Source organism: Trachypithecus francoisi, unplaced genomic scaffold, assembly GCF_009764315.1.
Source record: "Trachypithecus francoisi isolate TF-2019V2 unplaced genomic scaffold, Tfra_2.0 Contig01579, whole genome shotgun sequence".
NCBI lineage: Eukaryota > Metazoa > Chordata > Mammalia > Primates > Cercopithecidae > Trachypithecus > Trachypithecus francoisi.
The window spans coordinates 32,045,020-32,116,851 of record NW_022681442.1 but is presented as its reverse complement, the minus strand read 5'-3'; the positions used below and the strand labels follow the sequence as shown (position 1 = coordinate 32,116,851).

The 71,832-nt window shown below is 43.3% G+C and overlaps 2 protein-coding genes, 1 long non-coding RNA gene and 2 pseudogenes across 5 annotated transcripts; 3 read left to right on the top strand and 2 right to left on the bottom strand.

Annotated features, from left to right (window-relative positions):
• The first annotated feature begins 16,644 nt into the window (after nt 1-16,644).
• On the top strand, nt 16,645-16,739 carry LOC117069966 (annotated as a pseudogene).
• Nucleotides 16,740-18,190: 1,451 nt separating this feature from the next.
• On the top strand, nt 18,191-19,674 carry LOC117064526 (survival of motor neuron-related-splicing factor 30-like). Its single transcript, XM_033178612.1, is given in 1 exon segment — nt 18,191-19,674. A coding segment is annotated over 1 exon segment (711 nt). The 5' UTR covers nt 18,191-18,388; the 3' UTR covers nt 19,100-19,674.
• Nucleotides 19,675-27,015: 7,341 nt separating this feature from the next.
• Nucleotides 27,016-37,247, bottom strand: SLC25A28 (solute carrier family 25 member 28). Of its 2 annotated transcripts, none has more exons than XM_033186203.1 (4): nt 36,831-37,247; nt 30,485-30,713; nt 29,041-29,097; nt 27,016-27,860 (listed from the first exon to the last, which is right to left on the bottom strand). In XM_033186203.1, the coding sequence occupies exons 1-4, from the start codon at nt 37,119-37,121 to the stop codon at nt 27,343-27,345; spliced, it is 1,095 nt and encodes a 364-aa protein (XP_033042094.1). In that variant the 5' UTR covers nt 37,122-37,247; the 3' UTR covers nt 27,016-27,342. The 2 variants fall into 2 exon arrangements, with proteins under 2 accessions (XP_033042094.1, XP_033042102.1); XM_033186211.1 differs by lacking the exon at nt 36,831-37,247 and adding an exon at nt 34,688-36,819.
• A 1,695-nt stretch (nt 37,248-38,942) lies between these two features.
• Nucleotides 38,943-51,435, top strand: LOC117068696. 2 transcript variants are annotated; one of them, XR_004431208.1, is made up of 4 exons: nt 38,943-38,977; nt 39,883-40,007; nt 50,077-50,151; nt 50,971-51,435. It is a non-coding gene; the product is annotated as an uncharacterized LOC117068696 (long non-coding RNA). The 2 variants fall into 2 exon arrangements; XR_004431209.1 differs by lacking the exons at nt 38,943-38,977; nt 39,883-40,007 and adding an exon at nt 41,893-41,941 and having other exon boundaries at nt 50,971-51,434.
• Nucleotides 51,436-54,806: 3,371 nt separating this feature from the next.
• Nucleotides 54,807-59,788, bottom strand: LOC117064673 (annotated as a pseudogene).
• Between the last annotated feature and the right edge of the window lie 12,044 nt (nt 59,789-71,832).

The following is a 71,832-nucleotide window of genomic DNA, read 5'->3' as shown; positions in this document are numbered from 1 at the left end:
AAAGCACTGGGATTATAGGCATGAGCCACTACACCTAGCCTGAATGTGGCAATTTTTTTATTCATTTGTTTTATAGAAAAACTGGAGTAACAATACAAAGCACAAATTGAGGAATGAAGAACTTCATCTTACCCTCTTTCATATTCACAAATCTTAACCCCTCACTTGTGAAAACTGTTTGACCTTAGATATTCTCATTAAAAATAAATTACTGTTTTTTCCCTTTAGACCCTCACATCAATATTATTTATTGAGAACTACTTCTGTTTTACACCCTATAGAGAAAGTCGAATATATTCCTCACAGATAAAACCTACAGTATAGCAAAAAATATAGCTGAACATACATTAAAGGAGGGACCTGAATGAGTTCCACATGGCATAATATCTAAGTGTAAGACAGTCTCAGAAAGGTGAACTTTGTGTGTATATGTGTATGTTATCAACAAAAAGACATTTATCAATTATTTTGTGTTTTATGAAAAATAATTTTTCATAAAAATTTATCATGAAAAACAATTTTTCATAAAGTGTAAAAATAAAAAAAGGAGTCCAGGCTCTGGACTTACAGCTCTCTCCTTTCCTATGTGTACCAGCCTGTAGAACTGGTATGAACATTAAAAGAGATAATAGATATAAATGAATTACCTCAATAAATGATAGACTGGTAGACACATACCCCCAAATCTATTCTCTTTTTTCTTTAAGTAATAGAACATTGATTCTTATTTTGGATATAGAAACTTTCTTGCAGCTAGGTGCAGCTGTGTGATGAGGCCATTGAGTCCTGAGCAAAAATATTGCACGGGACTTCCAGGAAATCTCCCTAAATGTAGAAGACACTCTATCATCCTTCTGCCTCTTATTGGTCTGGACTCTGGAAGTGGTGTCTGGTGCTCCAACTGCTCTTTCGGATCATGAAGAGGGGACCACAGCCTGTGGATGGCATTGCAGACAGTTAAAGAGCTTGGTTCTTGATGAGCAGGAAGCTACCATTCCAGCCCTGAATTTCCTGAGGATTTCTTTTCATAAAATATAATCTTTTTCTCATATTTAAGCCATTATTTTTCAGGTCTTAGTTTCTCAAAGTGAAGCTAATCACAACTAATATACTATAATTATTATTTTCCTCATTATTTTGTCAGCCCTGGCCCACAATCCTACTGTCTCACAGATCCCCTCTTTTCGCCATTAGAAGCAGCCTAAATGTCATCAATAACAAAGAACCTTGCCTTAGTTCTGATCTCTGTCACCAGTCCATCCATGCCCTTACTATAGTGCACCCACATCCTCCTGGCCCTGGTGACATGCATGGCACCCCTCTCTGCTTTCTCTCCTTTGTTTCCCCCTCTCTCTGCATTTCTGATTCCAAGTCTTTTTCTGCTTTCCCTGGCTGCTGTTTGCAGAATTCTCACACTGACTGGGTGGGATTGAACCACCCTGAAAGCAGAAAATTTGGACTAACTAGAAAGGAAGGAGGAGCTTTCCAGGTGGATGAAGAAAATAAGCAAAAGAGAACACAGATGGGGCATAATGTGGGGACTTAGAGGCAAGTCGCTGAAGATTTCTGTTGAGGGCAGCAGGAGATGAGATTGAACTGGAAAGCGGGTGAGCCTATTCCGGAGGGTCTTTAAGGCCTAGTAGAGGAGTTTGGACTTGAGGAATAGCCACTATGAGTTTCTGAGCAGGGGAGTGACATGAGGCAAGTGATGTTTCCAAAGGAATTCATCTGGCTGCCGGGTGCAAAACAGATTGAAGGCAGGAAGAGCCTAGAGACAGGGAGACCAATATAAATCTTCCACCCAGTAATCAGATGGTCAGACATTGTTAACAGACTTTGAAAGGGGCCTTGTGAAACAGCAAAAGTAAAATGCAATTATTTCAGCTAAGCAGCAGCTGCAGAAGAAGCCTTAAACAAAGTCTTGCCCCAGAACTTTTCACATGAAAGTAGCAAGCTTCCAAAGAATGAAAATTGGTTCAATCTTTTTGTAAAACAGTCTGACAACTGTGGATCAAGAGCCTTAAGAATGTTCACACCCTTTGACCCAGTAATTCCACTTGTGGGAATGCTAGGGAAAAAATCCAAACCAGGGAAAAGAAATAAAATGCATGGAGAACTTAATCACAACTTATCAAATAATTTGGAATTATTTGATAATAGCAAATAACCAGAAACAATCTAAATGTTCAGCGAAAGGGGGGTGTGGTGGCTCACACCTGTAATCCCAGGGAGGCCAAAGCGGGCGGATCACCTGAAGTCAGTAGTTCAAGACCAGCCTGGCCAAGATGATGAAACCCCATCTCTGCTAAAAATGCAAACATTAGCCAGGCATGGTGATGCGTGCCTATAGTCCCAGCTACTTGTGGGGCTGAGGCAGGAGAATCACTTGAAGCTGGCAGATGGAGCTTGCAATGAGTCAAGTTCATACCACTGCACTCCAGCCTGGGCGACAGAGCAAGACTATGTCTCAAAAAGAAAAATGAAAAAAAAAAAAAAGGTCAGCAAAAGGGAAAAGATTAAACAAACTCTGGATCTCGATTAACTCCATTGCCCAGCCATTAACTCAGAGGGGTAAGAAGACCAGACAGATGACGTGAAAGGGGTTCACAACATAATTGGAGGAAAGCAGGATGCAAAATGCATCTGGTGTGTTATCACACAGCAAACATCCGTGCAGGAACAAGACCGAAAAGTAATATTCTAAATTACTCTCCATCGTTTCATTAGACTATAGGAACTTTTCTCTTTTTTTTTTGAGGCGGAGTCTCGCTCTGTCGCCCAGGCTGGAGTGCAGTGGCCGGATCTCAGCTCACTGCAAGCTCCGCCTCCCGGGTTTACGCCATTCTCCTGCCTCAGCCTCCCGAGTAGCTGGGACTACAGGCGCCCGCCACCTCGCCCGGCTAGTTTTTGTATTTTTAGTAGAGACGGGGTTTCACCGTGTTCGCCAGGATGGTCTCGATCTCCTGACCTCGTGATCCGCCCGTCTCGGCCTCCCAAAGTGCTGGGATTACAGGCTTGAGCCACCGCGCCCGGCCTACTTTTCTCTTTTTAAAAATTAAAAATAAAAATTATTTTGATAGGCCAGGTGCAGTGGTTCATGCCTGTAATCCTGGCACTTTGGGAGGCTGAAGTGGGTAGGATTGCTTGAGCTCAGGAGTTCGAGACTAACCTGGGCAACGTGGAGAAACCCTGACTCTAGAAAAAATACAAAAATTAGCTGGGCCTGGTGGCACACACCTATAGTCCCAGCTATTTGGGAGGCTGAGATGTGAGGATCATTTGAAGTTGAGCGTTCGAGGCTACAGTGAGCTGTGATCACACCACTTCACTCCAGCCTGGGCAAAAGATTGAGCCTCCATCTAAAAAAAAAAAAAAAAAATTTTCCTCCAGGCCACAGATTGGTTGAGGTCAGGAGTTCAAGACCAGCCCCTGGGCAATATGGTGAAACCCCATCTCTATCCAAAATACAAAAGAATTAGTCAGGCATGGTGGCATATGCCTGTAGTCCCAGCTACTCGGGAAGCAGGAGGATCACTTGAGCCCAGGAGATGGAGGTTGGAGTGAGTCAAGATCACACCACTGTTCTGCTGCCTGGACAACAGAGTGAGACTCTGTCTCAAAAAAAAATTTTTTTTTTTTCTCCAATATACTTTTCATTACATGTATACTTGCAATTATAGGGAATGTCAAGGAGAATTCTTACTTTTCATTCTGTTCACTCTGAATTATTTTACATTTATAAGAATGTATTAAACAGGTACTACTTGTATATTTTAAAAAATAAATAATTTTTCAATGATAAAATATACTAATAAGGCCAGGCATAGTGGCTCACACTCGTAATCCCAGCACTATGGGAATGCAAGGTGAAAGGATCACTGGAGCCAAGGAGTTTAAGACCAGCCTGGGCAACAAGACAAAACCCTATCTCTATAAAAAATTTTTAAGGCCGGGCGCGGTGGCTCAAGCCTGTAATCCCAGCACTTTGGGAGGCCGAGACGGGCGGATCACGAGGTCAGGAGATCGAGACCATCCTGGCTAACACGGTGAAACCCCGTCTCTACTAAAATATACAAAAAATTAGCCGGGCGAGATGGCGGGTGCCTGTAGTCCCAGCTACTCGGGAGGCTGAGGCGAGAGAATGGCGTAAACCCGGGAGGCGGAGCTTGCAGTGAGCTGAGATCCGGCCACGGCACTCCAGCCTGGGCGACAGAGCGAGACTCCGTCTCAAAAAAAAAAAAAAAAAAAAAAATTTTTTTTAAAAATAGCCAGTTGTGGTGGCTATAGTCCAGCTATAGGCGTGTGCCACCATGCCTGACTAAGGAGGTTACTTAGGAGGCATACTACTCAGGAGGCGACTCAGGAGGCTGAGGCAGGAGGATTGACTAAGCCCGAGAGGCCGAGGCTGTAGTGAGCCATGATTGTACCATTGCACTCCAGCCTGGGCAAGAGAGCAAGACCCTATCTCAAAAAAAAAAAAAATACTAATAAATGTAGGAAACCATGAGACATGGTCATGCCATCACCAGCACAGGTGCTTACTATTTATCTTCTCTATGATGAGGTTTAAAAGAAAAAGATTTAGGCTTTGGAGCTTGTTGGGAGAGGGCTGAGTTTAATCCCACCTTAGCTGGGTAACCATAGCAAGATTATCTTTGCAGTAGGGAATGGTCACACATCCCTTGCATAATTTGGGGGAAATCAAGTGAGAGAATGATGAAAACCTCTTAACAGAGTGTTCTACACTTAAAAGACACACAGCAAACAGTGGCTGTAAATACAGATAGCTATTATTTTCTCAATTCTGTTTTCTGCCTCTTGCGGTGGATAACTGTGAGCTTGTGGAGCTGACTGTCCAAGGACAGAGGCCATCGAGACTTTTCCCCACTGTGAACCCACCAGGCAATTCCTGCTCCTTGATCTGGCCTAACGGTGCAGTTCCCTTTGCCAAGACCACACCTTGGCTATGGTGTACAAATGAACTGAGCGTAGAAGACAAAGTTTTTCTTTTTTTTCTTTTTCTTTTTTTTTTTGAGACGGAGTCTCACTGTGTCGCCCAGGCTGGAGTGCAGTGGCGGGATCTCAGCTCACTGCAAGCTCCGCCTCCCGGGTTTACACCATTCTCCTGCCTCAGCCTCCTGAGTAGCTGGGACTACAGGAGCCTGCCACCTCGCCCGGCTAGTTTTTTGTATTTTTTTAGTAGAGACGGGGTTTCACCGTGTTAGCCAGGATGGTCTCGATCTCCTGACCTCGTGATCCGCCCGTCTCGGCCTCCCAAAGTGCTGGGATTACAGGCTTGAGCCACCGTGCCCGGAACAAAGTTTGTTTTCAAAAGGAAATTTTATTCTCCGCATACCCAACTAGCATGTAATTAAGAATGGTTTTATGTTTTAGTCATTTAAGTTTGAACATAAAGTGGCCTTTGTTTACTTAACTCATTTTGTTTTACCTTCTTTGACCCCAGTTTTTACACAAGTCCCAGTTTACAACCCTGCTCAAAGCTGTAGAAGTCCCTTTGAAGGACAGTATGTGATTCTAAAGGGTCATTGAGATGAGAAGAGAGATGAGGATAGCTAAAAGACCACCTAGAGCAAAGCAAATTAATGTCAAGAATGATTTTGGGGTGTGCTAAATGGCACCACCAATGTTCACAACTTCCTGCTTAATAAAACTTTCACACTCAGCCGGATCTTTTTTTGTTTGTTTGTTTTTGACAGAGTCTTGCTCTGTTGCCCAGGCTGGAGTGCAGTGATGCAGTCTCGGCTCACTGCAACCTCCGCCTCTGAGGTTCAAGTGATTCTCCTGCCTCAGCCTCCCCTGTAGCTGGGATTACAGGCACCTGCCACCACACCCGGCTAATTTTTTGTCTTTTTAGTAGAGATGGGGTTTCACCATGTTGGCCAGGCTGGTCTTGAACTCCTGACCTTGTGATCTGCCCGTCTCCGGCTCCCAAAGTGCTGGGATTACAGGCGTGAGCCACCACGCCCGGCTCAGCCAGATTTTTCAAGTTTCTCAAGGAGTACTTAAGTGGGAACCCATTGAAAACCTTATTAAAGACCAGAGAGATGACATTTATTGGCTCTCTATGGCCTGCTCAGCCAGCAGTCTGTTGAGGGATACCTTGTATCAACTCCCTGGTATTCTCAGCATGCTGGGGAATGAGGCTCGGGGAGGGAAGAAAAGTCTTCGTCCTTCCCCACCCTGGATTTTACTTTTGAAGCAAGAACATGCCCAGTCTGCAAATAGAAACATGATGTGATGTCTGGACCGCAGATCCAAATGTCAGGGAAGATGAGACTGAGGGTGATGGTCAGATGGGCTAACATGGTGGGGTGGGGCCATGTTCTCTTTCCCTTGGGGCTGCTGCTGGCCCCTGTGGCCCCAGCAATTCCTTACTAACTCATGGTTTCAGTTTTTTCAGCCAGAGTGATGTTGTGACTTCAGTCAAAGGTAGGGCCCTGGCGTAGGTGCTGTTGTATTCACAGCACCACAGCTGCTAGATGTTTGGTGATAGTTTGATGAATAAATGAACCCCTGTATGCATGAACAAATGAATAAAATTCCTTTCCAGGTGGATGGGGTGGCTCATGCCTGTAATCCCAGCACTTTGGGAGGCTGAGGCAGGCGGATCACTTGAGGTCAGGAGTTCAAAATCAGCCCGGCCAACATGGTGAAACCCCATCTCTACAAAAAATACAAGAAAATAGCCAGGTGTGGTAGTTCATGCCTGTAGTCCCAGCTACTCGGGAGGCTGAGGCACAAGAATGGCTTGAACCCAGGAGGCAGAGGTTGCAGTGAGCTCAGATCGCGCCACTACATTCCAGCCTTGGTGACAGAGAAAAACCCTTTCTCCAAAAATAATATATATATAAAATAAAATAAATAAAATTCGGCCAGGCGCGGTGGCTCAAGCCTGTAATCCCAGCACTTTGGGAGGCCGAGACGGGCGGATCACGAGGTCAGGAGATCGAGACCATCCTGGCTAACACGGTGAAACCCCGTCTCTACTAAAAAAATACAAAAAATTAGCCGGGCGAGATGGCGGGCGCCTGTAGTCCCAGCTACTCAGGAGGCTGAGGCGAGAGAATGGCGTAAACCCGGGAGGCGGAGCTTGCAGTGAGCTGAGATCCGGCCACTGCACTCCAGCCTGGGCGACAGAGCGAGACTCCGTCTCAAAAAAATAAAAAATAAAAAAAAAAAATAAAATTCCTTTCGATGAACCCTCACATTCTGACCTGTTTCTCTCTTGACATGTCTTAGCTTCAGCTGGTATATGAAAAAATTATGGCTTCTCATTATATTTCAAATTGTCTTTCTTCATTGCTGACTTTTTTTTTGAGACAGAGTCTCACTCTGTTGCCCAGGCTGGAGTGCAATGGCACGATCTCAGCTCACTACAACCTCCGTCTCCCAGGTTCAAGCAATTCTCCTGCCTCAGCCTCCCAAGTAGGTGGGATTACAGGCGCCTGCCACCATGCCCAGCTAATTTTTTGTATTTTTAGTAGAAACAGGGTTTCACCATGTTCGCCAGGCTGGTTGTGAACTTCTGACCTCAGGTGATCCACCTGCCTCTGCCTCCCAAAGTGCTGGAATTACAGGCGTGAACCACCGTGCCCAGCCTTGCTAATTTTTAATAGTTATGACTTTAAAAGAAAAAAAAAACTAGAATATATTTAAATACAAATAAGACATCTGAATTATAACCAGGTGGAGCAGAACTGTCCAACGACCTGGAACCTCTGTGCTGACTGTATTGTGGTAAGAAAAAAAGTCTATATTCTGAAGACAAAGAGAGAAAGAAAGGAAGGAAGGGATGGAGGAAGGAGAAAAGGCAGGTGAGGAGAAAGAAGGATACAGAAAGAAAGGAGAGAGTTTGAGAAATAAACTGAGTTCTGGTTCTGTGTCTCTGACTTGGGCACTCATGGCTTTGTAACCTTGAGCCTCACTTTCCCTGTTGTAAATCAGAGGTTGGACTGAATCTGAAGTTCTCAGGCTTTCTGAGTGAATCAGAATCCCTGGGATGGGGAGCTACTAATTGTGCACATTCCTGAGTCCCTTTTGGACTTTGACCCTGTGCTGGGGCCCTGGGAATCTTCATGTTTAATAAGCCTCTTTTTATCTTCTCTTTTCTTTTCTTTCTTTCTTTCTTTTGATAACCGGGTCTTGCTCTGTTGCTCAGGCTAGAGTGCAGTGGCTTGCATGATCACAGCTCACTGCAGTCTCGAACTCTGGGGCCCAAGTGATCCTCCCACCTCAGCCTCCTGAGTAGCTGGGACTACAGGCATGTGCTACGGCAACGCCTCACTATTTTTATGTATTTTTTGTATTTTATGTTGCCCAGGCTAGTCTGGAACTCCTCAGCTCAAGTGATGTACTTGCCTCGGCCTCCCAAAGTACTGGGATTGCAGACATGAGCCTCTGTGCCCAGCCAACAAGCTTCTTCTTGACCCAGCTGCAGAAAAAGCCAGAGCTCACTCTGAGAAAACAGGAACAGATGGCCCAGAGAGGCTGTGGCTCTGACTCCTCAGGGATGAGACTTTTGATCTGGGAGTTAGACCATTTTCCCCAATTCTTGAAATAAGTGTAAACCATGTCGGGGGCCACTTTAGCTCTGATTTAGATGGGAATGACCCGTGACTAAGTACTGGAGGCAAGGGGAAGTGTATGTTAGCATCTTAGAAACTAGCACGCTCTCTCAAGATAGCCTTTGCCTTAGGTTATTAGAACTTGCTAAATGGGATGGGATTAATCCCTGGCTGTTCCTACCTATATGGAGGTGGATACAACAGTATTTCCTACCATCTGTGGGTGATTGGTGCTTTTTCTAGATATTTTCCCATGCATGATCTCATCTGAGCCTCAAGGGGTAGGCTATTACCTCATTTGACAGATGGGGAAACTGAGATGTGGAGGCTTCTTGCCAGAGTATTAGCAGCTCTTTATTGGCAAACAGGAAAAGAGTGCCTATCTCCTTTTTCCCAGTGTGCCATGTTGCAGATAACTACATATTTCTTTTCTTTTTCTTTCTTTCTTTTTTTTTGAGATGGAGTCTCGCTCTGTCACCCAGGCTGGAGTGCAGTGGCGCAATCTCAGCTCACTGCAAGCTCCACCTCCCAGGTTCACGCCATTCTCCTGCCTCAGCCTCCTGAGTAGCTGGGACTACAGGCGCCCGCCACCATGCCCAGTTAATTTTTTGTATATTTAGTAGAGATGGAGTTTCACCTTGTTAGCGAGGATGGTTTCGATCTCCTGACCTCATGATCCGCCCGCCTCGGCCTCCCAAAGTGCTGGGATTACAAGCGGGAGCCACCGCGCCCGGCCTATATTTCTTAAACTAGAGGACAGAGGAGTTATTAACAATAAGTTTCCAAAACTTCTTACTTTTCCAGAGCAATGATAAAGTTCCAGTGTAGACTGAGGTTACTACTCTAATGATATTAATGATAAAAATTATCAGAAGCCCTACAGGTACAATCCATGTAATCCAGCCTTATGGTGAGGGGGCACATGCATATATAATATATATTTACATACATGTGCTTTGGATAAATGATGAAAGAGGCTATACAGGGGCCGGGCGTGGTGGCTCATGCCTGTAATCCCAGCACTTTGGGAGGCCGAGACAGGCTGATCACGAGGTCAGGAGTTCGAGACCAGCCTAATCAACATGGTTAAACCCCATCTCTAAAAAAAAAAAATAAAAGTGTTAGCTGGGCGCAGTGGTGCATGCCTGTAGCTCCTTGGGAGGCGAAGGCAGGAGAATCACTTGAATCCGGGAAGTGAAGGTTGCAGTGAACCGACATTGTGCCACTGCACTCCTGCCTGGGCAACAGAGTGAGACTCCATTTCAGAAAAAAAGAAAAGAAAAGAGAATATACAAAATAATAACAGTGATTATAAGCAGTGGAACTACAGATTTTTATTTTCTTCTTTAGCTTTTTACATTTTGATTATATCCATTATAATTTCTATGTATCATTATTCCTTTTTTTTTTTTTTTGAGACAGAACCTTGCTCTGTCACCCAGGCTGGAGTCTGGAGCGCAGTGGCACAATCGCAGCTCACTGCAACCTCCGCTTCCCGTATTCAAATGATTCTCCTGCCCCAGCCTCCCGAGTAGCTGGGACTGCAGACATTCACCACTGTGCCCGGCTAATCTTTGTATTTTTAGTAGAAACAGGGTTTCAACATGTTGGCCAGGCTGGTCTCAAACCTCTGGCCTCAAGTGATTCACCCACCTCGGCCTCCCAAAGTGCTGGGATTACAGGTGTGAGCCACCACTCCCAACCTGGATTTGATTCTTAAACCAGCTGAGTAGATGTTATTTTATTATCCCCATTTAACAAAGGAAGTAACCCCTAAGTCACACCATACCTTTTATAAGAGTTGGACTTTGACACAAGCCCACATCTCCCAACTGCTTTGATATTTATTTCCATTCTGAGACCCCATGTTTATTTGCTTGTTTGAGTGAATGAGCGAGCTCTGAGCCTTCCCTCAACACACTCACACACCCCTGCAGTCCTGTACTCTTGTCCCCTTCCTTACTGTTTCCTCTGTGTGGCCTCTGCCAAGCACAACCCTGAACACTTACGTGGGAAGGAACCCAGGAGGGGGTCTTTACCCAGTACTCAGTCTTTGCAGTGCTGGGAGCAGCCTGCTGCCCCCACAGGGTGTGCGTCTGCAATTTCTTTCACTCTGCATTAGTCTATGAGACAGGCATTCTGGCACGCTGTTCCAGGAATCCCCGTGAAAGGCCTGAAGGGGTAGGGGGAAGCAGGTATTCATTGCAAAGCATGAGGTTGAGCTGCTCTTGCCACCTGGAGGGTGATCTGGGCTCAGCCCACTGCACTGCAACTGGACACCAGGCAGCAACTGGCAGGGAGCTCCTCAAAGAGCTGGTGACACTGATGCTGTGTCGTGCTCCTCAGAGGACATGACCCTGCCCTGCCCAGAGATTATAAATGGCTCTCCCGGGTATTGTTGGGTTTCTTTCCTTTCTACAATGAACTAACAGGCTCTGGACCACAGAACTATGGAGTATTTGAGTCATGGGAGGAGAGGAATACAGTGTTGGGCAAAGAGACTGGTGGGAAAAAGGGGGACCCGGGCATGTACCCGGGCTGATGGGTGTGTACTGTGGGACCTGGACCTGCCACATGACTCCTCTAGGCCTGCTTCCTTCCTTACCAAATGGCCATGAGCTTCACAATTTTAATGGCACCTACCTTGCAGCATTGTTTTAAGGCTTAAGTTGATTTACTTGCTCAACAAATTACTTAATAAGTGCCTATTGTGTTTCAGATCTTGTTCTCGGTGCTGGGGATAAAGCAGTGACCAAGACAGAAAAAGAGTCCCAGTCCTCATTTGGGGGAGATGGATGATAAACAAATAAACATAGAAAAAAACTTCGGACAGTGGTAAGTGCAATAAGAGAAATAAAGTGGAGTGAAAGGAATAGTAGGGTAGGAGAGGCTATTTTAGATAAGGAATTTGGGGAAGATCTCTCTGGGGAGATGAGACCGAAACCAAGACCAGGAAGAAGTGAGCGAATGAGCCAGACCAAGCTCAGTAGCTCACGCCTGTAATCCCAGCACTTTGGGAGACCAAGGCAGGAAGATCACTTAAGTCTCGGAGCTTGAGACCAGCCTGGGCAACATAAGACCTCATTTCTACAAAACATTTTTTTAAAAAGTAGCTGGGCATGATGTTTGCACCTGTAGTCCCAGCTACTTGGGAGGCTGAGGTAGGAGGATCACTTGAGCCAGGGCAGTTGAGGCTGCAGTGAGCTGTGATTTTGTCACTGTGCTCCAGCCTAGGTGACAAAGCAACACCCTTTCTCAAAAAATATGTATAGGCTGGCCGCGGTGGCTCACGCCTATAATCCCAGCACTTTGGGAGGCCAAAGCAGGTGGATCATGAGGTCAGGAGTTTGAGACCAGCCTGACCAACATGCTGAAACCCGTCTCTACTAAAAATACAAAAATTAGCCAGGCGTGGTGGCACACACCTGTAATCCCAGCTACTCAGGAGGCTGAGGCAGGAGAATTGCTTGAACCCAACAGGCGGAGGCTGCAGTGAGCTCAGATCAGGCCACTACACTCCAGCCTGGGTGACAGAGCGAGACTGTCTCAAAAAAAAAAAAAAAAAAAGTATAAATAGACCAGGTGCAGTGGCTCTTGCCTGTAATCTCAGCACTTTAGGAGGCGGGTGGATCACTCAAGGTCAGGAGTTCGAGACTAGCCTGCCCAACATGGCGAAATCCTGTCTCTACAAAGAATACAAAAATTAGCCAGACGTGGTGGTGTGCACCCATAGTCCCAGCTATTCAGGGGGCTGAGGTATGAGAACTGCTTGAACCCGGGAGGTGGAGGTTGCAGTGAGCCAAGATCGTGCCACTGCACTCCAGCCTGGGCAACAGAGCGAGACCCTGTCTCAAAAAATATATCTATCTAAAAATAAAATACATAAAAGATAGAGTGAGCCAGGTGGTATCTGGGGAAAATCGTTCCTCATGTTCCTCGCAGAGGGAACAGCAAGTGCAGCAGGATGGGATCACATGACACAATGGATATGACAGCCCTGGGCTGTCATGTAAACACAAGGACCCTCCAAGCCGGCCACTCCTCACTGGCTTCCTGACGCTCTGACCGCTAGCAAAGAAGTGACCAATCACAGAAACCTAAGTATTACACTTTACATTTCCAAAGGTCCTGGGTCGCCTCCCACGAGCACCGCTCCAGGAACAGGCAGAAAGAGAATGGAAGCAACTTTCCTCATGCCTCTATTAGAGCACTTACGTCTCATGATCTCTTTACAAATCAGTCTCACCCCTGGCACATGGGCTTCTGCAGGCGGGACTGCTTCTCACTTCTTAGGGACCCTGCGGGGCACTGGCGAGCCACACTCCCTTTGGAATCCTGGGTTGGAACGCTGGTTCTGTCATGTTCTTGCTGGATGAGTTCAGTCCTGTTTTTTGCCTTTCTGAGTCTCAGCTTCCTCATCTGTAAGATGGGGGCATTTTTATAGCTAACTCCCAGGGCTGTTTTGAGAATCAATGGGGCCCAGCATATTGTAAGTGCAAAAGTGTAGGTTATTTATTGTCATTGCTCACATTCTGAATGCCTGACAGTAAGTGCTCAAAAAATTTGGTAGAATAGAACTCAAGAGTAAGAAAATCCTCCAGGAAGAATTTCGTGTTTAGAGCTGCTGCTATTTTGAGGGGATGTGCTTACCCTGCAAGGACCCAGGGAAGGATGTAGTCATCCGTGTGAGAACACCTGTGAGACATGACATTGACCCAAGTCCCTAATCTGATTCCTTGCTCCAGAGCCTGTTTTGATGTCCTGTTCTTAGGTAGAAGCCTTGTCAAGCCATTAATGTGATATGAACAGATACAGTGTCTGACCTTCGCTGGAAGCTAAGAAGCAGCGTTCATTCCTCCCGTATCCTTGGCTGCCTTCCGGCTCCCACTAGCCTCCTCTGGAGCCATGTATGGGCCTTGCACTCACCCCACCCCACCCCAGCACTGTGTTGTAGCCACCTCTGAGATTTGTGGAAAGTAGTCTTAGAATAAAGTGAGCTGGGCAGAAGATAAAGCAGGAATATCAGGATTTAGCCTTAAGTTCTCACATCCTGGAGGTGAGACTTGCAAGAACCATCTTGGCCACGTAAAGTGTGGGTTGGAAAAATGGAAAGCAGCAGCTCATCATCCTGGATAAGGGAAGATTTGAAGAAAAGGGAAAGAAGCCCTTGGTGCTTGGATTCTGACAGTAGGCTGATGGCTGGAGGTGGCTGGGCAGTGGAAGCGGATTCCCAGCAGCTGGCAGGAGTATGTGGCAGACAAGGCTGAGGAAGACGTCTCCCCGGGGATAGCCTCCTTGCTTGCTCAGATTCCAAGTGACCATCAGCATTTTGTTTGCTTTCCTGAGACCCAGCCCTGGCATGAAGAAATAATGTGACCTTCAGACCCTCAACAAGCTGAATTACTAACCTTTGGTAAATCAATGCCAGGAATTGAGAGTGTTTAGCTCAAGTGAGCAGCAGACCTAGGCCAAAATGGCGTTACAAAAACATGGAGGTCACTGTTAACACTGTGCACGTGAAGTCAAAGTGGAAGTAAGCTATTAAGATCTTAGTATGAGTCCAAAAGGGCCTGCTGACAGTCCTTGGCTATATGACTGTGAGCAAGTGCCTTAACCTTTCTCAACATCACTTTTCTCATCTGTAAAACAGGAATAAGAATTCCTGCCACATTTGACTCATAGTGTTCTCATGAGACTCACATTTGAGCAAATTTAGAACACACGGTATCAAGTGATCGTGCATGGCTTCCTTTATGTTTCCCGCGAGGGTGGTGGTGAGGCTCACCTGAGCAGCTACTCACAAAGATCAGAGCATAATAGATGTGCAAGAATTAGAATTCAGTTGTTGCTTGTAAAAATGCTACATGTGAAAATGCAATATAAGTGCACAGAATATTATAAAGTGTAAATTCTTACTTTCATCTTTCATTCATCTGTTAGCAGATAGAATTAATATGCGGTCCCACAGTCACCTGTCCAGCCAGGTAAATTTTTCCATCCCTGGTCCCAGGGGACCTCAGTGACTCCTTGCCATCCTTCTTACTCCTCAAGCCAGCCCCACACACGGTCTCTTCCTCAAACACTGTTTTTACCACATTGTTCCTCCTGAAGAACAATGCTTCTTACAGGCACAGGACTCCAGCCCCCTCCAAATTGTTCTTCGAAGCAAAACCTCCCTTTTCTGCTCTCAGGGTCAAGCCGCCTCTTCTCCATACCTCTGCTTCTTCCTTGAGTCATCACAGCCAGATGGAATGCCCTTGTCTCACCTCTCTTTTTTTCAGGCTCAACTCTTCTTCAAAATTCATACCCCTCCTTCCTCTGGGAGCTTCCTCTGATTTACCCCACCCACAGATCACTCAGCTAGTGTGGGCTCGGTTTGTGTTGTACAATTTGACTTTTGCTCACACTTGATTTTCTAAACATTCTTTCAGCCCCGTGGCAGGGACTGCGTCTTCTTCTGTCTTTGCCTGTGCTTAGTGGAACGTACTGTTTAAAGGATACAATCCAGGGAGAATAGTCCTTGACCAAGAGTCCCTCACCTTATTGTTTGCCTTCCTAGGCCCCTCTCTAGCAGCGGAAGCTCCCCGGGGAGCAGTGCCATCCTTCAATGAAACATCTTGTTTTAGATGTCAGCAGGGGTCCCTACCTCCCACCATACCCAGGGAAAGCTTTCAATTAGTGCCTGCAGGGGACTAATTCTTCATGACTCCCGGCTTTTCTATTCAGGTATAGTTGCTCTTGTTCTCCAATTTGGCAGGGGCCTTGCAGCCAAAAGAAACCTGTGTAGGGAGTAAATCAGAGCATTGGGTCTGCAACAAACTGGGGTTTTTCTTCTAGTTTCTTTTTCTTTTTCTTTCTTTCTTTTTCTTTTTTTTTGAGACAGAGTCTCGCTCTATTGCCCAGCCTGGAGTGCAGTGGCATGATCTCAGCTCACTGCAACCTCTGCCTCCCGGGTTCAAGAGATTCTCCTGCCTCAGCCTCCCAAGTAGCTGGGATTACAGGTGCACACCACCACGCCTGGCTAATTTTTGTATTTTTAGTAGGGACAGAGTTTCACTACATTGGTCAGGCTGGTCTCAAACTCCCGACCTCAGGGGCTCCGCCCACCTCAGCCTCCCAAAGTGCTGGGATTACAGGTGTGAGCCACCACGTGCCCAGCCTAGTTTATTTTTCTTTTCTTTTCTTTTCTTTCTTTTTCTTTTTTTCTTGCTCTGTGCCCTAGGTGGTGGCATGATCTCAGCTCACTGCAACTCCGCCTCTGAGGTTCAAGCAATTCGCTGCCTCAGCCTCCTCAGTAGCTGGAATTACAGGCACCCACCACCACACCCAGCTAAATTTTTTGCGTTTTTAGTAGAGAAAGGTCTTGGCTAAGCTTGTCTTGAACTCCTGACATTGTGATCCACCTGCCTCGGCCTCCCAAAATGCTGGGATTACAGGTGTAAGACACCGTGCCCAGCCTAGTTTATTTTTCTATGTACACCTATAGACAGATGCCCAGGCTGTGTCCCCACCATGGTGTGATTCTAGGCATGCCCTGGGAGGCCCAGAATCTAAGATGTCTGAGCTGATGTCACTGGTGGGGAAATGCTTAGAAAGAAAGAGCAATCCTGAGTTGACTTCAAGGTACAGATTTGCTCCCACATTTCTCTTTTGTTTTCCTTTGGTGTCTGTTCCCTCTGCGTTTATGTTTATGCTCAGCAGTGGAGATATAAGATAAAGAAGATCCTGTCTGTCCTGAGAGACTCACAGTCTGGCAGAACTTCCTACCCCACTAGTGGGAAGCCTCTTAGAGGTCCCTGGATTCCTGCTCTTCTCTATTGCTCTCCTAAATTGTGAGGTTAAAGACCATTTTAAGGATCTTATGAAGTTATGGATTCTCTCCCCTTCCTCCAAATGCAGACATATTCACTATTTTGCATAAAACTCCCGTGGGTTTACAGACCCGGTGAAGCCCATCCACAAAATCCACAAGCTCCATTACAAAAAAAAAAAAACAAAAACCCAACAAGGATGAGAAGGGGGAAGAAACTTAAAATGGAATACAAATAGACACAAATGCATCCTTTTGTAGCTCATCATCTTGATGACTGGGTTTTCACACACATGTGAGATGTGCCTCCTGCAAACCCTAAGACATCAGCGCGTTACCTGACATGGAAAAAAGAAATGAACTTAGCTCTATTTTAATTAACTCTATTTCAAACAAATAATATTAAGATGCTGAAGGGAGGATAAAACCAAACAAACAAGCCCAACAAATATTTAATTCTAGTTATAAGGATTTTTTTCTGTAGTGATATTGGTTAGTGGTTCTGAAATACCTTTTGTGTGCTGTAGAGTTGGGCAAATGAGTAAATGTACTGAGGATATTGGAAGCTAGTTCTTGCTGTTGGAGAGAGTTGTAAATATGGAGAAAGGGAGGACTAAAATGAATCTTGTGGTGTTGAGTTGGAACTGGAGGTATCTATATGAATCCATGATTTTGTGTGTGTGTGTGTGTGTGTGTGTGTGTGTGTGTGTGTGTATACAGATGTAGAAATTAAGATATGTATATTTCTTAGCTCTGTGGGCTAAAGGGCTTAGAAGTAGACACTATGGTAGCATTGAGTACACCTGGCACTCGAATCTTGGTTTCTAAATACCATTTTGTACTGAAAAAAAACAAAACAAAACTAGGGCTCCTTGGAGAAATGGCTAATTCTAGGGCTGAGAGGGGGAAAGTACAAGATAAGCTTAGAATATCATGTTGTGCCAGAAAGCAAGGAAGTGCTTTTTAAAAAATGGAGATATGAAAAAAGAACACAGGAATCAGAAGGGACCCCCATTGGCCAAATCTGGGACTATTTGAACATCAGAATAAATAATGGTAATTCTTTATTATCATTACAGTGGTATTATACGACAATATTACAGTGTTAATATCACTATAGAATAGCCATAGAATAAAATAATCTATGAGTTCATACAAATATAAATAAATAAAGGAGAAAGGATAGCTCTCTCTTATAGTAGAAATGATGGAGTCAGAATATCATCTTTGTGCAACCATGATTTAGACAAGAATTATCAATGGATGCTAAAACTAGTGGGTAGAAGTTTGATAAAGAAGAGTATATGTACAAAGATTCTGAGCACCTCCATGAAAATAACTTGTTGATTATAAAGGGAAAATTAGTAACTCCACGGTGAGTTAATCTGATGAACACAACCATAACCATTTAACCACAGTTAACAATACCAATAAAGAGATGCACTGACCTCACTGCCTTGAAAAGGACTCCATATCATTTCTATGGTACACCTGCCAAAACTATATAACCTTAACCTAATTATGAGGCAGCATCAAACAAACCAAACTGAAGGGCATTCTACATAACAACTGGCCTGTAATCTAAAAACAAAACAAAACAAAAAAATCAAATTCATGAAAGGCAAGGGAAGGCTGAGAACCTGATCTAGCTGAAAGAAGACTTAAGAGATATGAACAGTAAATGCAAAGTGTGATCATTAATTGGATGCTGGATCAGAAAAAAAAAAACAGCTATGAAGGACATTATTGGAGCAATTGGTGAAATTTAAATATAAACTATAGCTCAGATAAGCATTTTGTATCAGTGTTACAAATTCCCTGATTTCCATACATGTGTTGGGGTTACGTAAGAGAAAATCCTGCCTTTTCAGACCAAGTCGCCTTGTTGTTGTCGCGGAGATTTTCCTGCTACTGCTGCTGCTGCCACCGCCACTACCACTAGGCTCATTTGCCCCAACCCCTTCCCACCGCCCCGCCCCCAGCCCCACACAAGATGTCAGAGGATTTAGCAAAGCAGCTGGCAAGCTACAAAGCTCAGCTCCAGCAAGTTGAAGCTGCATTATCTGGAAATGGAGAAAATGAAGATTTGCTAAAATTGAAGAAAGATTTACAAGAAGTTATAGAACTAACCAAAGACCTGTCAACTCAACCTTCTGAGATGCTTGCAAGTTCAGACAGTTTTGCTTCTACTCAACCTACTCATTCATGGAAAGTAGGAGACAAGTGTATGGCAATCTGAAGTCAAGATGGATAGTGTTATGAAGTGGAGATTGAAGAGATAGATGAAGAAAATGGCACTGCTGCAATCACTTTTGCTGGTTATGGCAATGCTGAAGTGACTTCACTGTTGAACCTCAAGCCTGTAGAAGAAGGAAGGAAGGCAAAGGAGGACAGTGGTAACAAACCCATATCAAAAAAAGAAATGATTGCCCAGCAGCATGAATATAAAAAGAAGAAGGCTTTGAAAAAAGCTCAGAGAATAAAAGAATTTGAGCAGGAAAGAGAGGACCAGAAAGTGAAATGGCAACAATTCAACAACAGAGCCTATTCCAAAAGCAAAAAAGGCCAGGTAAAGAGGAGTATTTTTGCTTCTGAGAGTGTGACTGGCAAAGTTGGAGTAGGAACTTGTGGAATTGCCGATAAAACTATGACACAATATCAAGATACCTCTACATATAATGTCAGACATTTGATGCCTCAATAATCAGAAAAACTGTTGGATTTTATCTCTGCAGGGCTTTGCATTTACCTTTTTATCTTTATATTTTTCTAAAGGTAAATTATTTGTTAGATGAGTAAGCAAGATACCATTGTCGTCATTGGTTGACTTCACTAGAATGAAACATGAAGAAATTGCATTTGATAACTGCTATTTGTTTAACTTTTCTCGTTATCAGTACCACAGTTCCCTCAAAGTTTGTTGAATAAAGTGACTTTTGTAGATGCTGTTTCATACAGCACTTAGATGAATTATTGATCTTCCTAATATCAGGCGCCTACTTAACCTATGGTGTGTACTTTTTGTAAGCTGTAACTTGAAACTTTCAGATGCTTTGAACTTGACACATACTCTAGCAATTCATTGGAACACCAAAGCAAAGACACCAACCTGCTAAAGAGATCCTTTCATTTTTCTTATTTTCAACTTTAAAACTTGGCTGTTGTTCAGTTAAGCCTAAAGGTAGGTTAACTTGTAAATGGCAAAGTTTGTTTTGAGGTTTTTCCTCAAAAACTTGTTTCCTAGGCCTATTAGGCCATCTCTAAAATTGATCTGTTTTATTTTTTTTTTTATTTTTTTTTATTTTTTATTTTTTTTGAGACGGAGTCTCGCTCTGTCGCCCAGGCTGGAGTGCAGTGGCTGGATCCTGGCTCACCGCAAGCTCCGTCTCCTGGGTTCACGCCATTCTCCTGCCTCAGCCTCCCAAGTAGCTGGGACTACAGGCACCCGCCACCTCGCCTGGCTAGTTTTTTTTATGTTTTAGTAGAGACGGGGTTTCACCGTGTTAGCCAGGATGGTCTCGATCTCCTGACCTCGTGATCCGCCCGCCTCGGCCTCCCAAAGTGCTGGGATTACAGGCTTGAGCCACCGCGCCCGGCCTGATCTGTTTTATTTTTATGTACTCTTAGTTTTATGTAAGAAACCTTAGAATGAGCTCCCTTTTCTAAGGTGTTTTTGTGCTTTGTATGTTTGCCTTTTTCCTGTTTTTTGTTTTTTTCATTTACGGCAGTGGTACCATGTTTTGGATGTGTAATGTTTATATGGGAGAACAAAAAGCTGATGTATAGCCCTGTATACAGCATAGATACTATTTTTGTAAAAACACAAGGCTAAATTAATGAACAAGAGTACTGAATGTTTCGTCATTAAAAAATTCTTGTATTTCTTGTGCATTAATCTGACCATAATTTACCTGTATATTATGTTCATTTAGCTGTTTGTAATTTTTGTTAATTAGATCAAGTTGTCTGCATTTGTTGGTGTAAGTGAACATCACAATTATCCTGAGTTGAGTTTAAGCCAGATACATGCATAGAAAAGGGTCTTCCTATTAATGGAAGAAGGTAATTTTTAGGATGTGTATTATTTCAGTTTTGTATGTTTAACTTTTATTAAATAAAGTGTTTTTAAAATAAAAAAATCCTTGTTCTTAGGAAATACTGACATATTTATGGATAAAGGGGGCATAAATAGTTCAGAAAAAAATATGTGTATGCACATATATGGATTGATAGAAAGACAATAGATCCAATGGGGCAAAATTATAGCAATTAGTGAATCTGGTAAAGAATATACTGTTTCTGCAACTTTTCTGTAAAAGTGTGAAATTATATAAAAATTAAAAAGTAGATAAAAACAGTATTTGCTGTAAGCTGGAAGTCTTTTTTTTGGAGACAGAGTCTTGCTGTGTCATGTATGCTGGAGTGCAGTGGTGCAACCTAGGCTTACTGCAACCTCCCAGGGTCAAGAGATTCTCATGCCTCAGCCTCCTGAGTAGCTGGGACTACAGGCATGTGCCACCACACCCGGCTAATTTTTGTATTTTAGTGGAGAAGGGGCTTTACTATGTTGGCCAGGCTGGTCTCAAACTTCTGACCTCAGGTAATCCGCCCACCTCAGCCTCACAAAGCACTGGGATTACAGGCATAATCCTACCGTGCCCAGCTAAGCTGGAACTCTTATACATTGCTGGAGGGAATACAAATTGCTACGACCTCTTTGGAACTTCGGTAGTATCTTTTAAGGCTAAACACACATATCCCTGCCACCCAGCAAGTTTGCTTTCATATTTAACCAATGGAAAAGGGTGCTTCTTTCCACTAAAGGACAGGTACAAGAATGTTTATAGTAGTAAAAACTGGAAACAGTGAAACACTGGAAGCAACCTGTGATGGTTAATTTTATGTATAGTTGGCTAGGCAATGGTGCCTAGTTGGTTGGCCAAATATTAGTCTGGATGTTATTGTGAAATATTTTGTAGAGGTGATTAACCTTTACAATCAACTAACTTTAGGTAAGGGGAATTATCCATAATGGCCTCATCCAATCTGTTGAAGGCCTTAAAAGCAAAAACTGAGGTTTCCCAGAGAAGAAGGAATTCTGCCTTAAGACTGTGACATAGAAACTCTGCCTGAGTTTCCAGCCTGCTGCTCTACAGAGCAGTAGCACTTTTGTACTTGCCAGTCCCCACATGTAGTCAATTCCTTAAAAAAATAAGAAGATAAAAAAACCCTCCTTTCTCTCTCTCATACATATATATAATTGGTTATATATAACATATATAATTGGCTCTGTTTCTCTGGAGAACCATGACTAATATACAACCCAAATATGTTTTGGTTGTATGAGAGAGGTAGTCAATGAGAGAATGGATACATAAAATGCATCCATATTATTCAAACTACATAGATTATTCAAACTACCCAGCAATGGAAAAGAACAAATTGCTAGATGCACAAACATAGATGAATCTTACAGACATAATGTTGAGCCAGACACAAAAGAATATATACTGTATGAATTAATTTTTACAAAGTTCAGGAACGAGCAAGACTAATCTGTAACGACAGAAATCAGAATATTGATTACCTTTGAGGGATGATAGTAACTAGGAGGGCACACAAAGCAGTCTTCTGGGGTTTTGGAACTGTTGTGTGTCAGTGTGGTAGTTACGCAGGAGCAAATATATGTCAAATTTCATCCAGCTGTGCGTTTTATGTATTTTTTTAAAAGAGGTTAAAAAAGAGTACTTATTTTAAATGCTCACTTTCTCCGTCCCCTCTATGGCTAAGCTGTAACCTCTGTACCACATATTTCTACATCCATATTGCAGATCCTGAAAATCTACTCAGGCCTTAAACACATGTTCATAACTCTATTTCTTATTCCTATCCAAAAAACTTGTTTTCCTTTTAGAATTTGCAAGCCATTCAAGAATCCTCCTTCTCTGTAACCCCGAGTACATCTGATGGCCAAGTGCAGTTGATCAACTTCCTAAATATCCCTCCATTTTGTCTCTTCTCTCTTTCCCATCACTGCTTTTGTTTAAGCACAATAATTTCTGCTTCAGTTGCATCATCACCTCGGTGACAACAACACCTAAATTAGTGTTTAAATAACTAAGGACTGTAGCTTTGCCATGCTGACACATAAAACTGACCATCACATAGGCCTAGCATCTACTCCAGTGCCCCTATCTGCTCAATCTATGTTTGTGAAATGAAATGGCTCATTTCTAACCCCAGTACCATCATGTTCCAGACAAGTCTTGGTGTCTGACCATGGGAAGCAAGTAGTTACCATGCATCCATTATAAGTACAGCGGTGCAGAGGGTGATTCCAGAAATATATGATTCTGGGTTTTAATCTAGAGAGACAAAACACAGTCAGATGAGTACAAGACAACCTACAGGTAAGTTCCCACATGAATGTCTAAACCATCATCAGGTGCTTTTCATCTTCTTGTAACAAATTTTCTCAGGTTCATCTTTGTTTAAACGATGACAGTGGCCCCTCTGCTGGAGTCCCTGTCTCTAGCTCAGGCTCTCCCTGCTCCAGGGTCTCCTGTATCTGGGCTGCTGGTTGAATTGTCCTCAGATATTACTTTAGTCATGTCCCTTCCTGCTCAAGAACCATAAGAGCTCCTCATTAGCTGCCAAGTCAACTCTAAACTCCTCTGCCTAGCTTTCAGGACCTCCATGCTCTGACCCCTCCCAGGGTGATATGACAGCTGTCTTAATATTTTTGAAGGGCTGTCAGAGAGAAGGATTAGTCTGATTTGTGCTGCCCCAGCAAGCAGAAGTATTATCATAGGTGGAAATTACAGAAAGATTTAAGTGCCTCGAAGTGTAAACATTTTCCTTTCTACTTAGTGTGTGAATGTGGGTGGCAGAGGTGGTGGTGGCAGTGGTGGCAATGTATGGAATACTGTGTGTCTCTGACAGAACTTGTTCTCCACTCACCAGTCTAAGGTTCCAGGAAATAACAAAATACTGCACATCCAGTATTTTGATGTATACATTATTTTTTTAATGTATATTTTTTTGTAATTTTCAAGAATGAGATCTCACTGTAACCAATTTCTTTCACATAACAGAATACAGTGTCTATCTTTCCACATCATTAATTTTCTTCCATCACCTCGGTGTAAATAGCCATGCCATATTTCATTGTATGAATGTTTGATAATATCAGTATCTTATTCAGTAAGTCCCCTGTGGCACTTTATTTTTATTTTTATTTTTTGAGACAGAGTCTTGATCTGTCACCCAGGCTGGAGTGCAGTGGCACCATCTTGGCCTACTACAACCTCTGCCTCCTAGGTTCAAGCGATTCTTGTGCTTCAGCCTCCCGAGTAGCTGGGACTACAGGTGCATGCCACCACCCTCAGCTAATTTTTGTATTTTTAGTAGAGATGGGGTTTCACTATGTTGGCTAGGCTGGTCTCAAACTCCTGGGCTTAAGTGATCTGCCTGCCTCGGCCTCCCAAAGTGCTGGGATCGCAGGCTTGAGCCACCATGCCCGGCCCCCTTGGTACCTTTATAATAATTTATTATCAGAAACATTGCTATGGGTAGGTAGAATCTGAATGATCAAAATGAGAGTAGATAGGTTGGTGGAGAGAGAAAGTTCAGAGTGGTGAGACAGCCTGGCAGCACCTCCTGACAGGCACTGAAGAGATATGGCCTGACGACAAGGACGCAGGTTAGAGGATAGTGGAGCTGAGACTGTCCCTGAGAACATCTAGGGCTAGGAGGCTTCTTAGAGGTCATCTTGCTTTGCATCCCTCCGGGAGCTTGACTTCACTGTATAGAATCCCTGGCAGGGCTGACCAGCCCCAGCTCCTGTATTTGAGAGCTCGCTGCTGTGCAAGGCTGTCCGTGTCATTGCTGCAAAGCTCTGTCTGTTAGAAGGTCAAGTTCTCTGGGTAATGGGATTCGAAGTATTTTCTTTTTATCAATGCTTCTCAAATTTTATAAAATTAGCATGATTCAACTTTTATTGGCTTTTACAAAAGTATTTTTTAATTCTGTTCATCAAAGCCACCTTCTTCTCTGTTTACTCTGACCTACACTTATCTTTCCTGTCTCTAAATCTCATTGTTAATTTCTGTATAATCCAGTACATGTCTATACTGTCTTGTGTTATTACAAGTTTGTTTCCCTCATGTTGGTCTCAGCTGTCCAGTGAAGAACATTTTCCTCTGGCCAAATTGTGACTTATTTTCTCATTTTCCCTGACACATAGCACTGTGCAGGAATTGGCCACTTATGATGGCTTGGTACTGGATTCTCCAGGTGTCACATGAATTATCTGGCATTCCACAGAGGCTCTGGACCTGGGGATGCCCCCAAACACCCACAGTTCTCCTGGGCCTGCTGAGCCCCTTGGAAATGACCCAGGTATCCAGTCACTGGCATTGCTAATGTTCAACCTGTCACATTATTGTGCCTCTATCTCCTCTTTGACCTCTAGTGACTGGGCCAAGAGACCTGCAGAACCTAATGTCCTGTCCAGATTTCAGATTAAATGTCCTCCAGTAGCTACAGCACAATCAGAGGCTGGAAGATCACTTTTGTATTCTTTTCTCATTATTTGTGAACAGCATTAGAGCAGAGGTGGTCTCTATCGGCTATCAATCTTTAAGAAATTACCCCACGTTCTATTCTTGAAAAATGAGCCTCATTGCCATCGTGTCTACTGTGTGCCAGATACCATGCCAGACAGCTCTGTAAAGCTGACTGCAGGGACTAGGTCCTGACAGCCATCCCTTTGCTCTCTTCTCAGTCCATACTGGGAGGCAGCTATTCAATTACATTTTTACTAGCAAACCCTCTGAAATGACCTCTACAATGATATCATCACACTCTTTCTACTCAGAAACCACTGCTTAGCACTATTAACATCTCTCCTCTCCATGCTAAATCAGAGGGGCAGGATAGCCTACTTAAATAAAGCTTAGAACAGGAGACCCTGCTGGTTTCTTGACAGTTTTTTTCAAGTGCATTCAGACATGATTCTCCAGATATTGAAGGGCTGTCAGGTGGGAGGAGGACAAGATCTACTTTGTGACCGAATCCTGTTGCTTCTACAATCCTAACATGGCTCCCTGCTCCATGCCACAGTCCTGCTTCAGACCACCATGCACTTGCCTGGATTACTGCAGCAGCCTCCTAACCAGTTGGCCTGCCTGTCCAGTCTTGCTCCTCTAATCCTTTCTCCAGAGAGCCTAAGTGATCTGTTTAAATTGCAAATCTGATCATACCACACCTCTGCTTAAAACTCCATAATGCTTTTTTGTATGGCCTTCAGGATAAACCTAAACTCTGTAGCATTGCTTTGAAGACCCAGTCTCTGCTTGGCTTTCAGGCTGCATGTCTTGCCCAGACTGTTTCAGTCCTACCAAACCACTTGCACACTGAATCCCAAATACTTTAAAATTCTCTTACCTCTAGGTCTTTGCCTAGAACATAACCCCTCCCCTGTTCACCAAGTTAGCTCATTTGCCTTCCAGGTGTTACCTCAGATGTCACTTCCTCCAAAAGTCTACCCTGGTCACTCAAGGCTACACTGGGTATCCTTCTGTCTTCTGAGTATTCTAGGTGTATTCTATCTTCTCTCCTGTTGTTTTATCTTGTGATTGCCTGTTTCCATGTATCTTCCTCTCCAGACAATAAGCTCCTTGAGGGCTGGGATTGTTTTATCTATCATTGTATTTCCAACACCAGTGCTTGGCACAGAGACACTCAATAGTTAATGAATGAATGACAGATGAGCTAACAAGAATAGGTGGAAGACTCAGGGGTACATTTGTACTGAAGAACTTGCTAATAACTAGTGATATTAAAAAAAAAGAACACACTGACCTACCAAGCACAGGGAAAGCCCCATCTCTGAAAAGTCTCCAAGCAGAGCCCAGCTAGTCATCAGGGAGCTTCTTCAGTAGATGGCAGTAGATGTGAGATGCCCTCCACTCATTTCCCATCTGTAGGAAGCCACGCTTAGATTCATTTGTGAGGTCAAAAGACTTGGGCTGGGGTCCCAGTTCTGCACTGACTGTGAGGCTTTGGACCAGTCACAGCCTCTGAGCTTTCTTGCTTATGAAATAGAAATGACACCTGCACTGCCTACTTCAGATTTTTGAGGTTCGAATGAGATCACACATGCTCAAGTACTCTGTGAAAGCCTTAAAATAAAATGAAATGTATTATTTACCATGTAATCTTCAGGACTTGCAGCCTCACTGAATAATTTGAGTTTCACAACTAAAATGGAAACCAAGTGCCACATGTAAAGCACTGCTGCAGGCAGAGCTGCGAATTAGAGCAGAGACCTACCTCTTCCGCACTGCACTACCGCCCTAGGGAAGATGGTGGGCATCTGGAGCATCTGGTTGGTTGGGGTTTGTCAAGGACTTGTTGTTCTAGCCATCAGAGAGATTGCTTGGGGCCTACTACTAATGTCTTAAGTCGTCATGAAAATCAGCGGAAAACAAAAACTACAGACATACGCAATAAACCTTTCCTTTGGGTCCCTTGATTTATGCTTAAAGGAGAGTCAAGAACAATTAACAGCATTTCACTTCCCCTTTAGCAAGACAAACCCAATGAAACCATTAACCATTTAATTTAAAGGCTTTTTATTAGGAACCAGGGGAATGAGCTGCTTATCCCTCTATAACAGTCTAGAGCAGGTCGTCAGGCCCAGGATGGAGAGAGGTTATCAAAGGTGCTGTGGTGTGCTTTGCTGCACGTGCTTAGGGCCTGGAAGGAAAGGTGGTGGCAACAGAGGTTGGCAGGAACTGGTGTTAGTCGAAACACCAAAATCCTGGGGCAGAGCCCCTCTACCTTCCTTCTAACTCCACTTGAGGCGGGAGCATTCCAGGAGACAGAGAATGTGAGCAGGATGCAGCAGTGTCATCTGAACCCCTGGCTTCGTTCAGTGCTACTTCACTTGCCCGCCCTCCACTCTTCTTGCCGTTTAGTGATTAGGTATTTGAAGAACTCATACACAGACCACGCTATGGCTGTGGAGGGGATCTGGTAAATTACTCTAGCCTGTACCCCTCGGAAGTAGGCGGTCACCCCACCTACTTGATATACCGTCCTGAAGGCACTAGCCATGCCTGTGATATGTCCTGTAATGTGTGAGTTCAAAGCCAAGGACTCCTGGGTGTTGAGCAGTGTTTTGCAAACGTCCAGTGGGGTTGTGGCTGCGGCAGCTACAGCTCCTGCGCAAGCTCCAGAGAGGACGTGGGAGCTTGGGTTGTACCGTCTCTGGGGGTTAAAGTGCTCCTGCAGGAATTCATAGGTCATGAAGTGAATGGCTTGGAAGGGAACGTTCATGGTCAGCTGGGTGGTGTAGCTGCGGTAAAAGGCCCCAGCCCCTTCATTTTGCCACACTGCCCGTACACAGTCTGTCACCCGGTGGTATGGTGAGTTGTACATCTGCATCCTCTGCTTGACCACTAGTAGTGCCATCATCAAGGAAGGAAATGGTGACAGCAGCCAACCGGTGATGGAGATTATCCAGATTCAGAGTCCCAAGTCAGCAGATCAGCCAATGGAATAGAGAGAGAAAAAAGTATGAGTGAGCTGCTGGCTAACCTGAGAAGTCAGCTTCCCTTTTTTGAGGGGAGGGAGTAGGCAGAGGGTTGGTAACAAGTCAAAAAACAATAAACCCACTTCCATCAGGACTTTTGTAAAGCCAGCCAATTCACACACAGGACATATCTATGGTTTGGGAGCTCCAGAGAGTCTTCTTGAACTAAGTACCTATCTCTAATCTTACCCTCTTACAACTCCCAACAAGAAATGACTCCATGACAGCGAACATTATCATGAACACAGGCCCCTAACAATCCCAATCGTCAGGTACAAAGAGCACCTAACTTTTAAAATGTGAGATGGTGATCCTCCTAGAGGGGAGGAGAGAGAAGTGCTACCAAAGAAAAGATTCTTAGCCAAAAAGAGTTGGCTTTAGTTTTCAAACACCTCCCACTCCCTCAAGTAGATAACATGGTGTGAGCTCTGTGGAGCTTCAGCTTAGCTTTGGCTCTGTCCACCCCATGGCCTTGCCCAGACAGAAAATGAACATGGCAACGATGCTATCCCCTCATATTTGTTCATCCTCACATGGAGAATGTTTTTGGAGAATTTTCCTCCAGCTGAAAAGCCAAGACCCCAGTAGAAATGCAGGGACTGAGTTCTACAATTTCACCTTTCATTCCTATCCCAACTAGCTTCATTCCGATAAGAAAGGCAATATATTTAAGTGTCAATTCCTGCAAATCACAGGGGGGCAAAAAAAAAAAAAAAAGAATCCATCTTCACCTCTTCGAAGAAAAATGAACCTGCTAAACTTTCAGGACAGATCAAATCCTACAAAGGAGACTCCCAGGAAAGCCCCAAAACAGGCCACATGGAGCCATATCTTTTTCTAGGGAAGCCCCAAGGATTAGTGAAATCCCAGTGAATCTGCTTCCTGTCCAAGAGGGTGCCTCCTAACTACCAAAAACATGAAGGGAGCACCCTCTTGTGGTAAAACAAGGTGAGAGAATTTCCCACCAAAACTGATGTGCTCTTTCTTCTGCAAACTGGAAACACAGGTGCAGCTGTTCACAGAGTGATAGGTTGAGGAATCATTACCTTCCGCAGGGTTCATGGCTGCATCATGAAGTAATGTTGCCACACACCCGGCCGCACCTGCAAACAAGAAAACAACTGCCACATGTAAGGCCAAGAGAGTGTGACCAACTCATTGAAGTTCCCCACTGAAGGGGAGTGGCTGTGCTACACCACAAGGTAACGTTAGGAGGTAGTCCAAAAGATGGGGACCCACTGCTCCTAAACTCCTGTTTCAGAAGGGAAGTATCTGTTCCCACCAACTTTGTAAGGTCACCAATGCATTCCACATCCATGATAGGAAGGCCAGCTCAGGTCTCATCAATAAAGATCGTTCTGAGAATAAATGCAGCGCCCCAGACAGGAAGCAGATACATTGCTGCCTAGGGATGCCAGCACATCACCTGCCACCAGTGGAGGGAGATACGGGCGCCAGGTGGTCAGATCTCATAGAATCTCACCACAGAATCCCACCTCTGTCCTGCTGCAGAACCCATTTGCAGATCCTAACATTTGTCTATAAAGATCTTTTGTTCAGGTCCTGAACTACTCTGTCCCTCACCCTCTCCACACTCAACTTGGTTCCAGCCAGTCCTGAAGCCCTAGGCTGCTATCCTTTCTCTTACTTCCATACAACCTTCTGGTTTCTTTTTTTTTTTTTTTTGAGACGGAGTCTCGCTCTGTCACCCAGGCTGGAGTGCTGTGGCCGGATCTCAGCTCACTGCAAGCTCCGCCTCCCGGGTTCACGCCATTCTCCTGCCTCAGCCTCCCGAGTAGCTGGGACTACAGGCGCCGCCACCTCGCCCGGCTAGTTTTTTGTAGTAGTTTTTAGTAGAGACGGGGTTTCACCGTGTTAGCCAGGATGGTCTCGATCTCCTGACCTCGTGATCCGCCCATCTCGGCCTCCCAAAGTGCTGGGATTACAGGCTTGAGCCACCGCGCCCGGCCCAACCTTCTGGTTTCTTCATGCAGTTCCTTGGCCCCACCCCATTCACTTTGTCATGTTCTCAACAACACAAACTGCCTCTGGTGAGTTGGGATCCTGAAAAGGTGAGGCGAAAAGCAGGGGCTTCATTAGTATCTTCCTTGGGTGGCTGGCTGGGTCGCCTCCAATCCTGCCCTGAGGAGCAGGACACCATACAACTATGAAACATACACTGGGGGTAGTTCAGTGTGTCTCCACGTTACCAGGGCATTAGAAGTTGATGCCAGGGAGATGAGAGGAACAAGTCAAGCTGGTAGGTAAGGGAGGATACTGTAACCCTTTGTTGAGATGCCCCAAAGGAAAAGGCAGGGTTGAAGCGGCCCGTTGTCTGAGAACATCAGGTTTGGAAGTCCCTCCCTTATAATCTGGCCTATCCCAGCCCAAAGCTTCAGCTCCAAACCATGCTGAGACTGGAAAGCACTGACAGCAGCAAAGCCCAAAGAGTTGGGAAAGTGGGGGAACCAGCACAGGAAGGCTCAATACCATTGGCAATATGGCTATTGCCCCCAGGGTGGATTACATCACTCAATGTCTTTTTTAACTTTTCGTAGCAGGCAAAATAAAGGGCGTGGGCAGGCCCTGCGCCTGTTGCTGTGACGTTCAGCCCCCTCATGGGCCTCCATAGGCCCTCCGTTCTTATAATCCTCCAGAGGGCTTCCAACACATTGCGATAGCGGGCAGCTGGGTCAGGCTGTAGACTCTGCATCCGGGTCTGAAATTACAGCAAGGAGAAGCGCAATGTCAGCAATGCCAACTTCTCGCCCCACCTCAACACACTGGGCAGACCTTCTACATGGAGCTGTGCCCATCTGTGAGAGGGATATCTGACATTCAGCTTATTTCCAATCTATGGCTGATCTTTCTTTTAAGCCTTGGATCTTTCTTTTTCTAGTCATCTGTGACCCTGAGAGTGGAACATCATTATTTTCCTTGAAAAAATAATACCACCATTTGCTAAGTGTCCTGGTACTCCAAAATGATTCAGAGCCCCAGCAACAAATATCAAGCTTTCAGAAGTTGCTTTTGTGCCTTAATACACTCAAGCTGACAGTTCTTCACAGATGGATTCTAAATTCAAGTATTTACTGTCTATGACATACCTTATGCTTTATACCTAAAGACTGCCCCTGGCCCTGCTTCGTGACCACACACTGAGGGGCGGCTAATATTTTGATACTTTTTCAGACTATCTGGCAATGGCGGCTGGGTCTACACCGAGTCTTGGCAGAAGTAGCATTCTTAATAGATGATTTTATTTCTTGGGAAAGAAAGTTTACCCTGAAACTGCAAAGGTGGGAGTGTCTAGCTAGAAACCAATCTAGTCTCCAATCCTGAAGGGCCCTTCCAGATTTCTAATCTAAATTGATTGAATCCCAAAATTGGCATTAGCAAATCTGTCTCAGTGAAACATAATCCTTGGAATCTCTCTAAAGGATTCAATGATTGGAATAAAAGCGTAGGGTAGACACTTTGTATGATGTTCCTTGACAACGTTTTGTTGAAATTTGGGAAATTAATCTTATTTGAAATACCTCACTAAATTAGACCTTTTCTGAAGAGTGTGTTTCCCCAGGAAAATTTCTCATCTACTGACCCATTTCAAGGTAAAGTAACATGGAAACTAATAGTTAATATAAAATCAATGTCTAAAAAGAAAAACCAATGTCTGGTGCCTGACACACAATAAGCACTTCTGATTTGTCTGTTGAATGAATGAATCTTTTGTCACATAACTGTATCAGCTACAATCACTGGTGAGCCAATGGGAGCACGTGACGCCCAAGTACAGTTTAAATTTCTGCATCAATCTAATCACTAGATTCTATTTGGAATTAAAAGCTTGAACCTTTGGCCAGGCACAGTGGCTCACGCCTGTAATCCCAGCACTTTAAGAGGCTGAGGCGAGCGGATCACCTGAGGTCAGGAGTTCGAGACGAGCCTCGCCAACATGGTGAAACCCTGTCTCTACTAAAAATACAAAAAAATTAGCCGAGTATGGTGGTATGCGCCTGTAATCCCAGCTACTCAGGAGGCAGGAGAATCGCTTGAACCTGCAAGGCGGAGGTTGTAGTGAGCCTTCACTGGTTTGAGCCACTGCACTGCAGCCAGGGCAACAAGAGCAAAACTCCATCTCAAAAAAAAAAAAAAAAAAAAAGCTTCAACCTTCCTCTTCTTCCTCTTGGCCAAGGAATCCAAGAGTAATACCTTTCCTCAAGATCATGGGAGAAAATAAACTAACCAGATGAACAGGTCCCGGTTAGCTGCAAGCAATCCACATTCCTCTGGTTATTTTCTCCTGCCTGCTACCAACAAAAAACCGGAAGCTTAAAAGGTTAGTTACTGGTGGTCAATCAGAAATACCCTATACAGTATCACTTATCACAATTTGACACATTCTTTCCTACTTCCCCCCACAAAACCTCATGTATTTCCAATAAAGGGTTTGTTTACTGATCTTTCACATCACACAAGGCATATAAAATCCATCAGAAGAGTTGTTCATAGAGACTACGGGTCAAATGCTGGCTAGAGCTACTAATAAGCAAAGATAAATTGAGCCTCTTGGCTTATCATGTTTCCATGCATTTATTCAAAACTGATCTTGTATAGAGAGAATGTTCAGAAATTGCATTGCTCTGCCGCAGTCTATGGTGTATTTGGCTACCATTTCTGAAAGGTATGGCTTCGGAGGCCTGGAACTCCTCATCCCCAAGAGAAAACCAGATTGTGGGAAGCTACTTTGAACATTCTATACACACATCTAAGTCTAACTCAACAATTCTAACTCGATAAAAATACACCCTTATGGAGAGGACCTGGGCATAAGCTATGCCAAGTATAAAAATAAATATGGCTCCCCAAATTTGTGGGCCAATAAATCTGCCTTTTACAGAAAGATGAAATATCTAAGTAAGAATTTCTGAAAAATCTCAGTATGAAAAACCTCGACCTGGCTTGGAGAAAAGTCAAACAACCCAGTAGAGAGGTAAGTGGTTTGGTAAAAGACAAGCCACATTTGAGTCTAAAAGCCTGAGTCTGAACCTCATCAGCTTTGCTAGTTGTATGATCCTGGGTATGTCACTTAACCTCTCTAAGCTTCAAAATTGTCATGTATAACAACAGGCCAAGAATGACTGGCTCATAGGGCTGTTGTGGGGATTAAAAGAGACAAGGTATGTAAAAGCCATTGGTAATTTATAAGGTGCTAGAAATACAAATATCTTTATTGTATTCAAAATGATTCTAAGATATATTTGTTCATATCTAAGAATTTACAGATCATGGTAGCATTGCCTCCATGTAGTATAAGTCATTTCACAAATATACATGGGCAACTAACTGTCCTTAGCCACTAATAAATCGGGGTTAATTTTGTATTTTTTGTCTTCCTTTTAAAGTTTCTCTGTGGCTATAATGATTTACATGTCCCACTATTAATCTGAAGGTCATATGTTCAGGGACAAGCTTTACTGTGAAATTCTGTGCCTTGCCTGGTTCTTGTAATCTGCTTTTGGGAAGCTATATGGAAGGCTTGAGAGTCTGATACACTGAGTTCAAACCACAACTGTGCCACTTAAACTCTGTGACCTTGGACAAGCTATATAACTGTTCCCTAAGCCTCCTTTCAACTGTAAAATAATGAAAATGGTTTCTACTTCATCAAATTGCTTCACAGATTAAATGAATAAATGTATGTAAGGTACTTCAGATAGTGCTTGGCACACAAGATCACTGAACACATTATTAGATGCAAGAAAATCAAATAAGCTAATGTTTCCATTTCCTAACCTTTCACAGGTGAATATGTACAGATACCATTTACATTTGGAAACTGGAGATTTATCTCCCTCTGCTCTTCCCCTCTTTATTATATAAGTGGATATTTGCTTCACCACTTCAGAGCCAACAACAGCAGCTTGATGATAGGTGGGTACTTAGCCAGATGATTTTGAGAAGGGTTCTGACTGTTTTGGGTTGCAGAATGTGTCCCCGTAGATAAAGTCTGGAGCTTGCCTCTGAGGCCCAGAAAAGGAAACTAGGATTTATCTGGGCTCCCAAGCCTCTTCATTATGGCCATGGAAATAGCTGGTTGAATAACCATGGTCCAGCAAGGCTACACTGACTTCTCATGGTCCCTCTCAAGGATATTTAAAGTCAACTTGACCCTGATAAGTAGCTGAGGATGGACAGGCTTGCATGCCAAGAGGCAATGTCAGCTTTCATTTGCAAACACTATGGTTGCCCTTTAGGCTCCAACAACATAGATACCTGCCTCCAGTCTTAAAGACTGGGCTGCTTTTCCTCCCCACCATACACTTATTAAAAGAAGAAGGATAACTGCCGGAACAAGCAAACTGGGAAGCCCTTTCTGAAGGAAGGGATTTGAATTTTACTTTCATGCCTGCACAAAAGCATTTAACATACTCACTGACACTAAATCATACTGGCCTCACCTAGTTTTTCCCTCTAAGTCATTTAAATCCCAGCATTAAGTGCAAGTCAAAATGAGCCTTCTAAAATAAGCTTTCGTTATTGTTGACAACTCCTGAGCATTTTTTTCTCAAATCATTATTTCCTTAATGGAGGGCTTTCAGATATAACTGCAATGTTGTATGACTAATTTTTAAAAAATCAAAATGCCAAAGCTTATGTAAATGAGTAAGAACTGTTCTTCAAAATAGTTACCTTGGAAGGCTACAATTGACACAATGCTGTGGTTATGCAAAACCTTTCTGGAACTTCTCTTTCAGAGGTGTTTCCTCAATGGGTTTATAGGCCTCAGAAGTAAAGCAGTCTCCTTGCTTTCAAGTCCCACCTTATTTTGACGCCAAGCAGTATTACCCATTTTGACCTCCCACTTTGTTCACCATATTTGATTCTGAATAGTCTTTGTTCCTGCAAAATCAATTCCATCTTGTCACAGGGCGAAGATTTGCCTCCCTTAAGGACATGCACCCAAATATTCTAGAAGCATTTTTAACAGGGATTTATAAAATGTTTATAGCAACAATAGCACTATGTAAATATATGGAGTAAGGAGCTAACCTCCCATTATGTTATAATGGAACAGTGGTTAAATTGATAAGTTACAGTAATATTTCTAAGATAAATTATTACACTGTATTTTTCAAGCCATTAAATAATTTTCATGGTTTTCTTTGATCTGTTTTCCATTCAATACTCATCCAGAAAAACAGCACCCTAAACCCTGCACTCTACTCACACTGCACTCACTCCCTAGTCTAAGTCTAGGGAGCTAGATTATATTAACTTTTGGATATACGGCATTATTAATTCACAAGTCATTCAACCTAGAGTCTATATATATAATGTATGCATCTTTTTTATTTGTACTTACTCGTTTTACATTTCAATGTTGTTACTTCTCATGGATTTTACTGTTTATTTCTATTTCTCCCAATTGACAAGGGCATTTAACATTCTAATGCTCATTTTAGTTAAGCGCATTTACCCCATTTTCAATGGATATGGCCCTTGTTAGGAGTTACCTTGTGCTAAAATACTCCTGCCAGTTTACTGTCATTCACAAAGCTTAATGAGCACTCCCCCCATTTCCTTATCCACATTACTAACGAAAACATGAAACAGTACTGGAATCAGAGGGAGGTAAAAGGGATCTACTTTGCATTTCCCAAGTTGATTCTCTCCTCCTTTTGAATACATAACACTTTCCTGATTTGATGAGAAAACATAAATCAAAAAGCTGCCAGGTTACTGTTTGACTATTACCCTTAACATGTAAAGGAGGTATCGGTCTTTGTCATATCAACAGTCCCCTCTAGTTTACCTCTCCCTCAATTCAGTCCTCACCTTTAGTGGCTGCTACCTTTACTAATGCAAGAATAAGAACTGTAAAGAACAATAATGTTTCTTTCTTCACCCAGCTTTCTTCAGAAGGACCTGACTTCTGTACACATTAATCATCCTGCTTGGTTGTGAATGCAATTATACTTTCACAAGAATCGTGTCCTCTTGTTGATCTCATTCCATTGTCTTCATACTTACATCTACTTTCTAATACCGTCACATTTCCTTTCTAGGCAACTTCTCCCTTTTTGTCAACTTCAGGTGGCCAAAGAAATTGCTATCAGTTTCATCTCTCTTGTTTGGAGGCTGATGTGCTCCCTGCACACACAGTCCTAATCCCAGCTCAATTTTCATGTTCAGGAAATAGGTGGGGTATCACGCTTGCTTCACAGAGAAACTGAAACCTTTTCCTGAATACGATCTTTCCCATATTACTTCCAGTCTGGAACTCTGCATTCTCACTGCACAATGATTTCCAATCACTCATGTGTTAAGATTTAACGTGTAAGTCCTTTATCTAGCTGAAAGATCCCAGATTCGGGTTCCTGCCCCGTCAGTAAAGGAAGATACAGTAAGGAGTTTGTAAAAGCACTAGCCCAGAAAACATCTCAAGCCGTTAGATCCATTTCAGGGTCTGGGTCACGCCAGCTGGCTTCACCTTAATCGAGTTAGTAGCACTTACCTGAGCTTCGGGATACCCCATCCCACCCTATTCCTGTTTAGTCCCAGGTGGGGTCCAGGGCTTTGGCTGACAGATTTTCGATCCTGAGTCCCGATTCAGATTTCACTGACGGTTAGAAATAGGTCCTGGTTCCTGACTGGGATCAACTCCCAGCTGGGACCTTGCTTGAATGGAGTGTCGGTTCGAATCGTGTGGTAGTGGCAGGAGCCAGGAAGGAACCCATGTCGGCTCCGGCTCTCAGCCAGGATCCTGGCTCCGGACAAGACCCAGGGGTCGGGTCAGCCCCAGGTCGGGTTCGAAGCCCGGTGCAGGTCTCACCTTGACGCAGTCGATGGGGTACATCACGCAGTGCTCCAGGATCCCTGCCACGGCGCCTGCCACCATGTGCGTGGTGACAGTGGCTCCAGCCGGCAGCGCCTCGTAGTCCGGGCCGGAGTCCGGATCTTGACGTACCGGGGGCCTGCAGGCCCCGGCCTCCCCGCCGCCGGCCCCCCGGCCCACGCCCCGCTGCAGCCACCCGTCCAGCAGCGCCGACTCCCCGGGGCTCCGCCCGGGCCCTGCCGCCGGCCCCCCCGCCACACCGCCAGCACCCCGCCCCTCCAACTCCATCCACCCGGGCCAGCTGCGGCGCCCACCCACGCCGCCGCTGCCACCACTGCCGCCTTCGCCCCCCGGCCCCGTAGCGTCCGCCTCAGGCGCGGCCCAGAGAGCCCGGGGCCTCCGGCTCCCGCTTGGCCCCGCGGACACGCCCCCCAACCAACCATTGGTGCAGACCTCGAATTAGGCCCACCCCTCTCCTGACGTGAGAAAAATCAGTCGGTAGTATTAGCGAAGTTGCCTGTCATTCCTCCACCCTGAGGCGTTGCTAGCGCCTAAATCCCACCCCTTCCCCTTTGATCTTGGAAGCTTCTTGTTTATTGGTCACTGATTGGCCGACATGTGCGATCAACCCGCCTCTGACTTTTTAGAAGGGCGGGAGAAACTTAAGGCTGAACTTTGATAGGCTCAACCACTCTTGATACTTGACCGCGGCCATTGGCCCGCACCACGTCGGTCCCCGATTGGCTATAGAAAGAGCGAAGCGACCAGGGACTCTAGGGGCCGACTTCGGGCCCCTCACTGGCGCCTGCAGAGCTGCGGTCCCCGTGCGCGGGATCGCGTCGGGCGGGGGGCGGTGACAGGCCTTCAACGTCAAACTGCTGACGGGCACCGTTACGACCCGCGCTGGAGTGCGCCCCTCAAATTCTGAGACGCGTGGCTGGAGAGCCGGCGGCCCTGGCCCGGGAGAGCCGTGTTCCCGCGGGATCTCGTCGCTGGCATGAGGCGGAGCCGGCCTGGACCGGTCATCCCCTGGCTGGCGCGACCTGCAGCCTGTCTGGGAAGCCGTTGCGACATGCGGGCCGGGAACCGCCTCACAGCCAGGGGGGGACCGCGGCGGCCCGCTAGACTCTTGTCGGGTCTGGAGTGGTCTCTGGGGCCGGACCCGGTGCTCCTCAGGCCCCGGCGGCCGGCACTGAGCCTCGCATCCACATTCGCACAGTAAACCCAGCAAGTGTTGAATGAATGAGGTCTCCCGGGCCCCGGCTGTCACTGGGCTCTGCGCCAGGTCGAGAGCCGAAGGCGGGGAAGGAAGATGTCGAAATGGGCGGGATGATTCAGAGATGACGGCCGGTGGCGAGGCGGGGCTGGAGGCCGCATCCCAAAGGCAGCAGGAAAGTGCGGCGGCTGTGGGGAAGCTCGGACACACTGCGTGGCCCAGTCTGAAGCATCAGCATCTTGTTCCTGAGCAGGCGCGCTGATGGGCCCCCCGCCTGGCGATGAGGGCCTCTCCCTGCCTTGGGTCAGCCCGGGTCCTGAGAGGCAAGGCCAGCGATTCCCGGCCTTAGGACCTCCTGCGCTAGGGAGCACGGTCGCTTTCTTCCGTTTGCCTTCCCTGAGCGTGTTGGCACAAGCCGCCCGCGGTTTCCAGCTCTGTCTTCTCTGTTTTACCCAGATGATGCAACTGTGGACTTCTTCATCTGTTTATAGCTTTTCCTTGGATAGGAAAGATGTTTTCCTTTTTTTCTTTCTAAAGTTTAGCCCTTTTCTGGGCTTCCTTTTTAGAAACTTTTTGTACTCTTAAGCGGTCGTTGTTAACCGTTGGGTCGCGACCGTTTGGAAAATAATAAACCTACGAATTCTTTTCTCCTATTTCCACCTCCCATCCCCTCTGTGCACCCAAAATTTTGCATATCATTTCTGCATTTCAGAATCCCTGAAGGTGCCATGTGGACACCCTAGGGTGTCCTAGGTTAACCTAGTTAACCTCTCCCTGGCCGGCGCAGTGGCTCACACCTGTAACCCCAACACTTTGAGAGGCCGAGGTGGGACGATTGCTTGAGCTCAGGAGTTCGAGACCAGCCTGGACAACATGGCAAAACCCCGTCTCTACAAAATAATAATAAATACAAAAATTCAAAAATTAGGTGGGTATGGTGGCGTGCACCTGTAGTCTCAGCTACTTGGGGGAGGATTGCTTGCACCGGGGAGGCCGAGGCTGCAGTGAGCCGTGTTGACGCCACTACACTCCAGCCTGGGTGACAAAGCAGAACTTTGTCTCAAAAAAATTTTTTTTAAAGGGAAGTCCCCCACAGCATGTTCAGTCTCTCCTTTTCTCTAGCATATATAGCTTGAGAAGTGAATAGGTCTACCAAAAACCCATTCAATCCTGCTAGAGTACTAATTCCCTTTACTGCCAGATTACTCGAGTAATGACCTATCCACCTCTATGTCCCTTCTCTCCTTAAGCTGTTTTCATTTTTCACTCTCTTATTCATTGGTCATAAATGACTTTTCCAACTCCAATAGTCTTTTTCTATTCCTGTTTTTCTTAACAGAGCTAACACTTGCCCCCACCCCTCATTGGCACTTTTTCCTAGCTTCAGAAACCACTCTACCTTTTAGACTTCTCAGTCACTTACACTTTTCTAGCCACTAAAGTGGAACATCCCTAAAAGTTTAATACTTCATGGTCATCTTTAATACCTTAGAGAACTTTGCCATTCCAAACCAGTTGTCCTCATTGGAACCTATCTTTATTTCCCTTATTGCATACTTTTAACTGAAATTTCCATGGGAACATTCAGTAATGTTTATTGAGTACCAACTGTGTACTTGAAGCTGGGGATACAGGACAGACAGAATCCATGTTCTCATGGAGCTTTTTAATGATGGGGGTGGGGAGGTGGGACAGAAAAACACAAAATGTCAGCTCTGGATGCTATGCTGATCTTTGAAATAGGGTGGTATGATATAGTGTGACTGGGTGGCTACATTTGTATGGTCAAGGAAGGCCTTTCTGAGGAGATGACATGTGAGTTCTGAATGACAGGCAGGAGCCAGTCATGACAGACTTGGAGAAGGGTATGCCAGCAGAAGGAACAGTAGGTACGACAACCCTAAGATGAGAACAAGGTTGGTGCATGAGGAACAGAAGGCCAGTGTGGCTGGAGCATGGTGAGTGAGTGGGGAGGGGATACAACATGAGGTTGGAAAGATAAACAAGTGGTGAATATTCACCTTGATTTCTGACTCAGCATGTCCATTCCAAACTCAGCCTTTCTACTCCCCACCCTAACCCATTCCTCCAAAATGTTCGTTTTCCATGAAAGTCTTCACTATTTGCCGGATCAATGAGACTGTAAAGCTGGAGTCTTGAGTGCCCATTCAGAATCATTCTGAACTGTTTCTTCTGTTTATGCTCTCCTTTTCCTCTGTATTGTTATACTTTCCCTGAATCTGGTTACATCTGTATTGTCATAACCCCTTGAAAGGCCTGCCTGCCTCGAGGATCCCCTAGCTTCAGCAGTATTTTGATTCTCCTCCTTCCAGGTACATAGTAGGATGTTTATTCCACCTCCTTCCACCATGGCCGTGGGATTTGATTTGGCCAGTGAAATACAAGGGAAGCACAAGAGTCACACATTTCCTCCTCTGCCACATGACTAGTGATTGTTCAAATGGTGGAGGCTCTGTCAGCCTGGGGCTCTGGTGAGGATGACATGAAGCGGAGTTCCCTACTTGCTACCTGCTTGCTCCCAGACAGACTTCAGCATCAGTGAGAAATAAATCTTAGTTGTTTCAAGACACAGAACTTTTAGAATTATTCCACACCATAGCATAAACTATAACCCCGTACTTCTGAGACTTTAATGTGATGATAAATGATATTACCTGAAGAATTTGTTAAAATGCAGATTGCAGTTCTGTATGTCTGGGTGGGGCCTAAGATTCTTCCCTCCCTCCCTCCCTCCCTTCCTCCCTTCCTTCCTCTTTCTCTTCTTTCTTCCTTTCTCCTTCCTTCCTTCCTTTCTCCTTCCTTCCTTCATTCCTTCCTTCCTTTCCTTCCTTCTTTCTCTTCTTTCTTTTCTTCTCCCTCCCTCCCTTCCTTCCTTCTTTTCTTCCTTTCTTTCTTCTTTCTTTCTTTTTCTTTTTCTTTCTCTTTCTTTTTTCTTTCTCTCTCTCTCTCTCTCTCCTTTCTTTCTCTCTTTCTCTCTCTCTCTCTCTCTTTCTTTTGTAGACACAGGGTCTTGCTATCTTGCCCAAAATGGCCTTAGAACTCCTGGACTCAAGCAATCCTCTTGTCTCAGCTTCCCAAAGTGCTGAGATTACAGGTGTGAGCCACCATGCCTACCTAGATTCTGCATTTCTGACAAGCTCCCGAGTGATGCTGATGCTGCTAGACCTTGGACCAAACTTTAAATAGTAAGCACCTAACCTGCACACAAACCCATACACACTGTCGTACATCTCACCAGCATTAAACCTTCCTAAAAAATTATAGTGGTAAGCAGGCCAGGCGCGGTGGCTCATGCTTGTAATCCCAGCACTTTGGGAGACCGAGGCAGGCGGATCACTTGAGGTCAGGAGTTTGAGATCAGTCTGGCCAAGATGGTGAAACTCCATCTCTACTGAAAATACAAAAGTTAGCCAGGTGTGGCGGTGTGTGCCTGCAATCCCAGCTACTCAGGAGGGTGAGGTGGGAGAATCACTTGAACCTGGGATGCAGATGTTGCAGTGAGCCAAGATTGTGCCACTGCACTCCATCCTGGGTGATAAAGACTCTATCTCGAAGAAAAAAAAAAGTAGGCAAGGGACTTCATTGGTGATATTCTTCACAAACCCTCAACAGTTTCCTGCACCTGCAACTCCTCAGGTACTATAGTCATGTTTTCTTGTATTCCAGTGTCCGGAATTTATTCCTTCCGGTGGGTTCTTGGTCTCGCTGACTTCAAGAATGAAGCTGTGGACCCTTGCAGTGAGTGTTACAGTTCTTAAAGATGGTGTGTACGGAGTTTGTTCCTTCAGATGTTCAGATGTGTCCGGAGTTTCTTCCTTCCAGTGGGTTCGTGGTCTCGTTGACTTCAGGAATGAAGCCGCAGACCTTAACAGTGAGTGTTACAGCTCTTAAACGTGGCGCGTCCGGAGTTGTTTGTTTCTCCTGGTGGGTTCGTGGTCTCGCTGACTTCAGAAATTAAGCCGCAGACACCTGCGATGAGTGTTATAGCTCATAAAGGTAGTGTGGACCCAAAGAGTGAGCGGCAGCGAGATTTATCGTGAAGAGCGAAAGAACAAAACTTCCACAGCGTGGAAGGGGACCTGAGTGGGTTTCCGCAGCTGGCTTGGGTGACCAGCTTTTATTCCCTTACTTGGCCCCCACCCCCCACATCCTGCTGATTGGTCCATTTTACAGAGCGTTGATTGGCCCATTTTATGGAGTGCTGATTGTTCCATTTCACAGAGTGCTGACTGATGCGTTTACAATTCTTTAGCTAGACACAGAGTGCTGATTGGTGCATTTACAATCCTTTAACTAGACACAGAGTGCTGATTGGTGTGTTTACAATCCTCTAGCTAGACAGCAAAGTTCTCCAAGTCCCTACCCGACTCAGAAGCCCAGCTGGCTTCACCTCTCAATCCCCCCTATAAACAGGACACCCCAACTGCTGTTGGAAATTGGGTGATGACTGCTATAGCTACTTCCTGCTGGATAGGGGCGATGAAGGGGCCCTGCAGTTGTAGTGTCCTCCAGAGGGGAGCTCGTTAGGCCAGTGAAAGGGTCAGCTGGTTGGTCCAGGGGTCTTCTATAGAAGTTGTTAGTTGAGCTCATTTGGGGTTCCATTTGTAAGAACATCTGTAGCTTGATGGCCTCGATCCTAGAGGAAACAAATTTGACAAGGAGGTTCAAAATACAGGGCCTGAACGCGAGTAATAGCAAGATGGCTACAAGACCTAGAAAAGGGAGAAGCAATGTCGCCCAACTCCAGAGGTTGGTTATAAGAGTTTGAAAGGCATTGTCTGATTTCAGAAACCTTTTCCTGTAAATGCCGGGTGGCATCTCATACTATCCCTGACTGGTTAGTGTAAAAACAACACTCTTCCCCTAAGAAGGTGCAGAGTCCTCCTTTCTCAACAGTGAGGAGGTCTAGGCCTTGGTGGTTTTGGAGAGTCACTGCTGCCAAAGAGTCTATTTGGAATTATAGAGTAAGGATAGATTTCACTATTTCTTGCAAACTGTCTGAGAAATCTTTTGAGAGTGTGTGGTAGTAGCATAATGAAGTAGATAAACTGGCTATTCCAGTTCCTGTAACAGTAGCCGTTCCTAACCATATAAGTAGGGGTATTAGTTGTATGGCTATGTGCTGACAGACTTGAGCTTTGAGGGGTACTGATAGGGTCTGATTTCCATAAGATTAGAAGTTATGCCGGGCGCGGTGGCTCAAGCCTGTAATCCCAGCACTTTGGGAGGCCGAGACGGGCAGATCACGAGGTCAGGAGATCGAGACCATCCTGGCTAACACGGTGAAACCCCGTCTCTACTAAAAAAATACAAAAAATTAGCCGGGCGAGATGGCGGGCGCCTGTAGTCCCAGCTACTCGGGAGGCTGAGGCGAGAGAATGGCGTAAACCTGGGAGGCGGAGGTTGCAGTGAGCTGAGATCCGGCCACTGCACTCCAGCCTGGGCGACAGAGCGAGACTCCGTCTCAACAAAAAAAAAAAAAAAAAAAAAAAAGAAAAGAAGTTATGATAATACATGTTACACTGTTAACTTTTAGCAAATTTTACTTTTGTTGAAAACCTTGTAAGTTTGGGATTTTAATTTTTCTTTGCTATTAATAAAACCTCGTTCAGTCCATATTAACTTAGAATTGGTATAGATGGCTCCTTCCTGATTCTGCATGTACTTTAAGGTCTGGCTGAGTGCAAACAACTCGCATGTTTGAGCAGACCAATTATTAGGCAATTTTCCTAACTCTGCTTCTACAAGAGTTTGCTTATCACTTACTGAATACCCACTGTGTCTTTTTTCCTTAATCTCTGGGTAGGAACCATCTATCGTCCTGTCCTGAAGGGAGTTCCTCCTAGGTCTGGTCAGACCTTTCTATGGTAATGAATTAAGATTTAGATCCCCTGTTAGGAAACCTGCTGGGTAAGGATTTTTGATAGGAAGGCTATGGGTTGTCAGTGGCCTCAGTGCTTTCACACTGTGCCCTTGTTTACACTGACAACAAGGTGGTATTGGAGTGTTATAGGGTTACAGAGAAGACCTTCAATTATCAATTATAGGTTTTAAATCTACCCTGGCTTTTAAGGGAATAGGGTACACTGTTTTTTCTTTACTACTTCTATCTCCTCTTTTTCTCTCTTTGACTTCTTCTTTGTCTCTCTTTCTCTCTGATTCCCTCTTTGTCTCTTCCTCTCTTTCCATCTTTGACTTTCTGTTTCTTTGTCTCTTCCTCTCTTGTCTCTCTCTTTGACTCCTTCTTTGTCTCTGTCTCTTCCTCTCTCTGTCTCCTTCTCTTTGTCTCTCTGTCCACTTGTGCTCAGATATGAGAGAGCTTGTTAAGCAATTGCTGTTAATGGGAATCTTTGTTACAGCAGCTGAATTTGTATCCTAGAGAAACTGCTCTTCCCTAGAATGCATTTTGCCCTTTGTGCGTATCAAAATTCTCATTATTAAAGATTCAAAACAGGTCCCACTGCTGCCTCCAGCTTACACTACCCTCCTTCCCTGAACTGCCATCATACCTGGGCATGAGGTATGAGTGTAGAATAAAATGAGATTGATTCCAGCAGCCACACATGAAAAATAAGACTGCTAACCTTACAGTCACTTGAAGATAAACTGATTCCTAAATTGTGAAGAAACAGAACATAAGAGCTGCAGGAATTCAGAGATGGGGTAAGCAATGGGGACTGAAAGGATCAGGAGAGTCATTATTTATTTCATTAGTTTTCAAACTGGAGACTGTGTACAGGAAGACTTTCCAAGGGGTAGTTAGGAAACATTGTTTCAAGGGAATCAATTTGCTACTCCTCATCTGGATTAATTCTTTCCTAAAATTCATCTTCCTGAAAAAGCCATTGAAACAATTCTTCTTTCTTTCCTCCCTTTTCTCAATCTCTCATCTTGCAAAAGAAAAGTGTGACCTGACTCACTTTTCATCTTATTATCATTTATTTTCTGGATGCATAAAAACATCCAGGTTGTCAAACAATCCTTGTGCTGGCAAGGCCTTCAATCAAGATATAACAGTAGACTTCATGTCTTTCCCTGACTCACGTATATTCCTGCTAAGGGCAAAACATGGCTTTAAGAATGGATATTTCAGCCCATGTGTGATATTCTGAGTACATAAATATTGTACAGTGGAGCAGTGTTTCTTTAATTTGTAATCTCATTTATTGAGGAAAATATAAGTAGAGGGCAGTTTTCTATCCCAACGTTAGTCCTTCTTCCCCAGATTTCTTATTCCACTTTTGTCTGTCTGATGAGTCACTTTCATTCTTTAATCCTGCTCTTTGTATTTTTTAAAAAATAATTAATTTTTTGGCCAGATATGGTGGCTCACACCTCCCAGCACTTTGGGAGGCCACAGTGGGCAGATCACTTAAGGCCAGGAGTTCAAGACCAGCCTGGCCAACATGGTGAAACGCTGTCTGTACTAAAAATACAAAAATTAGCTGGGTATGGTGTTGCATGCCTGTAATCCCAGCTACTTGCGAGGCTGAGGCATGAGAATGGCTTGAACCAGGGAGGCAGAGGTTGCAGTGAGCAAAGATCATGCCACCACACTCCAGCCTAGGAGACAGACTGAGACAATCTCAAAAAACAAAACAAACAAACAAAACAAAAAATAACTTTTCTTTGGATACATAGTTGTATATTTATAGGGTATATGAGATGTTTTAATATAGGCCTGCAGTGTAAAATAATCACATCATGGAGAATGGGGTATCCATCCCCTCAAGCATTTATCCTTTGAGCTATAAACAATCCAATTACACGCTTTATTTATGTATTTGTTTATTTATTCATCTTTTATTTTTTTGAGACAAGGTATTGCTCCATCACTCGGACTAGAATACAGTAGCGTGATCATGGCTCACTGCACCTTTGACCTCCTAGTCTCAAGTGATCTTCCTGCTTCTGTCCCCCAAGTAGTGGGACTACAGTCATGCACTAATACATCTGGCTAATATTTTTGAATTTTAGTAGAGACAAGGTCACATTATGTTGCTCAGACTGGTCTCAAACTCCTGAGCTCAAGTGATCCTCCCACTTCAGCCTCCCAAAGTGATGGGATTACAGGCATGAGCTACCATACCCTGCCCACTTTTAAGTTATTTTAAAATGTACAATTAAGTTATTATCGACTATAGTCACCCTATTTTGCTGTCAAATAGTAGGTCTTATTAATTCTTTCAATTTTTTTTTGGACCCATTAACCATTCTTACCCCCTGCAAGCTCCCCGCCACCCTTCCCAGCCTCTGGTAACCCTCTTTCTACTCTCTATGTCCATGAGTTCAATTGTTTTGATTTTTAGATCCTACAAATAAGTGAGAACAGAGTAGTGAGTTTTTGATTTACATCACTGATTCCAATCTCTGACTATTTTCAAAGAATACATTGCTTCTGGAGGGAGATTCTCCTGAGAGCAAAGTAAAGAGAGCATAATTAAATATTAAAGGTGAGAGAGCCTTATTTCATTTAAGTGGCACATTCATGGCAAGGTTTGTGGCTTATCTCTCTTGGGACTATGATATTCAAGACTTACAATTTTTATTTTTTGCTGGGAAGAAATAAAGGGCAATGATCCCTCTCTGGTCAGAAACAAGAAAAAGCTGAGTAATACTCTTCATTTATTCATGTCTCAACTTGAGTTTCAGTTTTATATTTTGCATCATTTCTAGAAGAAGTATGGGGAAAGTACATGTTTACATGTTTTCACAGATCGACATTATGCCATCAAGTAAAAGGAAAATATGTCAAAAACAAATTTGTCTTTTATATTTTTTTGAATGTTTATCCAGGCTTGCAGTAAAAACGTTTTCATCTTCCTTTGTCAAAAGATTATTGGCTATGCCACCTCATACCTATGAGGATGGCTATAATAAAAAAACACGATCATTGGGCTGGGTGCCATGGCTCACGCCTGCAATCCCAGCACTTTGGGAGGCCGAGGTGGGCGGATCACCTGAGGTCGGGAGTCCAAGACCAGCCTGACCAACATGGAGAAACCCCGTCTCTACTAAAAATTAATTAGCTGGGCCTGGTGGTGCATGCCTGTAATCCCAGCTACTCAGGAGGCTGAGGCAGGAGAATCGCTTGAACACGGAAGGCAGAGGTTGTGGTGAGCTGAGATCATGCCATTGGACTCCAGCCTGCACAAAAAGAGCAAAACTCTGCCTCAAAAACAACAAAAAAAACCCCACCACAATCATTGTTGAAAATAACAATCATTGAGGAAATTGGAACCCTCATACATTGCTGGTGAGAATGCAAAATCATTCAGCCACTATGGAAAACAGTTTGGCAGTTCCTCAAAAAGTTAAACATAGAATTACCATATGACCCAGGAATTCCACTCCTAGATATATGTCTGCTATAATTTGAATGCTCACCGCAACCTCTGCCTCCCGTGTCCAAGCGATTCTCCTGCCTCAGCCTCCTGAGTAGCTGGGATTACAGGCATGTGCCACCATGCCTGGCTAATTAATTTTTAGTTGAGATGGGGTTTCTCCATGTTGGTCAGGCTGGTCTTGAACTCCCGACCTCAGGTGATCCGCTCGCCTCAGCCTCCCAAAGTGCTGGGATTGCAGGCGTGAGCCATGGCGCCCGGCCCACTGAATGTCTGTCCCCTCCAAATCTCATGATGAAATTTGATCTCCAGTGTTCCAGGTGGGCCTACTGGGAGGTATTTGAGTCATGGGACTAGATCCCTCATGAATAGATTAATGCCCTCTGTGGGGGACAGGTGTGAGTGAGTTCTCATTCTATTACTTTCAGAGAGAGCTGGTTATTAAAAAGAGCCTGGCACACCCCCACCCTACCGCCCCATGCCCCTTGCCTCATCTCTTGTCATGTGATCTCTGCAGAAGCAGCCTGAGGCCCTCCCCAGAAGCTGGGGAGATGCCGATTCCCTGCTTCTTGTATAACCTGCACAACCGTGAGCCAAATAAACCTCTTTTCTTTATAAATTACCCAGCCTCAGGTATTCCTTTATAGCAATGCAAAATAGACTAAGACAATATCCAAAAGAATTGAAAATAGGTACTCAAGCAAGTACACGCATGCTCACAGCAGCACTTTTCACATTAGGCAAAAGGTGGAAACAGTCCAAATGTCCATCAGACAAATAATGGATAAACAAATTGTGTATACATGCAATGAATATAATTCAGCCATAGAAAGAAACAAAAAACTGATACATGCTACAATGTGAATGAATCTTGAAAGAAGCCAAATGCAAAAGGTCACATACTATTCCATTTATATGAAATATCCAGAATAGATACCTCTATAGAGACAGAACACAGATTGGTGGTTACCAGATGCAGCAGGCAGAGGAGAATTAGAATAACTGCTTAATGGGGATGGGGTTTCCTGTCAGGGTGATGAAATGAGTCAGAACTAGGTAGACGTAGTGGTTGTATCACATTGTGAATGTACTGAATGCCACCGAATAGTCCACTTTAAAATGGTTAATTTGGCCAGGCACAGTGGCTCACGCCTGTAATACCAACCCTTTGGGAGGCTTAGGTGGGTGGATCACTTGAGCCCAGGAGTTCAAGACCAGCCTGGGCACCACAGGGAAACCTCCAGCTCAAAAAAGAAGAGGGGGAAAAAAAAAGGGTAGTGAGACTGTAAAGCAGTTTCTTCCTCTTTTTTCCTTTCTTTCCTTCCTTACGTACCAGTGGCTCTCAAATCATCCAGGGGAGCTTCGATACAAACTTTTTCTTTTCTTTATGAGAAGGAGTCTCATTCTGTCACCCTGGCTGGAGTGTGGTGGTACAGATCTCAGCTCACTGCAAACTCTGCCCCCAGGGTTCAAGCAATTCTCCTGCCTCAGCCTCCCAAGTAGCTGGGATTAATGATGTGCACCACCATGCCTGGCAAATTTTTAAAAAATATGTTTGGCAGACATGGGATTTCACCATGTTGGCCAGGCTGGTCTTGAACTCCTGACCTGAAGTGATCCACCCGCCTCAGCCTCCCAAAGTGCTAGGATTACAGGCGTGAACCACCACACTCAGCCCATGCAAACTTTTTGACCCTAACATAGGCCTAAAAAGTCATCTTTCAGAGTGAGGCATGAGAATCTGCATTTTATAAGCAGGTCATTTGAAAAATACTGCTATGATATCACCATACTAGTTCCGAACATCCAATTGGTGTTAGTTTAATAGGCTAAGAGCCATGACTCAGCAGGGGGCAGCAAAGCTTAATAGTGCTAGCCAATTCATTTATTCTCTCAATATGTGTCAGGCCTTAAACGAAGTCCTAGGGATACAAGATGCATAAATCCATGCATGGTCTCTTCTCTGGTGGAGCTTAAAGACTTCTGGGGAAGACAGGCGTTAACCAAAGATTCACAAATGTAAAATTACAACTGGGATGTGTGAGATGAAGGAAAGGCACATGATATACTAAAAGCATATGTTAAGGGGACTTAACTTAGTCTAGGGGGTTATGTCACACAAGGAAAATGACATTTGAAGTAAGATTTTAAAGATAAGAAGAGTTAATTAAGTTACATCAGATGGAAGGATGGTGGAAGGAATAAGGGAGGCAGAACTTTCTGGACAAATAGAACATAATAGCCGAAGTCCTGTGGTGATAAGACAAGAACAGTGTTTGTGGGGCCAGATGAAGCATGTCTGAGTCCTGGGAAGTAAGTAAGGAGCAGTCCTTGAGAGGCTTTGAAAGTCAGGTTTCAAGGGATTAGTTTATATTTTAAGAACAATGGGATTCCATTGTGGAATTTTAAGTTGAACTTGGACAACATTGCCAATTTTGCATTTTGAAAAGGTTTCTGTGAAAAAAAGATTGAGGGCAGCAACCCTAGAAGCTGGGCTGTTATTCATATTTTATAGATAAGGAAATGAGCTGTAAGAAACATAACTTCCTCAAGGTAATGCAGCTGGTAAGTGGTGAAGCCAGCTTTCAAACACTGGTCTCCTGACTTCGTTTATTTAATTTTATATTGTATCTTATTTTAAAATTTTATTTTTCTTTCTCAGAAATCCTTGCTTTGATCTGCCTGACTTCAGAGTGTAAACTCTTAAATACACAGTCTGCTGCCTCTCCAGATCAAGGTAATAAACTAACAAAATAGAGTTAGTAAAAATGATTTTTAAAAAGTATAAACAGAAAGACTCATCTCTGACTCATCCCATCTTTGCTTTGGTCATGACTCCTCATCAGAAAATGAGAACGAGAAGGGTAGCCCAGGGTAGTGCAGTTCCCTTACTTGACCTAAGCTTCACTTTCCTCATCTGTAAAGCAGTAATAATACTCTAATAGCCTGCATAGAATGCCCTCTGTATCCATCGGTTCTGCATTCGTGAATTCAACCAACTGGGACAGAAAATAGTGGGAAAAAATGCATCTGTACTGAACATGCTCAGTATGTTATTTTTTTAAGCAATAAACTATAATGACTATTTACATAGCATTTACATTGTGTTAGGTATTGTAAGTAATCTAGAGATTATTTAAAGTAGATGAGAGGATGTGTGTAGGTTATTTGCAAATACTATGCCACTTTACATTAGTGACTTGAGCATCTGCAGATTTTGGTATCTGTGGAGGCTGGTGGGGGTGTGTGTGTGTCCTAGAACCAGTCCCCCATGGATACTGAGGGACAACTGTACTTCACTGGATTGTTTGAGGATTAAATTACAAAAAGAATGCTAAATGCTTAGTATACTATCAGGCATAATATATACTATAGTTAGAACTCAACAAATGTGGACTATTATTATTATTATAATGATTACTTATTTTTTCCTTTATGTCTGTCCATCCACCATCACAGAAATCAATGGCATCACATCACCTAACTCTCAAGCAAGAAACCAAAATTATCATAGTTACAGTCCTTTGCTTTTATTTTTTCTTCTTCTTTTTTTCAGGTCAACTGTGAGCAAGGAACTTTTGCTTGTTTAGACAATCAACTTGTTGTTAAACTACAGCACCAAATTTTGAGTGTCTTGCAAATTAGCCTCCCTTTCTTCCTACAATAACATCCTTACTTTGGGACTAGGTCATATGTGACCTTAGTTATTGCATGGACTTTGTATCATAAATAGTAGACTAAATTCCTAAGTGAAATGGCTAGAATTACAAAGCTTTCCTTGAATGTTATCAAATAACATAATGGTCTACCATCCTTGACATACAAAAATGATAAGCTGTCAGCACGGTATAAATTTTGAGTTGTTTATGGAAGAAGATGTGATGTAATTTTAGTGCTCTGTAGTATTGAATGCTTTATACATATGGGATGCATTATCAAAGCAACTAGCCAGTTATGGAGGCAGCAAACATGGACACAACAACATTTTCATTAAAAAAAAAAAAAAAAAAAAAGGCCGGGCGCGGTGGCTCAAGCCTGTAATCCCAGCACTTTGGGAGGCCGAGACGGGTGGATCACGAGGTCAGGAGATCGAGACCATCCTGGCTAACACGGTGAAACCCCGTCTCTACTAAAAGATACAAAAAACTAGCCGGGTGAGGTGGCGGGTGCCTGTAGTCCCAGGTACTCGGGAGGCTGAGGCAGGAGAATGGCGTGAACCTGGGAGGCGGAGTTTGCAGTGAGCTGAGATCCGGCCACTGCACTCCAGCCTGGGCAACAGAGCCAGACTCCGTCTCAAAAAAAAAAAAAAAAAAAAGTTGGCCTCAAACCCATAAGCCATGAATCCCCAAGTTATCTGTGTGCATGATTTTCCTGGCTGTTCTCCAGGTCCTATTCCAATTTCTTACTACATTTTAATTACGGGCACATTCCCAACACTCACACTTGGTCTTCTGCTTTATCCAATGCTAATTTCTTCATTGCCTCCTTTTAATCAACCACCTCTTTTCTCTTTATTACTTAGCCTTTCTTGCCTTCACAACTTACTTATTACAAACTAGCATATAAAAGCCTAGGCAGACCAGGCACGGTGACTCACATCTGTAATCCCAGCACTTTGGGAGGCTGAGGCAGGTGGATCATCTGAGGTTAGGAGTTCAAGACCAGCCTGGCCAACATGGCAAAACCCCATCTCTACTACAAATACAAAAAATTAGCTGGATGTGGTGGTGTGCGCCTGTAATCCCAGCCACTTGGGAAGCTGAGGCAGGAGAATGGCATGAACCGGGGAGGCGGAGGTTGCAGTGAACTGAGATCATGTGCCATTGCACTCCAGCCTGGGTGAGAGAGGGAGACTGTGTCTTATGAAAAAAAAAAAAAAAAAAGCCTAGGCAGACCTATGAGCCTTCCCTATCCACCCTAGTAGCCGAAGACAAAGGGCATAAACTCAGGAGTTCTAGGGCACCACTCACCACAGGTTCCTCTCCATACTACCATGGCTGATGCTCTCTGCAAAGCACCACCTCCCAGCAGGAGGCCAACCAGCACAAAAATAAAGCACTAAACCACCAAAGCTAAGAATCCCCACAGAGTCCACTTCACCCCCCGCCACCTCAACTGGAACAGGTGCTAGTATCCATGGCTGAGAGACCAACAGACAGTTCACATCACAGGACTCTGTGATAACTCCCAGTACCAGCCTGGGGCTGGGTAGACTTGCTGGGTGGCTAGACCCAGAAAAGAGATAACAATCATTGCAGCTTGGCTCACAGGAAGCCAGATGCATAGGAAAGGGGGAGAGTACTACATCAAGGGAATGCCCCGTGTGACAAAAGAATTTGAACAACAGCCTTCAGCCCTAGACCTTCCCTCTGACAGAGCCTACCCAAATGTAAGGAACCAGAAAACCGAGTCTGGTAATATGACAAAACAAGGCTCTTTTACACCCTCAAAAAATCACACTAGCTCACCAGCAATGGATCCAAACCAAGAAGAAATCCCCGATTTACCTGAAAAAGAATTTAGGAGGTTAGTTATTAAGCTATTCGGGGAGGCACCAGAGAAAGGTGAAGCCCAATGCGAGGAAATCCAAAAAAAAGATACAAGAAGTGAAGGGAGAAATATTCAAGGAAATAGATAGCATGAAGAAAAAACAATCAAAATTTCAGGAAATATCGAACACACTTATAGAAATGTAAAATGATCTGCAAAGTCTCAGCAATAGAATTGAACAAGTAGAAGAAAGAAATTCAGAACTCAAAGACAAGGTCTTTGAATTAACCCAATCAAACAAAGACAAAGAAAAAAGATTAAGAAACTATGAACAAAACCTCCAAGAAGTTTGGGATTCTGTTAAACGACCAAACCTAAGAAAAATCAGTGTTGCTGAGGAAGATGAAAAATGTAAAAGTTTGGAAAACATATTTGGGGAAATGATTGATGAAAACTTTCCTGGCCTTGGTGTAGACCTAGACATCCAAATACAAGAAGCAAAAAGAAAACCTGGAAGAGTCATCACAAAAGGATCATTACCTAGGTAACATTATCATTGGGTTATCTAAAGTTAAGATGAAGGAAAGAATCTTAAGAGCTGTGAGACAAAAGCACCAGGTAACCTGTAAAGAAAACCCATCAGATTAACGACAGATTTCTCAGCAGAAACCCTACAAGCCAGAAGGGTTTGGGGCCCTATCATCAGCCTCCTCAAACAAAACAATTATCAGCCAAAAATTTTGTATCCAGCAAGATTAAGCATCATATATAAAGAGACAGCCTTTTTCAGACAAACAAATGCTGAGAGAATTCACCACTACAAAGCCACCATTACAAGAACTGCTAAAAGGAGCTCTAAATCTTGAAACAAGTCCTGGAAACACATCAAAACAAAATCTCTTTAAAGCATAAATCACACAGGACCTATAAAACAAAAATACTAGTTAAAAGGCAAAGCCCAAAACAAAAAAAACCAAGGTACACAGGCCACAAATAGCACAGTGAATGCAACATTACCTCACATCTCAATACTAGCATTGAATGTAAATGGCCTAAATGCTCCACTTAAAAGATACAGAGCTGCAGAATGGATAAGAACTCACCAAATGCTGGGCACGGTGGCTCATGCCTGTAATCCCAGCACTTTGGGAGGCCAAGGCGGGCAGATCATGAGGTCAGGAGATTGAGACCATCCTGGTTAACACAGTGAAACCCTGTCTCTACTAAAATACAAAAATCAGCTTGGTGTGGTAGCACACACCTGTAGTTCCAGCTACTCGGGAGGCTGAGGCAGGAGAATCACTTGAACCTGGGAGGCAGAGGTTGCAGTGAGCAGAGATCATGCCACTGCACTCAAGCCTGGGCAACAGAGCATGATTCCATCTCAAAATAATAATAATAATAATAATAATAATAATAAATAAAAATAAAAAATAAAAAAGAACTCACCAACCAACTATCTGCTGCCTTCAGGAGACTCATCTAACACATAAGGACTCACATAAACTTAAAGTAAAGGGGTGGAAAAACGCATTTCACACAAATGAACACCAAAAACAAGTAGGGGCAGCTATTATTATATCATACAAAACAAACTTTAAAGCAACAGTGGTTAAAAGAGGCAAAGAGGGAGATTATATAATGGTCAAAGTCCTTGTCCAACAGGAAAATATCACAATCCTAAACATATGTGCACCTAACACCAGAGCTCCCAAATTTATAAAGCAATTACTAATAGACCTAATAAATGAGATAGACACCAGCACAATAATAGTGGGTACTTCAGTACTCCACTGATGGCACTAGACAGGTCATCAAGAGACAGAAAGTCAACAAAGAAACAATGGATTTAAGCTATACCTTGGAACAAATGAACTTAACAGATATATACAGAACATTTCCTTTTTTTTTTTTTTTCCTGGGTACCAAATTTCTTTATTTGAAGGAATGGTACAAATCAAACAACTTAAGTGGATGTTTTGGTACAACTTATAGAAAAGGTAAAGGAAACCCCAACATGCATGCACTGCCTTGGTGACCAGGGAAGTCACCCCGTGGCTATGGGGAAATTAGCCCGAGGCTTAGCTTTCATTATCACTGTCTCCCAGGGTGTGCTTGTCAAAGAGATACTCTGCCAAGTCAGATTCAGGTGCTCCCATCTTGCACAAGTTGGTCACGTGGTCACCCAATTCTTTGATGGCTTTCACCTCATTCAGGTAATGTGTCTCAATGAAGTCACACAAATGGGGGTCATTTTTGTCAGTGGCCAGTTTGTGCAGTTCCAGTAGAGACTGATTCACATTTTTTTCCAAATGTAAAGCACACTCCATCGCATTCAGCCCGCTCTCCCAGTCGTCATAGTCTGGTTTCTTGATATCCTGAAGGAAGACTCGGCCACCTCGTTGGTTCTGCAGCTTCATCAGTTTCTCGGCATGTTCCCTTTCCTCATGAGATTGGTGAAGAAAGTATTTGGCAAAGTTCTTCAAAGCCACATCATCGTGGTCAAAGTAGTAAGACATGGGTAGGTAAATGTAGGAAGCGTAGAGCTCCAGGTTGATCTGGCGGTTGATGGCGGCCTCTGAGTCCTGGTGGTAGTTCTGGCGCACCTGTGAGGTGGACGTGGTCGTCATGGGGGAGGCTAAGGACAGGTGGCGGCAGCGGTGGCTGCGTGGCACTGGAGCGGCGGTGGGGGTCTTGGGGTGGTCCGAGGACGCGGTGAAGAGGTAACGGAGGGCTGGCTATGGGTGGCCTGCCAGGATGGGGGACGAGCCCTGGGTTCCGTCCAAGCACTGTTGAAGCAGGAAACCTCCACGACTCTCCACGAAGAACATCTCAGAACATTTCATCCAACAACCTCAGAATACACATTCCATTCAACAGCACATAGAACTTTCTCCAAGATAGACCATATGATAGGCCATAAAACAAGCCTCAATAAATTTAAGAAAATTGAAATTATATCAATCACTCTCTCAGACCACAGTGGAATAAAACTGGAAACCAACTCCAAAAGGAACCTTCAAAACCATGCAAATACATGTAAATTAAATAACCTGCTCCCAAATGAGCATTGGGTCAAAAACGAATGGCAATTTTAAAATTCTTCAAACTGAATGACAATAATGACACAACCTATCAAAATGTCTGGGATACAGCAAAGGTGGTGCTAAGAGGAAAGTTCACAGCCCTAAATGCCTACATCAAAAAGACTGAAAGAGCACAAACTGACATTCTAAGGTCACATCTCAAGGAACTGGAGAAACAAGAACAAACCAAACGCAAACTCAGCAGAAGAAAGAAATATCCAAGATCAGAGCAGAACTAAACAAAATTGAAACAGACAAACAAATACAAAAGATAAATGAAACAAAAAGCTGGTTCTTTGAAAAGATAAATAAAATTGATAGATCATTAGCAAGATTAACCAAGAAAATAAAAAATGAAGATTAACTGAGAAAAGAAGATAGAAAATCCAAATAACCTCAGTAAGAAATGAAACAGGAGATATTACAACTGACACTGCTGAAATACAAAAGATCATTCCAGGCTACTATGAACACCTTTATGCACATAAACTAGAAAACACAGAAAAGATGGATAAATACCTGGAAAAATATAACCCTCCTAGCTTAAGTCAGGAATAATTAGGTACCCTGAACAGATCAATTACAAGCAGTGAGATTGAAATGGTAATTTAAAAATTACCAACAACAAAAAAGTCTAGGACCAGATGAATTCACAGCAGAATTCTATCAGGCATTCAAAGAAGAATTGGTACCAATCCTTTTGACACTATTCCACAAGATAGAGAAAGAAAGAACCCTCCCTAATTCATTCTATGAAGCCAGCATCACCCTAATACCAAAACCAGGAAAGGAAGTAACCAAAAAAGAAAACTACAGACCAATATCCCTGGTAAACATAGACGCTAAAATCCTTAACAAAATACTAGCTAATTGAGTCCAACAGTGTAAAAAGATAATACACCATGAGCAAATGGGGTTCATACCAGGGATGCAGGGATGGTTTAACATACACAAGTTAATAAATGTGATACACCACATAAACAGAATTTAAAACAAATCATATGATCATCTCAATAGATGCAGAAAAAGCATTTGACAAAATCCAGCCTCCCTTTATGATTAAAACTCTCAGGAAATCAGCATACATGGGACATACCTCAATGTAATAAAAGCCATCTATGACAAACCCATAGCCAACATTATACTGAATGGGGAAAAGTTGAAAGCATTACCTCTGAGAAATGGAGCAAGACAAGGTTGCTCTCTCTCACCACTCCTCTTCAACATAGTACTGGAAGTCCCAGCCAAAGCAATCAGACAAGAGAAAGAAAGGGCATTCAAATTGGTAAAGAGGAAATCAAACTGTCACTGTTCGTTTACCTTGAAAACCCTAAAGTCTCCTCCAGAAAACTCCTAGAACCAATAAAAGAATTCAGCAAAGTTTCTGGATACAAGATTAATGTACACAAATCAGTAGCTCTCCTATACACCAACAGTGACCAAGCAGAGAATCAAATCAGGAACTCAACTCCTCTTACAATAGCTACAAAAACAAAAACAAACAAAATCTTAGGAATATACTTAACCAAGGAGGCGAAAGACTTCTACAAGGAAAACTACAAAACACTGCTGAAATAAATCATAGATGACACAAACAAATGGAAACACATCCCATGCTCATGGATGGGCAGTATCAATATTGTGAAAATGATCTTACTGCCAAAAGCAATCTACAAATTCAATGCAATCCCCATCAAAATACCATCATCATTCTTCACAGAATTAGAGAAAACAATCCTAAAAATTCATATGGAACCAAAAAAGAGCCTGCATAGCTAAAGCAAGACTAAGCAAAAAGAACAAATCTGGAGGCATCACACTACTTGATTTCAAACTATATTAAAAGGCCATCATCACCAAAATAGCACAGTACTGGTATAAAATGGCACATAGACAAACGGAACAGAATAGAGAACCCAGAAATAATCCCAGATACAGTCAACTGATCTTCGATAAAGCAAACAAAAACATAAAAGTGGGGAAAAGGATACCCTTTTCCACAAATGGTAATAATTGGCTAGCCACATGTAGGAGAATGTGGGATAATTAGCTAGCCACATGTAGGAGAATGAAACTGGATCCTCATCTCTCACCTTATACAAAACTCAACTCAAGATGGATTAAGAATTTAAGACAAGAAACTGTAAAATTACAGAAGATAGCATTGGACAAACCCTTCTAGACATTGGCTTAGGCAAGGACTTCATGCCCAAGAACACTAAAGCAAATACAAAAAAAAAAAAAAGATAATTAGCTGAGACTAATTAAACTAAAGATCTTTTGCACAACAAAAGGAACATTCAGCAGAGGAAACAGCAACCCACAGAGTGGGAGAAAATATTCACAATCTATACATCTGACAAAGGACTAATATACACAATCTACAATGAACTCAAACAAATCACTAAGGAAAAAACAAACAATCCTATCAAAAAGTGGGCTAAGGACATGAATAGACAATTATCGAAAGAAGATATACAAATGGCCAACAAACATATGAAAAAATGCTCAACATCACTAATGATCAGGGAAATGCAAATCAAAACTACAATGTGATACCACCTTACTCCTGCAAGAATGGCCATAATAAACACATTAAAAAACAGTAGATGTTGGCATGGATGCAGTGATCAGGGGACACTTCTACACTGCTTGGTGGGAATGTAAACTAGTACAGCCACTACGGAAAACAGTGTGGAGATTCCTCAAAGAACTAAAAGTAGAACTACCCCTTGATCCAGCAATCCCACTATTGGGTATCTACTCAGAGGAAAATAAGTCATTGTATGAAAAAGATACTTGCACACACATGTTTACAGCAGCACAATTTGCAATTGTAAACTAACCCAAACGCCCATCAATCAATGAGTGGATAAAGAAACTGTGATTGATATATATACATATATATATATTTCTCAACATATATAAATATATATACATATTTTGCAACACATAAATATATATCTCAACATATATAACTATATATATTTATCGACATATAAATATATATATTTATCAACATATAAATATATATATGTTTCTCAATCATATATATGTGATGGAATACTACTCAGCCATAAAAAGGAATGAACCAATGGCATTTGCATCCACCTGGATAAGATTGGAGACCATTATTCTAAGTGAAGTAATTTAGCAATGGAAAACCAAATACGTATGTTCTCACTGATATGTGGGAGCTAAGCTATGAGGATGCAAAGCCATAAGAATGATACTTGGGGGTAAGGGTGGGAGCAGGGTGAGAGATAAAAGACTACAAATAAGGTGCAATGTATATTGCATGGGTGATGAGTGTACCAAAATCTCACAGATCACCACAAAAGGATTTATGTAACCAAATACCACCTATACCCCAATAACCTATGGAAAATTTTTTAAAAAATAAAATAAATCCCATTTTCTCAATTTCAAGGAATGCCCAACTTTCCCAATTTTAAACTCAACCTAAAAAAAAAATTCCCTGGGGAGGACCAAACTTGATCCACTAGGTAATAACTCTTACTCAACCTCATTGCTTCATGAAATCTCCTTTCTCCCTGCCCCCGCCAATCCCCCTACTCCACCCCAGGCTACGTTCTTGGCACTGATCTTATTCCAAGGACTGGGCCAGGCCCATGGGTACACACACACACACACACACACACACACACACACACACAGCCTAGGCATTTACATCAACTGCATCAAAAGAGATAATCCCATATTTTAGGAAATGGAAAGTTATTCTCATAGTGACAAAGGTAAATCATGTAACCTTTGGATTTAATTCACTTACTTCATGACTTACTTATCAGGCTTCGGTTATGTGTGTACCCAGTAGTATGTTAAGGGACTGAGAAGGATGAGGAGGTGCAAAGAGTACAAAAGAAGAAAACAAAAACCTAGGAAGCTATAGTCCTGCTTTTCAAGAAACTTGAAATCTCTGGTGAAAAAAGGCATGCGGGGGGCGGAGCAAGATGGCCGAATAGGAACAACTCCAGTCTCCAACTCCCAGCGCGAGCGACACAGAAGACCGGTGATTTCTGCATTTTCAACTAAGGTACTGGGGTCATCTCACTGGGGAGTGCCGGACAATCGGTGCTGCTCAGCTGCTGCAGCCCGACCAGCGAGAGCTGAAGCAGGGCGAGGCATCGCCTCACCTGGGAAGTGCAAGGGGGAAGGGAATCCCTTTTCCTAGCCAGGGGAACTGAGACACACAACACCTGGAAAATCGGGTAACTCCCACCCCAATACTGCGCTTTAAGCAAACGGGCACACCAGGAGAATATATCCCACACCTGGCCGGGAGGGTCCCATGCCCACGGAGCCTCCCTCATTGCTAACACAGCAGTCTGCCATCTAACCGCAAGTCAGCAGCGAGGCTGGGGGAGGGGCGCCCGCCATTGCTGAGGCTTAAGTAGGTAAACAAAGCCGCTGGGAAGCTCGAACTGGGTGGAGCTCACAGCAGCTCAAGGAAACCTGTCTGTCTCTGTAGACTCCACCTCTGGGGACAGGGCACAGATAAATAACAACAACAAAAAAGCAGCAGAACCTCTGCAGATGCAAACGACTCTGTCTGACACCTTTGCAGAGAGCAGTGGATCTCCCAACACGGAAGTTGAGATCTGAGAAGGGACAGACTGCCTGCTCAAGTGGGTCCCTGACCCCTGAGTAGCCTAACTGGGAGACATTCCCCACTAGGGGCAGTCTGACACCTCACACCTCACAGGGTGGAGTACACCCCTGAGAGGAAGCTTCCAAAGTAAGAATCAGACAGGTACACTCGCTGTTCTATCTTCTGCAACCTCTGCTGCTGATACCCAGGCAAACAGGGTCTGGAGTGGACCTCAAGCAATCTCCAACAGACCTACAGCTGAGGGTCCTGACTGTCAGAAGGAAAACTATCAAACAGGAAGGACACCTATACCAAAACCCCATCAGTACGTCACCATCATCAAAGACCAGAGACAGATAAAACCACAAAGATGGGGAAAAAGCAGGGCAGAAAAGCTGGAAATTCAAAAAATAAGAGCGCATCTCCCCCTGCAAAGGAGCACAGCCCATCGCCAGCAACGGATCAAAGCTGGTCAGAGAATGACTTTGACGAGATGAGAGAAGAAGGCTTCAGTCCATCAAACTTCTCAGAGCTAAAGGAGGAATTACGTACCCAGTGCAAAGAAACTAAAAATCTTGAAAAAAGAGTGGAAGAATTGACAGCTAGACTAATTAATGCAGAGAAGGTCATAAACGAAATGACAGAGATGAAAACCATGACACGAGAAATACGTGACAAATGCACAAGCTTCAGTAACCGACTCGATCAACTCGAAGAAAGAGTTTCAGCGACTGAGGATCAAATGAATGAAATGAAGCGAGAAGAGAAACCAAAAGAAAAAAGAAGAAAAAGAAATGAACAAAGCCTGCAAGAAGTATGGGATTATGTAAAAAGACCAAATCTACGTCTGATTGGGGTGCCTGAAAGTGAGGGGGAAAATGGAACCAAGTTGGAAAACACTCTTCAGGATATCATCCAGGAGAACTTCCCCAACCTAGTAGGGCAGGCCAACATTCAAATTCAGGAAATACAGAGAACACCACAAAGATACTCCTCGAGAAGAGCAACTCCAAGACACATAATTGCCAGATTCACCAAGTTGAAATGAAGGAAAAATCTTAAGGGCAGCCAGAGAGAAAGGTCGGGTTACCCACAAAGGGAAGCCCATCAGACTAACAGCAGATCTTTCGGCAGAAACTACAAGCCAGAAGAGAGTGGGGGCCAATATTCAATGTTCTTAAAGAAAAGAATTTTCAACCCAGAATTTCATATCCAGCCACACTGTTTCATAAGTGAAGGAGAAATAAAATCCTTTACAGATAAGCAAATGCTTAGAGATTTTGTCACCACCAGGCCTGCCTTACAAGAGACCCTGAAGGAAGCCCTAAACATGGAAAGGAACAACCAGTATCAGCCATTGCAAAAACATGCCAAAATGTAAAGACCATCGAGGCTAGGAAGAAACTGCATCAACTAACGAGCAAAATAACCAGTTAATATCATAATGACAGGATCAAGTTCACACATAACAATATTAACCTTAAATGTAAATGGACTAAATGGTCCAATTAAAAGACACAGACTGGCAAACTGGATAAAGAGTCAAGACCCATCAGTCTGCTGTATTCAGGAGACCCATCTCACATGCAGAGACATACATAGGCTCAAAATAAAGGGATGGAGGAAGATCTACCAAGCAAATGGAGAACAAAAAAAAGCAGGGGTTGCAATCCTAGTCTCTGATAAAACAGACTTTAAACCGTCAAAGATCAAAAGAGACAGAGAAGGCCATTACATAATGGTAAAGGGATCAATTCAACAGGAAGAGCTAACTATCCTAAATATATATGCACCCAATACAGGAGAACCCAGATTCATAAAGCAAGTCCTTAGAGACTTACAAAGAGACAGACTCCCATACAATAATAATGGGAGACTTCAACACTCCACTGTCAACATTAGACAGATCAACGAGACAGAAAGTTAACAAGGATATCCAGGAATTGAACTCATCTCTGCACCAAGCGGACCTAATAGACATCTATAGAACTCACCACCCCAAATCAACAGAATATACATTCTTCTCAGCACCACATCGTACTTATTCCAAAATTGACCACATAGTTGGAAGTAAAGCACTCCTCAGCAAATGTAAAAGAACAGAAATTATAACAAACTGTCTCTCAGACCACAGTGCAATCCAACTAGAACTCAGGACTAAGAAACTCAATCAAAACTGCTCAACTACATGGAAACTGAACAACCTGCTCCTGAATGACTACTGGGTACATAACGAAATGAAAGCAGAAATAAAGATGTTCTTTGAAACCAATGAGAACAAAGATACAACATACCAGAATCTCTGGGACACATTTAAACCAGTGTGTAGAGGGAAATTTATAGCACTAAATGCCCACAAGAGAAAGCAGGAAAGATCTAAAATTGACACTCTAACATCACAATTAAAAGAACTAGAGAGGCAAGAGCAAACACATCCAAAAGCTAGCAGAAGGCGAGAAATAACTAAGATCAGAGCAGAACTGAAGGAGATAGAGACACAAAAAACCCTCCAAAAAATCAATGAATCCAGGAGTTGATTTTTTGAAAAGATCAACAAAATTGACAGACCGCTAGCAAGACTAATAAAGAAGAAAAGAGAGAGGAATCAAATAGACGCAATAAAAAATGATAAAGGGGATATCACCACCGACCCCACAGAAATACAAACTACCATCAGAGAATACTATAAACACCTCTACGCAAATCAACTAGAAAATCTAGAAGAAATGGATATTTTCCTGGACACTTACACTCTCCCAAGACTAAACCAGGAAGAAGTTGAATCCCTGAATAGACCAATAGCAGGCTCTGAAATTGAGGCAACAATTAATAGCCTACCCAGAAAAAAAGTCCAGGACCAGATGGATTCACAGCTGAATTCTACCAGAGGTACAAGGAGGAGCTGGTACCATTCCTTCTGAAACTATTCCAATCAATAGAAAAAGAGGGAATCCTCCCTAACTCATTTTATGAGGCCAACATCATCCTGATACCAAAGCCTGGCAGAGACACAATAAAAAAGAGAATTTTAGACCAATATCCCTGATGAACATCGATGCAAAAATCCTCAATAAAATACTGGCAACCGGATTCAGCAGCACATCAAAAAGCTTATCCACCATGATCAAGTGGGCTTCATCCCTGGGATGCAAGGCTGGTTCAACATTCGCAAATCAATAAACGTAATCCAGCATATAAACAGAACCAAAGACAAGAACCACATGATTATCTCAATAGATGCAGAAAAAGCTTTTGACAAAATCAACAGCCCTTCATGCTAAAAACGCTCAATAAATTCGATATTGATGGAACGTACCTCAAAATAATAAGAGCTATTTATGACAAACCCACAGCTAATATCATACTGAATGGGCAAAAACTGTAAAAATTCCCTTTGAAAACTGGCACAAGACAGGGATGCCCTCTCTCACCACTCCTATTCAACATAGTGTTGGAAGTTCTGGCCGGGGCAATCAGGCAAGAGAAAGAAATCAAGGGTATCCAGTTAGGAAAAGAAGAAGTCAAATTGTCCCTGTTTGCAGATGACATGATTGTATATTTAGAAAACCCCATTGTCTCAGCCCAAAATCTCCTTAAGCTGATAAGAAACTTCAGCAAAGTCTCAGGATACAAAATCAATGTGCAAAAATCACAAGCATTCTTATACACCAGTAACAGACAAACAGAGAGCCAAATCATGAATGAACTTCCATTCACAATTGCTTCAAAGAGAATAAAATACCTAGGAATCCAGCTTACAAGGGATGTAAAGGACCTCTTCAAGGAGAACTACAAACCACTGCTCAATGAAATAAAAGAGGACACAAACAAATGGAAGAACATACCATGCTCATGGATAGGAAGAATCAATATCGTGAAATTGGCCATACTGCCCAAGGTTATTTATAGATTCAATGCCATCCCCATCAAGCTACCAATGAGTTTCTTCACAGAATTGGAAAAAACTGCTTTAAAGTTCATATGGAACCAAAAAAGAGCCCGCATTGCCAAGACAATCCTAAGTCAAAAGGACAAAGCTGGAGGCGTCACGCTACCTGACTTCAAACTATACTACAAGGCTACAGTAACCAAAACAGCATGGTACTGGTACCAAAACAGAGCTATAGACCAATGGAACAGAACAGAGGCCTCAGAAATAATACCACACATCTACAGCCATCTGATCTTTGACAAACCTGAGAGAAACAAGAAATGGGGAAAGGATTCCCTATTTAATAAATGGTGCTGGGAAAATTGGCTAGCCATAAGTAGAAAGCTGAAACTGGATCCTTTCCTTACTCCTTATACGAAAATTAATTCAAGATGGATTAGAGACTTAAATGTTAGACCTAATACCATAAAAACCCTAGAAGAAAAGCTAGGTAGTACCATTCAGGACATAGGCAAGGGCAAGGACTTCATGTCTAAAACACCAAAAGCAATGGCAGCAAAAGCCAAAATTGACAAATGGAATCTGATTAGACTAAAGAGCTTCTGCACAGCAAAAGAAACTACCATCAGAGTGAACAGGCAACCTACAGAATGGGAGAAAATTTTTGCAATCTACTCATCTGACAAAGGGCTAATATCCAGAATCTACAAAGAACTCAAACAAATACACAAGAAAAAAACAAACAACCCCATCAAAAAGTGGGCAAAGGATATGAACAGACATTTCTCAAAAGAAGACATTCGGCCAGGCGCGGTGGCTCAAGCCTGTAATCCCAGCACTTTGGGAGGCCGAGACGGGCGGATCACGAGGTCAGGAGATCGAGACCATCCTGGCTAACACAGTGAAACCCCGTCTCTACTAAAAATACAAAAACTAGCCGGGCGAGGTGGCGGGTGCCTATAGTCCCAGCTACTCGGGAGGCTGAGGCAGGAGAATGGTGTAAACCCGGGAGGCGGAGCTTGCAGTGAGCTGAGATCCGGCCACTGCACTCCAGTCCGGGCGACAGAGCGAGACTCCGCTTCAAAAAAAAAAAAAAAAAGAAGACATTCATACAGCCAACAGACACATGAAAAAATGCTCATCATCACTGGCCATCAGAGAAATGCAAATCAAAACCACAATGAGATACCATCTCACACCAGTTAGAATGGCAATCATTAAAAAGTCAGGAAACAGGTGTTGGAGAGGATGTGGAGAAATAGGAACACTTTTACACTGTTGGTGGGATTGTAAACTAGTTCAACCATTGTGGAAAACAGTATGGCAATTCCTCAAGGATCTAGAACTAGATGTACCATATGACCCAGCCATCCCACTACTGGGTATATACCCAAAGGATTATAAATTATTCTACTACAAAGACACATGCACACGTATGTTTATTGTGGCACTATTCACAATAGCAAAGACTTGGAATCAACTCAACTGCCCATCTGTGACAGACTGGATTAAGAAAATGTGGCACATATACACCATGGAATACTATGCAGCCATAAAAAAGGATGAGTTTGTGTCTTTTGTAGGGACATGGATGCAGCTGGAAACCATCATTCTTAGCAAACTATCACAAGAACAGAAAACCAAACACCGCATGTTCTCACTCATAGGTGGGAACTGAACAATGAGATTACTTGGACTCAAGAAGGGGAACATCACACACTGGGGCCTATCATGGGGAGGGGGGAGGAGGGAGGGATTGCACTGGGGAGTTATACCTGATATAAATGATGAATTGATGGGTGCTGACGAGTTGATGGGTGCAGCACACCAACATGGCACAAGTATACATATGTAACAAACCTGCACGTTATGCACATGTACCCTAGAACTTAAAGTATAATAAAAAAAAAGAAAAGAAAAAAGGCATGCATGTGTTATACAACGATGGTAATTGACAGTTAACTTTTATGAGCAGCTCGCTATGTGCCAGCCAATGTATACGTTATTATTTTCTAATCCTATATTGTGTATATTAGTTATCCATCACTCCATAACAAATTACCACAAAACTTAGTAATTTAAAACAATAAATATTAATATTAATATTAATTATCAGTTTCCGTGGATGTGGCATTTGATATAATTGGCTAGGGCTACAGACACCTGAAGGATTGACTGGGGATAGAGAATACACTTCCACAGTGGCTCACTCACACAACTGGCAAGTTGATTATGGCTATTGGCAGGAGGCCCCATGTGGGCATCTCTAGAGAGATGCTTAAGTGTCTTCATGACATGGTAGCACATGGTACCACATTCTAAGCAAATTATTGTATGGCTTTTGAATATATTCATTCTAGAGAATATGTAGTATCTCATTGTGGTTTTTTTACTCTTAAATTTTTGTTTTAATGTTTATATATTTAGGGGATACAAGTGCAGATTTCTTCTTTTTTATTATACTTTTTAAGTTCTAGGGTACATGTGTACACGTGCAGGTTTGTTACATATGTATACATGTGCCACGTTGGTGTGCTGCACCCATTAACTCGTCATTTACATTAGGTATATCTCCTAATGCTATCCCCCCACACTCTCGCCACCCTATGACAGGCCTGGTGTGTTATGTTCCCCATCCTGTGTCCAAGTGTTCTCATTGTTCAAGTCCCACCTTTGTACCTCTGGTAGAATTCGGCTGTGAATGCATTTTGTCCTGGACTCTTTTTGTTGGTAGGCTCTTAATTATTGCCTCAATTTCAGATCCTGTTTTTTGTCTATTCAGGGATTCAAATTCTTTCTGGTTTGGTCTTGGGAGGGTATATGTGTCCAGCAAAATATCCATTTCTTCTAGATTTTCTGTTTATTTGCCTAGAGGTGTTTATAGTATTTTCTGATGGTAGTTTGTATTTCTGTGGGATCGGTGGTGATATCCCCTTAACTACTTTTTATTGTGTCGATTTGATTCTTCTGTCTTTTCTTCTTTATTAGTCTTGCTAGTGGTCTATCAGTTTTGTTGATCTTTTCAAACAGCCAGCTCCTGGATTCATCGATTTTTTGAAGAGTTTTTTTGTGTCTGTATCTCCTTCAGTTCTGCTCTGATCTTAGTTAGTTATTCTCTTCTGCTAGCTTTTGAATATGTTTGCTCTTGTTTCTCTAGTTCTTTTAATTGTGATGTTAGGGTGTCAAATTTAGATCTTCCTGCTTTCTCTTGTGGGCATTTAGTGCTATAAATTTCCCTCTACACACTGCTTTAAATGTGTCCCAGAGATTCTGGTATGTTTTGTCTTTGTTCTTATTGGTTTCAAAGAACATCTTTATTTCTGCCTTCATTTCGTTATGTACCCAGTAGTCATTCAGGAGCAGGTTGTTCAGTTTCCATGTAGTTGAGTGGTTTTGAGTGAGTTTCTAAATCCTGAGTTCTAGTTTGATTGCACTGTGGTCTGAGAGACAGTTTGTTATAATTTCTGTTCTTTTACATTTGCTGAGGAGTGCTTTACTTCCAACTATGTGGTTAATTTTTGAATAAGTGCCATGTGGTGCTGAGAGGAATGTATATTCTGTTGATTTGGGGTGGACAGTTCTGTAGATGTCTATGAGGTCCGTTTGGTGCAGAGCTGAGTTCAATTCCTGGATATCCTTGTTAACTTTCTGTATCATTGATCTGTCTAATGTTGACAGTGAGGTGTTAAAGTCTCCCATTATTATTGTGTGGGAGTCTTAAGTCTCTTTATAGGTCTCTAAGGACTTGCTTTATGAATCTGGGTGCTCCAGTATTGGGTGCATATATATTTAGGATAGTTAGCTCTGCTTGTTGAATTGATCCCTTTACCATTATGTAATGGCCTTCTTTGTCTCTTTTGATCTATGTTGGTTTAAAGCCTGTTTTATCAGAGACTAGGATTGCAACCCCTGCTTTTTTTTGTTTTCCATTTGCTTGGTAGATCTTCCTCCATCCCTTTATTTTGAGCCTATGTGTGTCTCTGCCTGTGAGGTGGGTCTCCTGAATACAGCAGACTGATGGGTCTTGACTCTTTATCCAATTTGCCAGTCTGTGTCTTTTAACTGGAGCATTTAGCCCATTTACATTTAAGGTTAATATTGTTATGTGTGAACTTGATCCTGTCATTATGATATTAACTGGTTATTTTGCTCGTTAGTTGATGCAGTTTCCTCCTAGCGTCAATGGTCTTTACAATTTGGCATGTTTTTGCAGTGGCTGGTACTGGTTTTTCCTTTCCATGTTTAGTGCTTACTTCAGGAGCTCTTGTAAGGCAGGCCTGGTGGTGACAAAATCTCTCAGCATTTGCTTGTCTGTAAAGGATTTTATTTATCCTTCACTTAGGAAGCTTAGTTTGGCTGGATATGAAATTCTGGATTGAAAATTCTGTTCTTTAAGAATGTTGAATATTGGCCCCCACTCTCTTCTGGCTTGTAGAGTTTCTGCTGAGAGATCTGCTATTAGTCTGATGGGCTTCCCTTTGTGGGTAACCCGATCTTTCTCTCTGGCTGCCCTTAACATTTTTTCCTTCATTTCAACTTTGGTGAATCTGACAATTGTGTGTGTTGGAGTTTCTCTTCTTGAGGAGTATCTTTGTGGTGTTCTCTGTATTTCCTGAATATGAATGTTGGCCTGCCTGTCTAGGTTGGGGAAGTTCTCCTGGATAACACCCTGAAGAGTGTTTTCCAACTTGATTCCATTCTCCCTGTCACTTTCAGGTACACCAATCAGATGTAGATTTGGTCTTTTCACATAGTTCCATATTTCTTGGAGGCTTTGTTAGTTCCTTTTTACTCTTTTTTCTCTAAACTTCTCTTCTCACTTCATTTCATTCATTTGATCTTCAATCACTGATACCCTTTCTTCCACTTGATCAAATCTGCTACTGAAGATTGTGCATGTGTCACATAGTTTTTGTGCCATAGTTTTCAGCCCCATCAGGTCATTTAAGGTCTTCTGTATGCTATTTATTCTAGTTAGCCATTCGTCTAATCTTTTTTCAAGGTTTTTAGCTTCTCTGTAATGGGTTCGAATATCCTCCTTTAGCTCAGAGAAGTTTGTTATTACGGATCATCTGAAGCCTTCTTCTCTCAACTTGTCAAAGTCATTCTCCATCCAGCTTTGTTTCACTGTTGGCGAGAAACTGCATTCCTTTGGAGGAGAAGAGGCACTCTGATTGTTAGAATTTTCAGCTTTTCTGCTCTCATTTCTCCCCATCTTTGTGGTTTTATCAACCTTGTTCTTTGATGATGGTGATGTACAGATGGGGTTTTGGTGTGGATGTCCTTTCTGTTTGTTAGTTTTCCTTTTAACAGCCAGGACCCTCAGCTGTGGGTTTGTTGGAGTTTTCTGGAGGTCCACTCCAGACCCTGTTTTCCTGGGTATCACCAACGGAGGCTGCAGAACAGCAAATATTGCAGGACAGCAAATGTTGCTGCCTGATCCTTCCTCTGGAAGCTTTCTCTCAGAGGGTCACCTGGCCATATGAGGTGTCAGTTGGCCCCTACTGGGAGGTGCCTCCCAGTTAGGCTACTTGGGGGTCAGGAACCCACTTGAGGAGGCAGTCCGTCTGTTCTCAGATTTCAAACTCCATTATGGGAGAACCACTACTCTCTTCAAATCTGTCAGGCAGGGAAGTCTGCAGAAGTTTCTGCTGCCTTTTGTTCAGCTATGGCCTGCCCCCAGAGGTGGAATCTACAGAGGCAGGAAGACCTCCTTAAGTTGTGGTGGGCTCCACCCTGTTCAAGATTCCTGGTCACTTTGTTTACCTACTCAATTCTCAGCAATGGCAGACGCCCCACCCCAGCCTCACTGCTGCCTTGCAGTTCGATCTCAGACTGCTGTGTTAGCAGTGAGTGAGGCTTGTGGGTGTGGGACCCTCTGAGCCAGGTGCGAGATATAATCTCCTGGTGTGTCATTTGCTACGACCATTGTAAAAGCTCAGTATTAGGGTGGGAATGTCCCAATTTTGCAGGTACGATCTGTCACAGCTTCCCTTGGCTAGGAAAGGGAATTCTCCGACCCCTTGTGCTTCCCAGGAGGCGATGTCCCACCCTGTTTCGGCTCACGCTCCATGGGCTGCACCCACTGTCCAACAGGCCCCAGTGAGATGAACCCAGTACCTCAGCTGAAAGTGTAGAAATCACCCATCTTCTGTGTCGCTCATGCTGGGAGCTGTAGACTGGAGCTGTTCGTATTCGGCCATCTTGGAACCTCCCCAGAAGAGGCAAGTACAGATTTCTTACATGCATATATTGCGTAGTGGTGAAGTCTGGGCTTTTAGTGTACCCATCACCCAAATAGTGAATATTGTGCCCAATAGGTAATTTTCCAACTCTAACCCTCCTCCTACCCTCCCACCTTCTGTAGTCTCCAATGTCTAATAGTCCACACTGTATATCCATAGGTACCCTTTGTTTAGCTCCAACTTATAAAAGAGAACACGCTGTATTTGATTTTCTGAGCTATTTTACTTAGGATAGTAGCTTCAAGTTCCACCAACGTTGCTGGGAAAAGATATAATTTTATTATTTCTTATGGCTGAGTAGTATTCCATGCTATATATAAAATACATTTTCTTAATCCAACCTTCTGTTGATGGACACAGTTTGATTTCATCCTTGTTATTCTGAATAGTACTGCAATAAAGACATTAATGCAGATATCTTTTTGATATAATCATTTCTTTCCATTTGGACATATACACAGTTGTGGGATTGTTGGATTGAATGGTACTTCTATCCTTAGTTCTTTAAGAAATCTCCATACTGTTTTCCATAAAGGTTGTACTAATTTACATCCCTACCAATAACGTATAATTGTTCCCTTTTTTCTACATCTTTGCCAACATTTGTTGTTTTGACTTTTTAGTAATAGCCATTCTGACTGGTGTAAGATGGTATCTTATTGCGGTTTTCAGTTGCATTTCTCTGATGATTAGTGATGTTGAACACGTTTTCTTATGTTCTTTGGCCACTTGTATGTTTTCTTTTGAAAAATGTCTGTTCATATCCTTGCACAATTTTTAATGGGATTATTTGCTTTTATCTTGTTGAGTTATTTGAGTTCCTTGCAGATTATTGATATTAGTCCTCTGTTGTATGCATAATGTGCAAATATTTTCTCCCATTCTGTAAGTTGTCTGTTTACTCTGTTTGTTGTTCCTTTTGTTTTGCAGAGGTTTTTTGTTTAATCAAGTCCCATTTGTCTATTTTTGTTCTTGCTATGTTTGCTTTTGAGGACTTGGTCATAAATTCTTTGCCTAGGCCAATGTCCAGAAGAGTTTTTCCCAGATTTTCTTTGAGGATTTTTATAGTTTCAGGAATTACATTTAGTTCTTT

Coding starts and splice junctions, on each gene's coding strand:
- SLC25A28 (XM_033186203.1), bottom strand. CDS start 37,121: ATGGAGTTGGAGGGGCGGGGTGCTGGCGGTGTGGCGGGGGGGCCGGCG. Junction 29,098..30,484: donor CAATAGCCATATTGCCAATG/GTATTGAGCCTT, acceptor TCTTGTTTGCAG/GTGCGGCCGGGTGTGTGGCA. Junction 27,861..29,040: donor AGCCATGAACCCTGCGGAAG/GTAATGATTCCT, acceptor TGGCACTACTAG/TGGTCAAGCAGAGGATGCAG.